Genomic DNA, 72,089 nt, shown 5'->3' with positions numbered 1-72,089 from the left:
GCATGCCCTCTGCTGTACCACAGGCATGCTGCATGCCATTTGTCAAATCACATGCATGGTGTGTCTGTGTGTGTGTCTGTGTGTGTGTGTGTGTGTGTGTGTCTGTGTGTGTGTGTGTGTGTGTGTGTGTGTGTGTGTGTGTGTGTGTGTGTGTGTCTGTGTGTGTGTGTGTGTCTGTGTCTATTGTAATTTAGAGTCTTTCTTTGCATTCACAGGTGATGTAGGTGCGTTACCCTCCTGCGGTCCATCTGATGTTAGTGTCCCCACAGATACTAGCAGTGATGAACATATGCATGAGGTACAGTCAGGGTTGTCAGGGGCTGAATCTGTGCCAACGGTTGCCATCCCAGCTATGTCCCCCTCTTCCCCGCCCACAGTTCTGCTGCCAACACATACCGCATCACCAGTGGCCATAGAGGAAGGACAGTCAGCGTCTGTTAGCGTGGAACAGGAATGTGTAGTGGCTACAGAAGGTGTGTCTACACACCATGGTGTCAGTGTAATGACTGCAGATGTGCCACACAGGCATGTGACCGGTGCTGCTCATAGGAGGACCTCTGGCAGACATGCACCTGCAGGACAGAGCGCAGTAGCTGGTATCACCAGACGCATGTTCCAGACTGTAATGGCGGCACAGGCATATGCTGAATGGCACACCAGGGAAGGGCAGAGGCTGCAGAGGGCTGCTATCCGTACCCTAAATAATAACATCCAGGTATTGGCAAATGCTCAACAGCAGATTGCTGATGTTCTTGACAGGCGATTGGGTGACATGGTTGGAATCCTTGACCATGGCATGGCAATCCACGAGCGTGAGCTGTCTATGCTGGAACATCTGGTAGGAGTGAGGCGTAGGCCATGTGGACATAGGCCAGCCACACCGCCTAGTGCAGGTCAACGTGAGCATGCCACCTCACATGCCCGCTCCCATAGTGCCAGTAGCAGTAGCAGTGCAGCTGGTGCTGCGCTGTCCACACCAGGACACAGCAGGCCACATGGACATGGCCTTGGACATTCCCAGCGGGGACACGGTTCCAGTGGACATGTGTCATCAGACAGTAGCCAATCCGTACCTCTGCCTCGTAGTGCCCGTGCAACCCCTGGCAGGCACAGGTCACGTGGCCATGGCCAGACACAGTGAGCTGTACAACCTGGTCTGTACAATCTGGAGCTGTCAGTCATACCCTGTGTAGGCCTCACAAAAGGCAGAGCTGTGTGCACACACACACACACACACACACACACACACACACACACACACACACACACACAGCAAAGACATCTGTAGGGCACAACAACAACCACATGCATACTGAACAGACATGTCCAATCATATCACTGGCCTTTACCCGCACACATGATGTCATCCATTGGTGCAGCCTGTGCCCCTGGCAAACATTATCACCCTGTGCATATGATGAAGCCTGTGCTGCATCCCTGTTATCCACACCATCGGTGCAGGGACATGCTCAAATGGTCTGATGCACAGGGTGAACAGAATAGTGAGAAGTGTAATTTACATTAGTTGTGTAAGAATAGTGAGAGAAGTGTATATTGCAATAGTTGTGTGAGAATAGTGAGAGACATGTATATTACATTAGTTGTGTACTGTTGACACGCACCAGACATACCATGTAGTACAGGTTAAGCATGCATTGTGATATGTTCACAGTATGTGTCATGGTAACAACAGTAACAGTATGTTGGTAATGATGCCATGGTTCCCTCCTTATGGTCTACTTGCATGTGCCTACAGGTAGCACTGTTTGCAGTCTCCCATGTGTAACTGTGGAGTACTCACAGGCACATATGGCAATATCAGCATGCTAAACATAGCCTCAGCCTGACTGTCTGAAAGTCTAACATACCACAGATGTCCACACATATACTGATCCAGAAGCATGTGGGCAGTTTAATAGGCTTCAGTGGCTAGAGACGTGACATCCATAACAGGTCACATCACAGGTATGTTGACATGGTGCAGGGGTTGTACACAGCGGTCTTGCCAATGATAATGTTAGAGGCCACTTGATAGCATGAGGCCTCACTGTGTAGCAGTAATACCCTGTCACATTATAGGAACATGCTCACACTAATGGGGTCAACAACACTATAATGCACACCCCATACTGTTGAGGTGGGGACCCTTGCCTATGTGGTCATCGCCCTCACAGTACTGTGCACCCACACAATGCGACACAGAGAACGTACATGTACAGGTAGCCAGTGCGGCTGAGACCGATGGCATCAACAGGGTAGTGGACTGCATCACCATGAGGGGTTAGGGATCCTGTGTGTTCTGTATGGTAGCATACACTCTCACTCCATGCACTAGATAGCCATACATACCTACATACACACACAAACACTGTGGAGACCACAAATGTCGTACACATTTGGATAGCTGATGTGTGTGATACACACACCACACCTGCCTACGTCATGCTTTCCACACTGCAGTATGTACAGATCTCTACAACAGTGTACAGGGGTGTGTGACAATTGGGTTGTATTCCACATCATATGTGGCATATATGGTCACACAAGCAAACACACATGGCAGTACTGTCAATGATACACCTGCTATATGATGATACGTCTGACAGACATGCAGCAGTATTGGCCGCATTATGTGTACCAACGCTACCTTCGGCAATTGTGCTGCTATATGCACACGGGAGGATTTAAGTGTTACAGGTGTCAAGTGACATACTGTCGGTGACACCTGACCACTGTGTAGGTGTTATGTCTCCACCGTCAGGTTACGGTAACATAGCGTACTGTTTGCACATGTCATGGTTGGATGACGTGTGACACACCTGTGAGCCGTCCCTGGCAAACATCCATCTACACAGGTGCATCACCACTTTATGTACACACATCCATCCATACCTGCTGTACATCCTACCATACTGTCAGTATGTCACCATATACAGGTGTCAATTATGGGGCTGCATTGCAGCTGCATGTTGTAGTTAGGTAGAGATGAGTTACTTACATCAGCTACTGTACATGCATGGTAGCTGCATGCACACTACAGATTGTACATGTGTGTTGGTCCTACATGCCTGTCATGTAGCCATGTTTGTATGTATTGCATATGGTAGACATGTGTGTTGACATACATAACACATGGACTGTTGTATGATATGATGGGTGTCATGGGTAACTAGTACAGAGGGAATGTGTCCTCAGTCAACATTGCTACCTCATGTACTGTTAGCATTCAACAGCCATGGACCCACCTTCCATTTGTGTGCATATGATTGCTGTAGCCACTTGTCTGCACAGTGGACAGCAAAAGCTATGCTATGTACATATGTGGTGTGTGTTTGGTCCATGCACATAACCACTGCAATTACATGTATGACATAGCCAAACATGTGTGTTTGTTGGTGTACAGCAACAGTCCTCTGTCACAGCTGTGTAAGACCCAGGGCCCCTGGTATGTATAGAGTCAACCTGGTTATGTACAGTGGTATCATTGCAATGCATAACACATGATGGAACCCTGTCAGTACATGTGTAGTCTGCACAGTTGCTGTAGACCTATGTACAGTCCACCGGTCATGAGTCACACGCTGTTGTGTTAATGTATGGCTGTGTATTGCCATTCCAATGACATGGTGATGTGTGACGGCTACATTGTAGATTGTGGTGTGTACCTATGTGATCTACACCTGAGACAACTGTGATAGATCCTGAGTGTGTACTGGTCAATACATGTGAGTGGCCTTCATGTACGTGGGGACAGTAATACCATACTGTGCCCTTCTGTGATTAGAATCCGTGTGCATGCAAGATGGCCCTTTGCAACTGCTAAGTGTGTGAGCATGCCCAGTACACCGTTGTGTAGCTGGACACACAGTACATTCCAAACTGCGCCCTTCCATGATTAGAATCCTTGTGCATGCAAGACGGCCCTTTGCAACTGCTAAGTGTGTGAGCATGCCCAGTACGCCATTGTGTAGATGGGACACACAGTACATTCCAAACAGACATATGATACTAAGCATGTGGCCATGGCCATTGACATCCTGTATAGTGCTGGTGGTCATCAAGGCAACAGATGTCCATTTCCAATGTCACGATGGATGCCTACATTGAACACACTGGTTGCTGTCTTGAAGGGTGTACTGTCTGTGGCGCGTCCCATATCTATGTAGTGTTGTTGTAGTGCTCCGTAGATATTTGGTTGCCCTGATCACACCACTGCCGTGTGTTTGTCTATGTCCACCTTGGGACAGTAATATGCTTTCAGACTGCTCACTCTCTATACATTCCCTATTGGCGTCTTAGCCTTTGTGGATGATGTCACCCACCTAGAAGTATGCCTCTGGGAGTGCTGTGTTCAGTAATCTCGGTAGCGCGTTCTGTAAATGCGTCATGCTGTAGTGTGATAAGGTAGTTAGGTGTATGTTCGACTCCCAGCCCTGTCAAGTGTGTGTTTGTGTGTGTGTGTGTGTGTGTGTGTGTGTGTGTGTGTGTGTGTGTGTGTGTGTGTGTGTGTGTGTGTGTGTTTGCGTGCATGCTCCCGTCCGCCTAGGGATGCAGTCATGCTTTTAGACGCTGCACACCACAGCAGTTTGCTACCGATGCCTTTGCCTTTGCGGATGATGACACACACCTAGATGACTGCCTCTGGGACTGCTGTGCTTAGTAATCTTGGTAGCGCGTTCTGTAAATGCATCATGCTGCAGTGTGTTAGGGTAGTTAGGTGTATGTTCGACTCCCAGACCTGCCAAGTGTGTGCGTGTGTGTGTGTGGGTGTGTGTGTGTGTGTGTGTGTGTGTGTGTGTGTGTGTGTGTGTGTGTGTTTGCGTGCATGCTCCCGTCCGCCTGGGGACGCAGTCTTGCTTTTAGATGCCGCACACCACAGCAGTTTGCTACCGATGTCTTTGCCTTTGCGGATGATGACACGCACCTAGATGACTGCCTCTGGGACTGCTGTGCTTAGTAATCTTGGTAGCGCGTTCTGTAAATGCGTCATGCTGTAGTGTGTTAGGGGAGTTAGGTGTATGTTCGACTCCCAGACCTGCCAAGTGTGTGTGTGTTTCCAGCTGCATGACAACAGTACATTGCTTTTACAGTATTCACTCTCCATAACATCCGTGCAGCATCTTTGCCTTTGATGCTGCTGTCTGCAGGCTAGACATGTGCCTGTGTGAATCATGTGATCCACTGATCATGGTAGCGCGTTTTGTAACTGCGTGATGCTGTCGTGTGGTACAGTGCTTACGTTTATGTTCTGCTCCTAACCCTGCCACGTGTGTGTGTGTGTGTGTGTGTGTGTGTGTGTGTGTGTGTGTGTGTGTGTGTGTGTATGTATCTATCTACATATATATATATGTATCTATATATATATATATATATATATATATATATATATATATATATATATATATATATATCTATATATATATATATATATATATATATATATATATATATATATATATATATATATATATATATATGTGTATGTATGTATATGGCTATATATAAATATATATATATATATATATATATCTATATATATAATGTATATTGTATATAGATATGTATGTTGGGATTATCACTCTTGACTCTGCTGCATTGTCTGTACGTGAGCACCATGGATGTATGTACATCTGCTATGGCTCTGTGATAGTGCACATACTGTGTGCTGTAGTGATCGTGGGTTATACATGTGTAGAGACCGATTATTGTGTTGCTGGGTATTACACGGGCATTGGAAACAATGTTAGTGCAGCACCTTTGACTGGTCGTATGCAGATCTCGGCAACAGTCAGCAGTGGTTATTACATTGGAGTGTGAGTATGCCTCATATCCATCTGTAGTAACTGTCAATTCTATGCACCTCAGGTTAACATTACAGAAGCACGTTTATCCACAGGTTGTGGTACAGATCCCAGGGCTGTATGTGTAAACATTGACAGGTGCAGGACTGAGTTGTGTTGGATGCATGGAGTGGTGTCCATGGCCAGTAATGTGGATCTCTACAGCCTGGCAGGTACAGTCTGTGACTGTCCCACAACCTCCTGTATATGGCTGACACATGCTGTACCTGTGTATATGCAGACACACACACTTACCACAAACAGCTATGGCTATCACATACACACACCCATTGCACCACCATTGGGCCATGCAATAACCATTGTCCCTCACACACACACACCTACATGTACATTGGATGGCTCTATGACAGCTCTGGATATGTTAACACCACACCCTGTGCATATGATGTCACCTGTGCCACCACCTGTGATGTGTAACATTGATGCAGGATCTGACTAACTTGGTGCTGCTGCACACGGTGGCTTTATTCCACTGTATTGATGTTAGCATGCTGTTAACACACAGTGTGTTACTTCCAGGTGTACTTCAGCAGGCATGATGCATTGCAGCTATGACCATCACTGTAGCATAGTTTACAGCACTGTTACTTCTGATGATGTAGTCTCCATCCATGTGCCATTTCACTGATGTGTGTAGTATTGGCAGCATGTGTGTCTGTGTGTACAGTACGTGTGTGATGTGTGTAGTACACATGTATACATGCTTACAAACGCATACACGACATTACACGGGCTTCAACATTCGTACACTAGCTTACTCGCTCTTCCACACGTGCACACAGGCTAACACGTGCGCACACATACTTTCTCGGGCTTACTGGCGTGCATGGGCGCAGACACACTGTGGGCAGGTTTGCAGGTCACATCGGTGATATCCATGGTGTACGCCGTCAGTCTCCTGACGTTTCCTAGGATAGCTCATAACACGTCTCTTCCACTGATTACTGACAGCACACGTGACACTGCTCCGGTGAGGTTACAGTGTTTTGTACATACACACTCATGTTGTCACCTATCTTCTACTCTAATAGTCCCCTTAACCTACACTACATGGTAGAGGCTTGGCCCATATGGCATGACATGTTGTGATTCACTATCCTCAGCCTCACTTGCCTCACACTGCCTACAAATGCTTCGTAACATCCACACATAAGTACCAGTATGCAGTAGCCATGTTGTCTCCAGCTTGCCATTCATCTGCATGGCGTACTTACATCTAACTAAACCTACATTTAGTATGTATATTATCCATATGTCTTGTTTTGAGGCGCAGCCCGTTCTCGTGACACTGCGCTACGCTTCCACACCAGGGATCGGGGAGGACAACTACTGGTTCATTGATATCCAATGGACAAAGCTGCCACTGGCCTTGGACTTGGACATTGGCATGCTTCTTTGACTGTATTCATACTGTATTTGCAGCTGTCATTGCTCCATTTAGCAACGTGCAAAACGTTAGTCGCATAACATCCGGGTACATTTCTGCACATAACACTGCTCGTGCACGGACAGCTTACTGTTTCATGTATTGCATAATTACGTAGGGTTACCACCTGTCACACTTTGTGAGGGACAGTCCCTCTTTGGGCAGTTGTGTCCTGCAAAAATGTGAGTAAATGGCAAATGTCCTGGGATTTTAGGACAAAATTATTTTCTATATTTTATGTCATAGTTGCATAAAACAGTTATTCTGTATCTGAAACACCTAAATGTTATAAGAAACAGAATAAGGAACTAAAATGCTACAAGAATAGACTTTTATTCAGGCAAAACACTGAAGTTCTGTCCTTTGTACTGGCCATGGGTATGTTTTGCCCTGCAAAATCTGATGTTTGTAGCACACATGTCCCACTTTGGGCATTTGGAAAGGTGGCAACCCTATCATTACATCATTTGCATAGCTTACACATACAAATGGGGTATGTTGCAAATCCCAACATTGTCCATGCAATGTTCATGTTACGGGCAGTCTTGCACACCCCTGCAGGTGTTTGCTGAATAGCCTGGCAGTCATCTTTCCTTGCTGTACTCTCACTCAATCCATACACGCTGGAAGCTTCATGTATCATGGCCTAGGCTTTGTTGTGTGCTATTGTGGCGTATGCATGGCTGTGGGTATGTCTCACTGTCATCATTGGTAAAGGTGTCACCCTATAGGCACTTCCTGTAGACTGCTGTGTCATTTGACATGTCAGCACATACCTGCGGATGAACATCCTACTGCAGCGCTTTTCATATCTTCTGAGTTATCTTGCAGTCGATAATGCTGTTTCCTCAGACATGTATCTGTTTCAGATCATACCTATCACCCTCCTAGTGCAAAACATCTGTAGAAAGCCTAACATGATGGGGAGACAGATAGGGGCAGATTCTACATATTGCTCTTACACACGTAGATAGTTGACAGTATTATAGGTTTTGCATTAGTATGACTTTTCTGAGGGATTTGGGGTCTTAAACACATATGTTTATCATTATGTACTGACGTCAGTTCTCAGGTATTTGGCTGACAGGTACAGATTGTGAGAGGAACACACCACCCATATGAGGCATACATCTGCACATTCGTACAGTTGCGAGGTATGTTTCTGATACTGGACATCTATTTCCTTACGTCAATACACACAATACATGGCGCCATCACAGGCCAGTTACCATTACATTCCTATTGTGGGACACACCCACTCACTGGGTTATATTCCTCACACAGGCCAACAGGTGCTTATCCACACTAATTATTCCATCATGTACCTTATGTGTACATCGGTATTTGCGCTTTCCGTCAGTGGCAGAGCTCACGTACGAGTATGGGGGACTGGACACTGTATCGGTGACACTGCATGACACCCTGAGGGACACGTCTTTTGAGTCTATTAACCTTGCACATTGACTTTCACAGGCCATACATTGTAATTCACATTTGTGGACAAATATGCTTATGACTTGTACATGTTTTGTCATTTGTCCTGACGTCTTTCTTCTCACCTGTCCACCTAGTATCACTAGTTCTGTACATTTCATTAGGACGGGTTACCTTCATACCTCTCACCTTTACACATTATGGGTATACGCCCTGGGGTTTGACCTATGATTCTGTTACATTTGTCATGATAATGTGCCTTTCTGGTAGATTGCTGGCAAGCCATGACGGACTGTGCGGTTAGGTAATCATGACTGACATTTCTATTTCATGATTACTAACTCTCATAACATTCGTATTCCTGACTACGCAATTATTCTATCAATGGTCTGACTTTGTCTGAAGTATATTTAATATAATCCCTATTTGTCTGTCGTGTACTATGCCTTAGTCCAGCTGTCTTATTCTGACATTCTGGCAGGTATGGTTACCATCTTGGTCGTACGCATGTCCTTCCATGATAATTGCCTACATGACACTGATATAGGTCCCTACGTCTTCCCCCAATGGTTTACACAATATCCAGTAGATGGGTTGCACCGTTTTGGAGAATGTAGGCGTGTGCTATACCCACATAGGTATATTGATCACTCCCATGGGGTGTACCTAATGGATCTGTGCCAACCAACACCTTGGGCCAATTCTGCATACCCATGATTCCCATACCTGACACACCTCCACAGTACCCATTAAGCATGTTTAATGTGAGCGATAATAAAGTGTGGGACACTTCTGAGCACTCTCCACTCTGCTGATATCAGCTCGTACGTCATACTTTCAATTGACCCATGTGTTATTACCCTTGCACCTGCTACTGTTGCATGTACACCTATATCGTAGTTGCAGCTGTGACGTCTTTACCATCTATGATGGTTCGCACTTCGTACGGATCAATTTTTGGGGTCCTGCAAAGGACACCTATATTCATGTTTAACGTGTAGAACTTGCAGGCCCTGTCACACTGGTACTTTCCGTGCAATGGTTCGGAAACCATCGGTGTATTCTCCTTTCATGCATGTCTGTCTTTCTATCCATATTAGCTATACCGTGACCTATTTATATACATGTGTTATATGTACAGGGACATATGTTTGTTGTGTATATATCTATTCATGTATCGTGTGTGTATAGATTTATATATGTACATATATACATATGCCTGTACATTCCTCATCTCGTAATTTGCTGTGGATTATGTCTGTGGAAATATGTGTATATATATCTCCATATCGTACCTTTCAACTGTACAGATTTCCGCTGCATGTACAGCTGTTTGCCTCTTATCTTTGGTCTGTTGTTCATAACCTTGTGTCTATCTGGCAAGTTAGTGGCATATCATTAAAGACTGACGTTGGTAAATAATGGCAAACATTTCAGGTTACGACTTCATACCCTTCAGAGAATCCATGCTAGTGACACACCTGTTATTCTATCCACTTTCTATGTTTGTTAGGGCAATATCTGGGGATTGTCCCTATTTGTACCAGTTGTTGTCATGGTTTTGTCCAGTTTCGTACTTTACGGGTTTAACAGGTATGAGCCATGTACATAGAACATGGGGAAAACACCATTCATTTTCTATTCTGTGAGCGGATTACACACGCGCAGGCGCACTTGCATATCCTTATTGTGGGTTACATGTGTTTCATAGTTAATTGTGCTTCCGTGAACATTCATAATTCTGACCGTAACAGTTACATATCTGTATTCCAGTTTACGGACTACTGCGAAACACATGTTCACCTTTACATATTTAAATGTGTGTACTGCACAAACGCTTTCATTACACTTTCAGGTTATATGTGCAGTGGTCGTAGGTCAACCGGGACTTCATTCACGTTGGCCGGATACCGGGACCACCATTCTATTGGTGTTCTCCCTCATTGATATGCATACCCATAGTACTTAGCTACAGAAACATATGCCTCACCGCTTCACCTACGACACAGGCATCCATTCTCCTGCTGGGAAAAAGGCGGTACTACATATTACACATTCCCTATTGCCTACTGCTGTGGACTCCGGCTGCATTGTTAATCACTCCGAGGATATGCAGAACACCAAGGCATATAGTCCAGCCACATACAGGTCTTTGATTGTCAGGGTGTTCATGTAATGATCTGGGTTTAGGCTTCTCCACCTGGTGAACGGAACTTCCCTGGCCAAGGTCAAATGTCAGACAAAGCATATGGACAAGGATTATCTCCCTATTTTGAAGTTTTACCTGTGCTTATAGACACAGGTGTTTGTGCACCTGTCAACAGCTTATTCTGTTGGCATTACATATTATGGGTGTGGTTGTTATAGTCCATACTCCACGATGAGGGGTGTTCCCATTCACATTTGACTATTACCTGTATACAGTCATATGGGGATTATTATTTTTGGACATGAAGTGACTACAGGTATGCAGTTGTACATTACACAAGTATGAGGGCTGTTCCTGTAAATTTGTACAGAACATACCTCTCAACCTCTTAGAGCACCGAACCTACGCAAAACCTACACGATGGTGGGACAATTAGGGACACATTTTAACGATTGCTCTTACAAGCTTAGAATGTTGATAGAATGCTAGGTTTTGCATTAGCATGACTGTTGTGCAGGTTGTGGTGTCTTATACTCAGGATATTTCTCATTATTTAGTGACGTCAATCCCCAGCTATTTACCACACTGGTGCAGATTGTTAAAGGCACACACCAACACTATGGGGTCAACCTATGGTCATTCTTAGGGTTGCCACCTTTTCGACTGCCCAGAGTGGGACATGTTCTGTAGAGATGTCAGATTTTCCAGGATAAATCATACCTACAGCCATGCATAGTACTGAACTTTAACCTTTTTTGTACATATAATAGCTTATTCTAGTAACATTTGACTTGCTTATGCTACTTCACATAACATATTGAGGATTCATACATAATAACCGTTTTATGCGACTATTAAAGTAAATTAGGGAATAAACTCTCTGGACATTTGCTATGTGTTGATTTATTTCACAGGACACAACTGCCTACAGAGGGAGTGTTACTCGCAAAGTGGGACAGGTGGTGACCCTAGTCATTCTGCGAATATCCGGACAGTTGGGTGGTATGGCACAGACCTCTGTAATACGCTGTTGTGTTCTGGCACAGCAGTAGCTCAGCATTAAAGACTGCAGTCGGAACGTGCTGACAGACAGTTGGGTTTCAGACTTTATACTCCAGACATTAATGCCAATGTCCAAACTGTTATTCTATCAAATTCTATGTTTCTAAGAGATATGTTTACAGATTGTCCCTGATTTTGGACCTTTGTCTCACTTATATTCACGGCTCTGTCCAGATATCTTGCTCACACAGGTTGACAGGTATGGTCAGTCCAGATATCTTGCTCACACAGGTTGACAGGTATGGTCGGTCACGCCTGCACACAGTCAGTGTCCCTCACACTTGATCAGGGTTGACCTGTTTACGTAGTGTCTTCCTCGCCCTCATGCCATTTTCCACTTTGCAAATGTGTGCATTATATTCTCCCTCCTATTTGTGTCTGGACATGTGCATCACGGGAAGGTATTTTATCCTGGGTGGTAGGTTATGCATGCCCACTTAGGGCTGGACAGTGTCATGGACCTCCACTGCACGTTCTGACTTGTGTCCAGATATCTACTGGATTGGACATCATGTCGTCATACCCATTCTACTATTTACACAAATTGGTTATCCCATGAGGGATATCCCAAAAATCGGTCAAAACGAAAACATGTTGGATAATGAAGATTTTTGTGGATGCACGAAAACGTGCAGGGGGTTTTACCTGCAGGGGATACATGGTTTGCAATCCTGACACTGCCTAGGGTGACAATACCTACTACATATGTGTAGGGATCACTGTGTGTAGCTGTTTCTGCAACAAACCAGTGGACCAAGTACGGCTGGATTTGGTGGATGTTCTGGTATGGCGGCAGGTTGTGTGTTGCGGAGGGTATGCTGGGTAGGCTATTATGCATCCAGGTGTGTTGCGTTTGTTATGGCCAGTTCCATCAGGACCCATCTGTGGGTATGTGACGATGCCATATCTATACATTTGTCTCGCATATTTCCATATTCATATGTTTGTGAGATTGTGTTCTACACTATGGCCTGTCTGCTTGTCTTGCAGCAGTTTCTACATGAGGTTGTGTTTCTTTCCACTTCACCCGCTGCCCCCTCATCCACCTCCAGTTCACCTTTCCTGCATACAACACATGTATCGCCATTGAGGAATTTACCATTAAACACACACCCCTCACACGCGAATTACTCACACCCCATAGAGCACTACTTTGCTTGTTGACCCATGACACGGCCAGAGTTACACATTGACTACCCTACATGTGTCGGGTACCTTTATGGTTGTGTGGACTACCCTGCCATGTTTGCTTTCCATATACTATACCTCATGCACATAGGTACACGCCCTTACTTCACTTTCATTACTTGGTTGGTGTATCCAGGTACTACCCGTTCGACTGTGTCACATACACGTTCGGATTATACAGCTGACTTCCGGATTTTGCCAGCCTGTTCTACTCATTGGTAGGATGGCACCTTTTCCTATATCCAAGCTATTCCTTACACATGTCCGACCGTTGTGGACATTGCCTCCCCACAGTCAACGGTTGTGTTTCCACCTTTTCAATTGGCCACAGTATGACATAGGGTTACCACCTGTCCCACTTTGCGAGGGCCAGTCCCTCTTTGGGCAGTTGTGTCCTGACATGTAATTGTCAACATGGCAAATGTCCTGAGATTTTAGGACACACATATTTCTTATATTTTATGTGATAGTTGCATTAAACAGTTAATTCTGTATCTGACATACCTGACTGTTATGAGAAACAGAATAAGCAACTAAAATGCTACAGGAATACGCTTTTCTGTAGGCAAAACAGTTATGTTCAGTCCTTTGTACTGGCCATGGGTATGTGTCGGCCTGTACAGTCTGATGTCTGTACCAAACATGTCCCACTTTGGCCATTTGTAAGGGTGGCAACCCTACTGTGACAGTTGCGGTGAACACAGCATATTTTACAGGCCGACACATACCCAAGGTCAGTTCGGCAGATAGAACTTACAATTCTTGCCTATATCTAAGCTTATTCTTGTAGCATTTTGGTATCTTATTGTATTATACGTCCAGTGAAATATGTTTACTGCAACTATTGCATGACGTCTACAGAGGAATTATCCTATATTCTCTGGACATTTGCCAGTTTTACATGTTTGTGTCAGGACACATCTGCCCACAGAGGGACTGTCGCTCGCAAAGTGGGACAGGTGATAATCTTGGTCGACGGTACAGATCATACTGTTCCTTTCGGCCTACATGTGTCCTTGTTGTTATGGCTCGTTTATATGCTCCTTCTGTTTCGTTTACATGCGTATGCTATTTCCTATCACTTTTGGTATGTGAAATACGGATATACCTTTTGTATGTGACTATTACATGGCTTGTGGGATATGATTCAGACATACGGTCACTACCTATATCTACATTTCTCCTCATGTATTTTGTTCTGGACACATCTGCACAGCTATGTTCCCTCCCTCATATTATGGGTCAGATGGTGACCCTCTCCATTGGACTGGACGTACCTACTGGCGGCACGCTAACATCTGATATGTTTCACTTCCACATGGTATAGCTATCACCACTATGTTGGACTACAGGCACACGGTTTTCCTGCCATTTGTTCATGGGTAGGGACCCGTTATTCCCTACCGTGCATTTGTGTTTGACTCTTCATTTTCTGTTCGCAGGGACTCTGCTTTGCATACGTTTCAGTCTCCGCGGACACTGATAGGTACGATTACTATTGCTGGTGGAATATAATATTCAGCAGTTTAGGTTGCTCCTCGGAAGCCAACATTGACATGCCTCCCTCTGCAACTTCAATACGCCCCTTGCAGTCGCGCACATTTCCTATGCATGTGGCTGTGGCAGCTGCGCACCTTCATTAATATGCATATGGCGCATCTACTCCACATCTACGCCACACGGCTGGCGCAAGACTTACGCCGGACTTGCGCCGAGCTTCATGAATCCGGGGGTATGTCTATATCTATAGCTATATCTATTTCTAGGGTTTTCAACTCAGGCTTTGGGTTTCTTGGCTACTGTTATTCTCATGATACTCCCTGACAAGAGTCCACATGAGAAAGATACAATGGTATCTGAAGTCTCTCAAATCCCAGCACCAACACCCTTTGTCTTTTTAAATCATAGTGCTGGGATGAGAAATCACTTGGTGGAGACAATAGGTATCCCTAAGTCCAGGTATCCCAATCTCCATCTGTGTTCCTAACCAGTCAATTACCACAGATGCTACAGACTTTGCTTGGAGAGCAGTTTCAGGAGGGATAAAAGTGTAAGGTGTGTGGGAATCCAAGGACAGAAGCAAGCACATAAATATAAAAGAGATGCTTGCCCTGATGAAGGCACTCAACTCTCTGAATCATCTTTGGTTCCCAGGACCTCTTCAAGTTGTTACAGACAATACCACAGTCATATGGTACAGCAGCAAGCAAGGGGAAACCAGGTCATACCCTCTTTGCAGGATAGTCATGTTAGCTTGGGATCTGCACAGCTATGTTCCCTCCCTCATATTATGGGTCAGATGGTGACCCTCTCCATTGGACTGGACGTACCTACTGGCGGCACGCTAACATCTGATATGTTTCACTTCCACATGGTATAGCTATCACCACTATGTTGGACTACAGGCACACGGTTTTCCTGCCATTTGTTCATGGGTAGGGACCCGTTATTCCCTACCGTGCATTTGTGTTTGACTCTTCATTTTCTGTTCGCAGGGACTCTGCTTTGCATACGTTTCAGTCTCCGCGGACACTGATAGGTACGATTACTATTGCTGGCGGAATATAATATTCAGCAGTTTAGGTTGCTCCTCGGAAGCCGACATTGACATGCCTCCCTGTGCAACTTCAATACGCCCCTTGCAGTCGCGCACATTTCCTATGCATGTGGCTGTGGCAGCTGCGCACCTTCATTAATATGCATATGGCGCATCTACTCCACATCTACGCCACACGGCTGGCGCAAGACTTACGCCGGACTTGCGCCGAGCTTCATGAATCCGGGGGTATGTCTATATCTATAGCTATATCTATTTCTAGGGTTTTCAACTCAGGCTTTGGGTTTCTTGGCTACTGTTATTCTCATGATACTCCCTGACAAGAGTCCACATGAGAAAGATACAATGGTATCTGAAGTCTCTCAAATCCCAGCACCAACACCCTTTGTCTTTTTAAATCATAGTGCTGGGATGAGAAATCACTTGGTGGAGACAATAGGTATCCCTAAGTCCAGGTATCCCAATCTCCATCTGTGTTCCTAACCAGTCAATTACCACAGATGCTACAGACTTTGCTTGGAGAGCAGTTTCAGGAGGGATAAAAGTGTAAGGTGTGTGGGAATCCAAGGACAGAAGCAAGCACATAAATATAAAAGAGATGCTTGCCCTGATGAAGGCACTCAACTCTCTGAATCATCTTTGGTTCCCAGGACCTCTTCAAGTTGTTACAGACAATACCACAGTCATATGGTACAGCAGCAAGCAAGGGGAAACCAGGTCATACCCTCTTTGCAGGATAGTCATGTTAGCTTGGGATCTGCACAGCTATGTTCCCTCCCTCATATTATGGGTCAGATGGTGACCCTCTCCATTGGACTGGACGTACCTACTGGCGGCACGCTAACATCTGATATGTTTCACTTCCACATGGTATAGCTATCACCACTATGTTGGACTACAGGCACACGGTTTTCCTGCCATTTGTTCATGGGTAGGGACCCGTTATTCCCTACCGTGCATTTGTGTTTGACTCTTCATTTTCTGTTCGCAGGGACTCTGCTTTGCATAATGCTTTCAGTCTCCATGACACTGATAGGTACGATTACTATTGCTGGCAGAATATAATATTCAGCAGTTTAGGTTGCTCCTCGGAAGCCGACATTGACATGCCTCCCTGTGCAACTTCAATACGCCCCTTGCAGTCGCGCACATTTCCTATGCATGTGGCTGTGGCAGCTGCGCACCTTCATTAATATGCATATGGCGCATCTACTCCACATCTACGCCACACGGCTGGCGCAAGACTTACGCCGGACTTGCGCTGAGCTTCATGAATCTGGGGGTATGTCTATATCTATAGCTATATCTATTTCTAGGGTTTTCAACTCAGGCTTTGGGTTTCTTGGCTACTGTTATTCTCATGATACTCCCTGACAAGAGTCCACATGAGAAAGATACAATGGTATCTGAAGTCTCTCAAATCCCAGCACCAACACCCTTTGTCTTTTTAAATCATAGTGCTGGGATGAGAAATCACTTGGTGGAGACAATAGGTATCCCTAAGTCCAGGTATCCCAATCTCCATCTGTGTTCCTAACCAGTCAATTACCACAGATGCTACAGACTTTGCTTGGAGAGCAGTTTCAGGAGGGATAAAAGTGTAAGGTGTGTGGGAATCCAAGGACAGAAGCAAGCACATAAATATAAAAGAGATGCTTGCCCTGATGAAGGCACTCAACTCTCTGAATCATCTTTGGTTCCCAGGACCTCTTCAAGTTGTTACAGACAATACCACAGTCATATGGTACAGCAGCAAGCAAGGGGAAACCAGGTCATACCCTCTTTGCAGGATAGTCATGTTAGCTTGGGATAAAGCTTCACAGCACAATCTCACCCTGCAGGCATCCTCCATTTTATTAGAGCAAAACTGTGTGGCAGACAAGCTGAGCAGGACAAGGGTAGACCCTCATGTGACATCCCCTCTCTGAGACAGTAATCAAGGAGCCTTAATCCTCAACACTGAAACTATAAAGGGATGTTCACTTGGAGCAAAAATAGATACACACATTATTTCCAAATACAGCTCTCTGCATCAAGCTCAATTTCCCTTAAGAGCACACAGAGAACACACTCAGTCTGGGCTCAGGATTTTTCTCTTTCTCTCCAGGGCTCCAATGAGACTCTTCACTGGCACAGCTGTAGAGTTGAGTCCTCAGCCGAGTGTCCAAGCTAAGTCCTTCAGCACCCTCTTTGTGAAAGCAGTGCTTTGTCTCCCTGCTCCAAGCAGCTGAGACAAACACACTCTTTGAGATTTGATTTGCGCATTCAAACACACACACACACACACACACACACACACACACACACACACACACACACACACACACACACACACACACACACACATACACATACACACACACACACCCGGGAAAGGCTGGCACAGATTTACTTACTTTACTTACTATGTCTCCTTCTGCCCAGACTATAAGGTAGTTACACTGCCACCAGACACTCAAAAGTCAGCTACACCAAGCCTCTTACAAGGGTACCCAATTATACTGAGTAAAATTAATATTAATATAAATGATAGTGTTTGACCAATGCAGTATGTCTTTCAGGAGTGGCCAAATACATATGAGTACTCTCAAAGGTTAAAATATTCTCTAAAGGACCAGCCACAATGAAAATTTCAAATATATTTAATAATAAATAATAAAAGAACATGAAAATACTAAATATGTATTTACAATAAAGTAAAGATTACATGAAGAAACTTGACTACTTTAAAATAGTTCAACCACGGAGAACCGATAAGTGATCCAAAACCTTCCTTTGCACAGTTACACTCCCACAGTAAAACTAACCAGTTGTCAATAATGAAAAGTCAACCAAAAAAAATTTTTTTTTTGAGGGATACATGTTTGTTATGATTGATGTGGTAGATCTTTTTTCTTGTATCCCCAAAACCACAGGTCTTGAGGCATTTGGTAACATTATTAGAAAGTGCGCAGGAATTGAATGGGATGAGGTCAGTTTGTTTTTGGAAATGTTAGACATTGTTTTAGACAATAATTTCATATATTATGAAGGAGAGTATTTCAGGCAGACTAGGGGAGTGGCTATGGGAGCCACTTGTGCTCCCATATACACTAACCTAGTCATGCTAGACTGGGAAGAAACAGTAATTTTTCCTAGCAATTATTTCCAGTATATTATTCATTATGTTCGGTTTCTGGACGACATCTACATAATTTGGAATTCTAGTGAAAAAAGTCTGTTAGAGTTTATTCAGTTTCTTAATGATAGTAGTGATTTTCTGAAATTCAGGTATTCTTATAATTATGATGGTAAGGCATATCTAGACACTTTAGTGTATACTGATAAAGGGACCTTACAGTCAAAAATTTATAGAAAGGAGACTTTCTCCAACGACTATTTGGCATATGATAGCTATCATCTTAAGAAGATGCATACACACCCGGTTCTATGAAAGGGGTTATCCCCAGAAATTGCTGGATGAAGTGGATACTTATGTAGTAGGACTTTGGGGTACAACCTACAAACCCTTATTAGGGACAGGTGATTAAGTCAGTAAGATCAATGGAGGTCACAATAGTGCTTTGGCAAGTAATCATTTGGAAGGAAACAAACAAAGGGCATTAATATTACTATACACTCCAAAAACTGTGGATGTTACACAAATCATAAAAAAGTATTGGTATATTCTATCCAGTGATGGAACAGTAAGGAATCTAATAGGGGATAAAAACCAGGTTTTGTGTACAAAATGGGAGCCAATATCAAGAGATGTTTGGAAAAGGGAAGTACACAAAAAAATGACAAAGCTAAGGATAACTACCAGCATACTACAAAATGTGGATCTTGTAGTCAGTGTCACTATATTTTTGACAACAAGAAACAAATAGTATTAGAAAATTTATTTAGGCCGAAAATCAGGCTAATTAAGGGTAACTGTAACACTAAGATGGTGGTTTATATTGCTATCTGTCAAGGGTGTTCAAGTTACTACGTGGGAAAAACAGAAAGAAGCCCCAAAAAATGTATATATGAACATATTTACAATATAAGAAAAAAGGACCAGAAGAGTGCCTTATATAAACATATTGAACAGAATGGTCCTATACATTCATTTAAATTTGCCTTGTTATAAGTTATCAGAAATGTGTGTAAAACGGTGTTTTATCTGTGACGGTGGTTCTTTTTGTCAGAAATGATCCTAGAGGTAGAGACAATAAAAATTTCTTAGATTATCATGAAGTATGGTGGCAGTTATTTACAGATGCCACCACACTTCCAGGCCTTAACGACAGTATATCAATGAAGGCCATTCTTGAGGTGAAAGGTTAGTTCATTGCTTTTTACAATAATTTGATATGGGTCATATAGCATCAGATTTATAGGGTTTAGTAGTACATAATTGTGACAGTATTATGCAACACAATTTTTCTGAAATAACCTGTTGTTCTAGTATATTATTTAAGTACAGTATGTAAACATGTTACAATATTTTCCACTTACTTAATAGTAGGGTTAAGGTATGGAATTGATTGATTTTATAGGGATGTCATTAATATTTCATAAATACATTATAAACATGTATTCACAATGCTATACATCATATAATAAAATATAACAATATATCAAAGAGGATAGAGATGTATGACATGTTGTGGTTAATTGTTAGAAATAGTATTTCAATCTGGGCAATTTGTGGTAACAGTATTTATGTTTAGCTATTAATTAATGGAGTTGGAAAATTACAATTTCATTTTTATAGTTACATTATTTTTATAGTTATACAATTTTCATAGTCGCACAGATTTTAGGTTTTAATTATAAATTAATGTATTCATTTTAACCACAAATTTTTCATTCTTTTCATATTATAAGCTAGTAGTGTAATTGTATGCAATGGGAGGTTAGGTATTGCAAGTAATCAGTACACAAAGTACTAATAGGTACTGTCACCTTAAAAAAGTTTCAGGAAGTTAATTCTGAGTTGGTGCCGTTGAAGTTTTAAAAGGCGAACAGTTTCAAAAGATAGTGTTCTGAAGAAGCCCATAAGTTATGGGTGAAAGCGCTTAACCATTATTTAAGTCCGCTGATTTTATTGTATATTTTATTTTTTGTTTTTATGTATACGTTACAAGTGTTGTCAGTTGTACCTTGGACATGTATATGTAGAGGTCGTTGTAGCTATTTTTAAATATCTCGCCAATAAACAGTGATTTTACAAGGAGCTGGTGTGCTGTTTGGAATACACACGAGGAGTGTATTTGGTTGGAAATCGTAAGGAAATTACGGATTTGATGACAGCGCAGCACAGGGGGGTTGGTACATATTCCCTGCAAGTAAAAAATTTTTTTGGTTGACTTTTCATTATTGACAACTAGTTGGTTTTACTGCGGGAGTGTAACTGTGTAAAGGAAGGTGTTGGATCACTTATCGGTTCTCCGTGGTTGTAGTATTTACAATAAAGACCAGAGTTTTAGACACAGGCAATATTAAAATAACACAGATGAATAGATTCACACAGATACAGAAAAAGACTAGTTAATTAACCTCACTATATTTTCCTGACTGATCTAAAGAACCACTATTCTCTGGTCACTTCCTAGAGCAAGACAAGATGAAGTGGGTGAGTGGTCTTCCTTCTTTGTCAGGTTCCAAAAACAGAGTGCTCTGAGACTTCAGTCTCATCTGGTATGAAAACATAATTTTTACCCTGGATTACAGAATGACATCACATACATCTGGCCATCTGACTTCTGCTTCCCATACTATCCCCTTTCTGAGCAACTGACCCAGCATCTCTCACATGTGTCAATAATACACACATAGAGCTTTGCTAAGATCTGTTGTAGCTTCTGGAAGTCATAAAACAATAACACACTTCAACTCTTCCTACAGGAGCTAATAAACCAATCTCTGGCACAGACATTTTGTCTCTGGCTACAGTCAGAACTGTAAGATACAATCTTTTTGGCCTAAATGAAGTATTTAATGTCATACTATTTTTCAAAGAAAATTTTAGCTGAGCTGAACCCTTTCTCTTGCAGTGTCCTCTGTTACAATAATAATCTCAGTAGTTATAATACAGTCTGATATACAAGTGTATTTCCTTTTCTGTTTAGCAGGAAACGCTGTTGGTGCATTTTTAACACAAGCAGCTTTCCAAATACATTTTCAACACAAGCATCTGCACAAATCAATTTCTTATACAAATGGCATATAATTCTTTACAAAACTTCAACTAGCTGTGCTGGCATATGTTACACATCCACTGTCCTACTTCTCTTGGCATAGCTGGCAATACCTGACATTGTCACACCTGATAAATGGAAACTAGATCGGAGGGACTTCCAAGATTTTATCCACCTGTGGAGAGTTCCTCAACCTGTTTGCCTCATCTCTGAACAATCAGCTTGCAAGATTCTACTCCAGGATCCATGCAAAAAGGACTGGAAGACAGATAAATTTTCTTTTCCTTGGAAGGAATGTTCTTATATACTTTTCCACCTTTTCTACTTACATCCAGGGTACGTCTGAAGATTAAGAAGGAATCCGGCCAAGATCAATGTGGTGACTCCATTCTGGCTCTGGCAGCCAGGGTTCTTTCTTCTTTTGGAAATGGCCAGGGGCAATTACCACAGGCTTCCTCACAGATTGGATCTACTCACACACAAACAGGGATATTTAATGTACACTGAAACCAATTAGCTTCAGCTAACTGCCTGGATGATAGTCTTAATTCCTTTTAGACACCTCTGTACTGAGGACATACAGCAATATTAATGGATGCAAGAAAACCTACTATTAGAAAATTATATATTAGCAAATGGAAAAGGTTCTCTAGTTGGTTCCAACAACCCAGCCAGCACCCATTCAGAACTGTTTTTTTCTCTAATTGTACAATATTTGTGTGAGTTACTATCCTGTGGCCTTTCTTTCTCCTCTATTAAGTCTCATTCTAGCATGGATCCTCTTCTTTAATGCAGTTTCAGGTCAAAATGTTTTTGAAGGGAATTTTGCATAAGAGGCCTCCAAGAAAACCCATAGCCTTGTCTTGTGATATTCATTTTTTGTGTTATAAAAGCCAACACTTGCTGTTTTGAACCAGCTAACGTGGCTGACTGCTCTGATCTCTGTGAGAAGAGTAATTGAGTTGCACGCTGTTATAGTGAGTCAACTCTACCCCATTTTCCACAGGAAGATTCTCTTTGAGAACTAATCCTTATTTTTTATGGCCAAAGTGGTGTCCAGCTATTCTTTCAACCAAACTATCCATCTCCCTATTTTCTTTCATGAACCTGAGGTTGAACTTATCACAACAGTAGATGTTTGAATGATCATTGCTATAGTAGCCACTCCATCCTCCACCCCCTTGTTTTTTGGTATTTTGTCTTTTCTTTGTTCTTCCTTTGTTTTGTACTTTCAGGACTCAGCCTCCCTCTGTCTGTCTGTTGTCAGGAAAGCCCTGAAGGGCTTCATGCTCAAACTTGTCTTTTAGTCATCTCAGCTCAAGTTTCCTGGCAGTTTTGGCACATAGAAGGTACAGTGAACCTTTGGAAGGTGGCCAGCTGTTATATCCTTTGCAGGATATAATCCATATAGACAAGGCTACTGAGCAGTCATTATTTGAACATCTGCTGTTAGGTAATTTTACTTACAAAACTGTACTTTATAGATATATATATAAATAAATATATATATATATATATATATATATATATATATATATATATATATATATATATATATATATGGTTCCCCTTCACAATCCCGAATTACTGAATGCTCGAAAAAATATCTCGAATTCGCGCTTATGCATGTCAGCTAAGGGACAGGAAGTGTGTGAGCTGGGATGTTTTATGGAAGTGAAGGTAAGTGTGTGTGTGTTTTGTAAGTTTTACATGTGGGTTAGGGTAGGGAGGTGGTAGTATGAGTGCGAGTGTTGGATGTGTCTATGTATGTTTGATGTGTTTGTGTGTGTGCAAGGCAGTTTAAAATGTCTTTGTGGTGTTTTTTTGTGTATTAGTGTGATTTCGGAGTTAGAATATATAAGTAGGGGAGTGTGGGGGGTGCAGGGGGGCTTGCCCCCCTGTGTACGTGTAGTGTAGGGCTTGTAGTTTATGTTATGTGGGTTGTATGGTGTGCGTGTTGTATGGTGTATTTGTTCTGTATGTTCGGGGTTTTTTGTTTTCGTTCTTGTGGGTTTCAGGATTTTTGTTGGTTCGACTTTATATTTCGAGTTACTGAATTTCGAGCATTCAGTAATTCGATATTATGAAGGGGAACCATATATATATATATATATATATATATATATATATATATATATATATATATATATATAAAATATTCCCATGCTGGAGAACACAGAACTGTTCATTCAACTAAAAACAATATGATTAATTAACATAATTTCTATTTTTCCTCAGACTAACCTCTAATACCACTTCCTACTCTCCTAGAACTAAATACAACATCACTGCCTCCTATAATTCCACAGCTCTAAGACAGACTGCTAGAAATTGTAAGTGCCCAATTGAAAGTGTTCTAGCTTTAAATTAAGTTTTCCCCCACCTAGTTTCTAGCAAAAATCTTAACAGAACATGTCTTCCCTTGACATCAGTTCCAAGCAGAGGAGCTTTCTTAAAATAGTTTATAGCAGAAAACCACGTTAATTTTGTGTAAATTAAACTTTTGCTTTCTCTTATCAAAAGAAATATTTTTTCTAAATAAAGTTTATCCCATTCAATAAGATCCCTTTTAAGCTGGACATGATATCACTTGTCTGACTGGAGGACATCTAGTTATATGGAAATAGTTCCAGAATTTAATAAAACTAAGCATAAATAACAGTTGATACAGTATAGCACATGTAAAAAGGAGAAAAATGTCACTTTTGGGTTGGTTAAGGTTTGGGGAGAATATTTTTTTTAATCTAAGTAACCCTACAATGTTCATTTGTTTCCAGAATGCTAAGAAATGCATCATTATATCAAGCAGTGCAAGTACTATATAAATGTTCTAAATATGCACCCAGGAATTCATTAAAGGCCCTAGAATAAGCCTTACCTTTGTAGCATGATGCACCAATTTGCAATTCACAACATGTTAAATGCAATATGGTAAGACCTCACTGTCAACTAATTTGCATGTTTTCTGAATCTCCATACCTACCGCAGTGTGCAGGTCCTAGCTCATTTGCACATGATGGTAGTAACCTGCTGTTCAAGTAAGCAGCGAGATTCACCCTTCCAGTTACTCTTTCTCTCTCTATCTCACACACTCTTGGAAATCAAATAATCCATTGTCCCACCAAGAGCTCCAATATCCTAGACCTGGTCATTACCAACATGGGAGATAGATGCTCCACATCATTGGTCAGGTCTGACCATAAGCAAATCACCCTTGACATCCACATCCCACCCCCCACCCCCAAGTAAGGAAACCTCCATAAAAAACTTCTCCAAAGCCAACTTCATGCTACTCAAGTCAGAAGTGACAAACTTCATGACACCCATGCAGTTGGGAGCTGAAAGTTCGACTGCTGAATCCTGCACTAAGGCACTGTACAAACACATCCACTCGTGCATGAATCGTGCCATCCCAAATAGAACCAAGACACTCTCCTCCAAAATAAGGAAGACAATCTGGTGGTCCCCTGCCATAAACAAACACATACAACAGAAAGAAGAAACTGTTGCAGAAAAAAGGAAAATCCCAGGATGTAAAAAACCCCTTACCAGCCTCAGTAAGAAGCTGACATCCCTCATAAAATCCTCCAAAGCTAGGTACAAAAATAAAATTGCCAAAGATTCCAAAGACAACCACAAGGCATTCTATAGTTATATCAAGAGTCTAAATGGCAATGCTCAGATCTGCTCTGAGCTACAACAGAATGGCATTAAATATACTGATCCCAAGGATATTGCTAATATCCTGGCAGATCGATTTATTGCCAGCTTCACCCCCTCTCACCCCTAAAGGGCCCATCTCAATACCAAAAGATTGCCAAATTCCAGTAATCACAGCTACACAGGTAGAAACTGCACTCTCCAAAGCTAAGAATACAGCATCCATGGGACCAGAAGACATCCCGGGCTGTGTACTACATGAACTACAAAATGAAATGGCACCTCATCTAAATGTCATGTTTAATCATAGCCTCACCTCAGGCTTCATGCCCACTGAGTGGCGCACAGCTACAGTTATCCCACTCCACAAGGGGGATCCAACTTGGATCTCAGGAACTACCATCCCATCAGTTTGACGAGCCTGATCTGCAAGGGCATGGAATGCATTATTATGGAACTTATAAACAAAAACATTGGCGACCTTCAAACACTGGACCCCACCCAGTTTGGGTTCATGAAGGGCCGATCTTGTCTCCTTAACCTTATTGACTTCTTCAAATCAGTCACCAGAGCTGTGGATGAGGGTAAGGCAGTCCACACAGCCTATCTGGACCTCGCCAAGGCCTTCAACACCATCCCCCACTCTGGAATCATAGATAAACTTACTAAGCTGGGTATAAATCCCTATGTCACTCGATGGGTTGCCAACTGGCTTACTGACTGAACCCAGAATGTAAAAGTAGCCAACTCCAAATCCAGCTCCAGACAAGTGAAAGTGAAGTACCTCAGGGTTCAGTCCTGGGACCACTCTTGTTTGGCATCTACTTCTTTGAAGTACAGGCCAACACTAAGGGATTCTGGCTAACAAAGTTTGCAGATTATTGCAAACTGGGAGCCATTATTGAATCCCCAAATGATGTGGATATTGTAAAAAAGGGCCTTACAGAAAGAGATGTTTGATGCAAGAGCCATGGGCTCAAGCTTAATGCCAAGAAATGTATAGTTATCCCTTTTGGAAAAAAACATCTACCCATGAAATATCACATAGGTGGCAGTACACTAAACACCGAAAGTGTGATGAAAGACTTAGGGACACAGGTGGACAATGGTCTCACCTTCGATAACCACATCACCACAACAGTCAGGGAATCCTTCTGTGTGGCACACCTCATCCCTAAGGGCTTTTCATCCAGAAAAAAGGAGGTCATTGTCCCACTGTACTCATCTCTCATTAGACTCATTATAGAGTACAACGCCCCATTTGGTATGTACCTTACAAGACATCTGCAACAGCTGGAAAGGCCGCAGAAATACCTCACTTAAACAATCACAGGCCTAAAGCAGATACTCTATGCTGACCGTTTAAAAAAACTCCAGCTATACTCTGTGGCATATCATCTACTTAGAGGCGATCTCTGCTTAACATACAAGGCCATGTCAAACCCTGAGCTGTTGGACATGCTCCACTTAAAGAATTCCCAATCCCTCAGAGCCACATACTCCAGGGATCTAAACCTTGTCATCACAATTAACAAAACATGCTAGAGGGATAGGTTCCTGACCCAGAGACTCCCCATACTCTGGAATAGACTGCCCATACATGTCAAGCAGAGCGCCTCCTTTGCCCTCTTCAAAAGGAACCTTGACGATTGGATGGGAGATAGGAAATTCACCCCGGGGATCACGTCAGTCTCCCTGCTAGACAGGGTCCAGGAAATAAATATTGTGGGAAGAAATATCCAGGGAATTGTTATGGCTATGCTTGTATAGGCCGTAGGGCCCATAGCCTAGTACCAACCTATGAACACACACACACACACACACACACACACACACACACACACACACACACACCACAGTCCCTGTACCTGTCCTTACCCCCCCTGGAATAATTATTGCCTTCATAGCATGTATGTATTAGGCCCTAGTGTCTAGTATCTCACAATCACCATTACACTGTTGGTGCCATTACAGTAGTTTAAGGAGCCATCCCTGGCGGTGTGATCTCTTCCTCCTCCCCCCATCCGTCTTATGAAGTGCATGCTGTTACGGCAGTTATCCCTGCTATCTAGGGGTTCACCAACCCCTGATCCTCATACTACCATTGGAGCCATTACAGCACTTTTAAATGAATAAATAACTCCCAAACGCTAAAGGTGGTCTGTCACAAAAACAGTCAATATTAGCAGAAAAAAGACAGAAAATCCACCCAAGGATGGCCAATCAACGAAATCCACAAGTGTTCCAATTAAAACGTAGTCCTTTAATACGAATAAAACTTTGACTTGAAAATAAAATAAAAAAAAGCTCAAAACTGTCCCTTGAAGATATCCGTTAAGCGCATTCGACTGTGGTCCTCCTCAAATCTTATAAGACACTAGGAACTTCCATTTCCTTTTATATATGAAATTCTATACTGTTTGACCAATCACCATTGGTGAATACTTGGCAACATCCAATCCTATCTTGTTATCTCAAGATTAATTTGCATATAATCAACTCTATGCTTCTTTTTCCTGCCTTTATTGAGTATGTAAATTAGATGTTCCAGTCCTTCATTTTGATTGGATGTATATTGTGTTATTGATGATAATTTGAGCAAAGTGAGTATTACTCTTCCATTTTCCTTTAATTCTCAAGACCAATAACAGGTGGCACTGTTCTAAATGATGTAGTATCCAAAATAGAAGCATTCATAAACACTCCAAATATTAAATCTTCGAAGAAATTTGTGAATATAACTTTCTATTCATTACAATGCTATGCATGTATGATGGATCTTTACCTGCATAGTCACAATAATGCTGCTTAAAATTATGGAATTACAATAAGTATACTTCAACTAAATTATATCACATTTTGAAAAATACAAGCAATGCCTGCTTCAGATGTTATCTCTAAAATATCAAAGTCTTGCCAAAAACAGGAAAGCGTGTGGATAGAACAGCAACGCTAACTGTTCACTTTCCAATCTCTTTCAAGCAAAGGCAACATCCAATCCTATCTTGTTATCTCAAGATTAATTTGCATGTAATCAACTCTATGCATCTGTTTCCTGCCTTTTTTGAATATGTAAATTAGATGTTCCAGTCCTTCATTTTGATTGAATGTGTATTGTTTTATTGATGGTAATGTGAGCAAAGTGAGTATTACTCTTCCATTTTCCTTTAATTCTCAAGACCAATAACAGGTGGCGCTGTTCTAAATGATGTAGTATCCATAAGTAAATAGAAGCATTCATAAACATTCCAAATATTGAATCTTCGAAGAAATTTGTGAATATAACTTTCTATTCATTACAATTCTATGCAGGTATGATGGATCTATACCTGCATAGTCAAAATAATGCCACTTAAATTATGAAGTTACAATAAGTATCCTTCAACTGAATTGTATCACATTTCGAAAAATACAACCAATGCCTGCTTCAGATGTTATCTCTAAGATACCAAGGTCTTGCCAAAAACAGGAAAGCATGTGGATAGAACAGCAACACTAACTGTTCACTTTCCAGTCTATCAAGCAAATGAGGGAAATTACTTCCCTTTTTTAATAAATATTTTAGTTCTTTCAACAACAGCAAAGACTTTGATTTTGTCACAGAAAGTGGCTTCAGCATATGTTAAACCATTGGTAGCATAATCTTATTTTTCATTTAATCATTAATGTAAGAGTTCATTCCTTTTACCAATAAAAAATATATAAAATGTGAGGAAAATTATGTTGTTCGATAAGCAAGCAGTATAATATCCTTTAACAATGGCTAGAATAAATTTGGCCTTAATCAGGTAAAATTCACTTGTTGTTACTATCATCAGACAAAATTGAAATTACAGGTCTGTCATATAGATGGCGCAATAGTTTTGTTGTTATATACTACTTCTGTTCTTAAATATGAAAATAACTATCATCATTATATTCTCTTCATTCCTTAATATAAGGATGTATTCCTTTTATTAATAAAGATATGAAGAAGATGGCGTTGACCAATAAGCGGGCAATGAAATGTCCTTTGACAAAAGATGGAAAATGACTTTGATCTCAGTCAGATGATGCTCACATAGTATTGTCTTTGTCAGTTAACTTTAAAGTTATAAATTTCTAGATGGCACAATGGATTAACTACACTTTACATCTTCTGTTCTTTAAAACAGGTTTAAGCGGGACTGTGTTATTTAAACCAGGGGGTTGATCTGCCCTCAGGTTAATAATACATTTTGTTTCTTTCAACTCTGTCAAAGTCTCAATGTCCCCTTTGCGTGGACCAGAGAAAACTCTATCAATGACTTTAAATAGAAACTTGTGATTTTTATTAATAACAACATGTTGTGCCAACGCATTATGTATTTCCTTGTTCTTAATATCCAATTGATGTCTCTGTACCCTTCTTTTGAAGCATTGGTTGGTTTTTCCTATATAGAATGATGTACAAACCTCAGAGGTAGCTAAATATACAACATCCGAGGTTTTACATGTTGCTTTGATGTTAAAAATGTAGTCTTTCCCTGTAACTGGATGTGTAAAGTGGTTACTGTCATCTATCACACAACAGATATTACAATTCCCACATTTTATTGTTCCTTTCCATCCTATTATTGTATTTGGTGTCTGGATGTTAGTGCATAATAATCTTTTCATATTTTTCTTGTTTTTGAAACAGAATCTAGGTCTCTCTCTGACTATAGTTTTTAGATGTGCATCTAGTGTAAGCACTGGCCAAAACTGATTAATTATCTTAGTAATCTGAGCATTATCTGAACTATATGTTAGAGATAATCTCACAAAGGTATCATTTGATTCAACATAATTTTATCTTATGTTCCCATTGGATTGTAGGTCTTTCTCCTTATAGCCATGGACCTTCAAGTTGTTAAGCAAGAAGTTTATTTCTTTAATTCTATTTTCTTCTCGATTGCAACGTTTGTGAATCCTATTTGTTTCATTCTTCATGATGTTCTTGGTTACATGTCTCGGATGCATGCTGCTTCTATGTAAGTAATGATTTCTCCAAGTATTCTTTCTGTATAAATCAAAATTCAGGAAACCTTGATCACTCAAGCTGATACTAACATCTAAAAAATTGATGTTAGATCTAGAATATTCAGAAGTGAATGTAAGATACGAAGTAGTTTGATCCAAGTATGTATGAAATCTTGTAAATTGTTCTCCATCTCCTTTCCATAGGATAAACAAATCGTCTACAAATCGACCGTAGAATAAGATTTATTTATTTTTTTTCCACGGATTATTCCTACTAAGGACAAAGTGTTGTTCCCAACCTACTAGAACTAAATTGGAATAACTATTTGCACAGGGGGTGCCCATCGCAACCCCCCATTTTTGTAAATAATAGCTATTACCTTAAGTAAAATAGTTGTTCTCCAATATTAGTTCCAGCATATCACAAATAATTCTGGTTTCACTGGCTGAGATCTTACTGATAAGTACTTGTCTCACTGTCTCAATACCAATGTCACGGGGGATGGGCCACTGAAAACTTATCCCTATATGTAGAGAAGGAATTGAAACAGATCTTAAGCTCCTTCACTTCTGTGCTAAGGGATACTGACGATTTTCAGGAAAAATTGAATGGTGCTATGAATGATGTAGTTGATAAAGAAGATTTATTACTGACAACTCTAGATATAAACAGTCTTTTCACTAGTATTCCAAATGACATTGGTATTGAGACAGTGAGACAAGTACTTATCATATTTAAGAACAGAAGAAGTATATAACAACAAAACTATTGCGCCATCTATATGACAAACTTGTAATTTGAATTTTGTCTGATGATAGTAACAACAAGTGAATTTTACCTGATTAAGGCCAAATTTATTCTAGCCATTGTTAAAGGATATTATACTGCTTGCTTATCGAACAACATAATTTTCCTCACATTTTATATATTTTTTATTGGTAAAGGGAATGAACTCTTACATTAATGATTAAATGAAAAATAAGATTATGCTACCAATGGTTTAACATATGCTGAAGCCACTTTCTGTGACAAAATCAAAGTCTTTGCTGTTGTTGAAAGAACTAAAATATTTATAAATAAAGGGAAGTAATTTCCCTCATTTGCTTGATAGAGATTGGAAAGTGAACAGTTAGTGTTGCTGTTCTATCCACATGCTTTCCTGTTTTTGGCAAGACCTTGGTATTTTAGAGATAACATCTGAAGCAGGCATTGGTTGTATTTTTCGAAATGTGATACAATTCAGTTGAAGGATACTTATTGTAATTCCATAATTTAAGTGGCATTATTTTGACTATGCGGGTAAAGATCCATCATACCTGCATAGCATTGTAATGAATAGAAAGTTATATTCACAAATTTCTTCAAAGATTTAATATTTGGAGTGTTTATGAATGCTTCTATTTACTTATGGATACTACATCATTTAGAACAGTGCCACCTGTTATTGGTCTTGAGAATTAAAGGAAAATGGAAGAGTAATACTCACTTTGCTCACATTACCATCAATAACACAATACACATTCAATCAAAATGAAGGACTGGAACATCTAATTTACATACTCAATAAAGGCGAGAAACCCACATGGTTAGAATAGCTGGAGCCACGTCAGACTCCAAACCAGTTACAAGTGGCGTCCCACAAGGCTCAGTCTTGGGACCTCTCTTGTTCGGTATATATTTCTCGGAGGTACAGGCCAACATGGAAGGACTGTGGCTGACCAAGTTCGCAGATGACTGCAAACTGGGCACCATAATAGACTCTCCAGCTGACACAAGCATCCTCCAAAAGGGCCTCATAGAAACAGACAACTGGTGCCAGAGCCATGGCCTCAAGCTAAACGCCAAAAAGTGTATAGTCATCCTCTTTGGCAAAAACAAAGTGCCCACAAATTACCACATAGGTGGTAATCCATTAAGTACAGAAGAAGTAATTAGGGACCTGGGGACCCAAGTTGATAGCAATCTCTCATTTGACAACCACGTGGCCAAAGTGGTTAGAAAAACATTTTATATAGCCCACCTAATCATGAAGGGATTCACATCTAGATCAGGGCAGGTCATCGTGCCTCTTTACTCATCCCTCATCAGGCCCATAATTGAGTACAATGCCCTTTTGGGATGTACCTTACCAGACACCTGCAACAACTGAAAAGACCCCAAAAGTACCTCACCAAGAGGATCAAGGGGCTCAAACAGATGCCGTATGCTGCCCGGTTAAAGAAACTCCAGCTCTACTCAGTGGCATACCGCCTGCTCAGAGGCGATCTGTGCCTGACTTATAAAGCCATGTCCAACCCGGAATTAATGGACATGCTGCACCTCAGAAAATCCAAATCCCATCGAGCTACGCGCTCGAGGGACTTAAACCTCAGCACTGAAATAAATAGGACATGCTGGAGGGACAGATTCATAACCCAGAGGCTCCCTTCACTCTGGAATAAAATCCCAGTCCAGGTTAGGCAGAGTCCCTCATTGACTCTCTTCAAGAGGAATCTTGATGAGTGGATGGGAGATCGTAGGTTTACCCCGGGTATCACTTCTGTGTCACTGTTAGACAGAAGCGCAGTATACTAACCTCGAAAAAGGGCATAGCAAAATTAATTTAAAATGGGTGGCGAAAGCCATACACACTCTGGCTAGGCTTATAAATGCCCTAGGGCAGATAGCCTAGTATGAACCTATGAACCTATGAACCTATGAACCTATGAAACAGAAGCATAGAGTTGATTACATGCAAATAAATCTTGAGATAACAAGATAGGATTGGATGTTGCCTTTGCTTGAAAGAGATTGGAAAGTGAACAGTTTGCGTTGCTGTTCTATCCACATGTTTTCCTGTTTTTGGCAAGACTTTGGTATTTTAGAGATAACATCTGAAGCAGGCATTGGTTGTATTTTTTGAAATGTGATATAATTTAGTTGAAGGATACTTATTGTAATTCCATAATTTTAAGCGGCATTATTTTGACTATGCAGGTAAAGATGCATCATACCTGCATAGCATTGTAATGAATAGAAAGTTATATTCACAAATTTCTTCGAAGATTTATTATTTGGAGTGTTTATGAATGCTTCTATTTTGGATACTACATCATTTAGAACAGCGCCACCTGTTATTGGTCTTGAGAATTAAAGGAAAATGGAAGAGTAATACTCACTTTGCTCACATTATCATCAATAACACAATATACATCCAATCAAAATGAAGGACTGGAACATCTAATTTACATACTCAATAAAGGCAGGAAAAAGAAGTATAGAGTTGATTATATGCAAATTAATCTTGAGATAACAAGATAGGATTGGATGTTGCCAAGTATTCACCAATGGTGATTGGTCAAACAGTATAGAATTTCATATATAAAAGGAAATGGAAATCCCTAGTGTCTTATATGATCTGAGGAAGACAACAGTCGAAAGTGCTTATCGGATATCTTCAAGGGACAATTTTGAGCTTTTTTTATTTTATTTTATTTTCAAGTCGAAGTTTTATTTGTATTAAAGGACTACATTTTAATTGGAACACTTGTGGATTTCGTTGATTGGCCATCCTTGGGTGGATTTTCTGTCTTTTTTCTGCTAATATTACAGCACTTTTGTGTATGTCCCATCACTGTCATGCTGGCCTGTGCCATAGGGTACTTTACAGAGTAATTCCTGGTGCCTATCATATTTTCTCACACCACCCCCAATCCCTGTTGTAACACTGATGCCATTACAGCATGTAAAGCATTCACTGCCCATCCCCCAGTCCATGTAGTATTACTAATATTGGTGTCAGAATGGTACTTTGGACATTTGCCTCTGGTGGCAATGGTTCCCCAGTCCTCAGTCCATGTTTTAATGTTTGTGCCATTCTGGGATTTTTAAAGTGAGCACTATATCTCTCCAGTCCCTCAGCCCCTGCAGTAACATTGGTGATGGTACAGCGGAACTATAATCCCTGTGTCTGGTATCCCCCCCAGGCTCCCACCCCTTGATCCTTATATTAACATCGGTGCTGGTACAGCACTTTGAAATATAATCCCTGGTGTCCAGTGGTTCCCTTCACTCCTCAATCTCTGTAGTACAGCCAGTGCTGGTACAGCACTTTGAATTATAATTCCTGTGTCTGGTGGTTTCCTCACCCAAATCATCCCTTTGATTTATGTGCCATTCCTGTGCTTCATTTTATCTCTGGTCATCTATTGGTTCCACCCACCCCTAGTCCTGGTAGTAATGTTAGAGCCAGTAAGGCAATTTAGAGATGCTTCCCTGGCATCTCATGTATCCTCCATCATCCTGCCTCCATTTCAATGTCGCTACCATTATGGCACTTTAAAATGAAGTCCTGATGTCTAGTGGTTCATAGGTTCATAGGTGTGTACTAGACTAATGGCCCTGGAGCCTTTATAAGCCTAGCCCATAGAAGTGCCCTGGCACTGTACCTCCCAACGATAGTTCCCAGTGCCTCTATCAAGTAGAGCCACTGGAGTGATCCCCCAGGTAAAGTTTCTATTTCCCATCCACTCATCAAGATTTCTCTTGAAGAAGGCCAGTGAGGTTGTCTGCTTGACATGTATTGGAAGTCTATTCCAGAGCATGGGCAGTCTCTGGGTTATGAACCTGTCCCTCCAGCATGTTCTGTTGATTGTGGTAATGAGGTTGAGGTCTCTGGAGCATGTGGTGTGGAGGGATTGGAATTTCTTTAGATGTAGCATTTCTAACAGAGCTGGGTCAGACATGGCTTTGTAAGTCAAGCAGAGAATGCCTCTTAGTAGATGATATGAGACAGAGAATAGCTAGAGCTTTTTGAGGCCTAGGAACCTCTTCATGAGGCATTTTTGTGGCCTTTCCAGCTGTTGCATGTGTCTAGTGAGGTACATGCCAAATGGGGCATTATACTCAATGACTGGCCTAATGAGGGAAGAGTAGAGAGAGAGATGATGACATCTTTCTTCCTGGATGCAAAACCCTTGGTAATGAGATGTGCCACATAGAAGGACTTTCTGACCACAGTAGCAATGTGGTGGTCGAAGGAGAGGTTGCTGTCAACCTGTGTCCCCATATCTCTTATGACACCTTCACAGTTCACTGGGCTTCCATCAATGTGGTAATTAGTGGGAACTGAGTTTTTCCCAAAGGGGATACTGACGCATTTTTTTGGTATTAAGCTTAAGGCCATGGTTTCGACACCAGTCATTGGTCTCAGTGAGGTCTTTCTGTAGGATGGTTCTTCCATCATGTCACTATTCAGTATTTAAATGTGGGCCTTTAGTCATGTGCACTAATGTGAGGTGTTGGGGATGGCTGTGCTGATATACATGACCAAGCACTTTCTTGAATAGCACACCCTGTAGATGCCTTCATGGAGGTACTTCTAGGCAGAAAGCACAAGGCTAATTAGCATATGTATTCCCCCCCATGGATTCAGCATGGCTGTGGGGCCAACACTTCCACTCTTGCACACACTCATGTTGGATGACCATGCAGCATCATGTAAGGGTACCTGATGAAAGCAAAACAGATACCACAATATGTATATAGCTGTGTACACTTAATGCTTCCTTAATGAATCTGGCCCACAGTTTGGCTAGTGCCATTACAGGGTTTTGTTTGACCAGATGGGTCTTCTTATATTTATTACAATTTTCAAGTTATTAATGAGGACAGAAGAATGAACTGCAAAGGCTACATATAGAGGCAATGGTATGAGCATGATTTATGCAACTTACTTTTTTAATCATGCTTAAAGATTGTGCAGTGAAATTCCTAATTAATTTTTGCAGTTTTGCTATTAAATTAATGGTTTATGTATGGTGTCAAATGGAGGAGGTAGAAAGTGTTCATAGATTTTTTTAAATAGCTAAACATGACTGATCCTACAGGGAAAGAAAATGAATTATTGAAACTTAGCTATGTATTTTTTGTACATTAGGATTTATAGCCTTAAAGGTGTCAACATTAAGCTACTTCAGATTCAGAATTATTAATATACTTAATGATATGCACTGAACATAAAATTCAGCTAAAAGGAAGCAGAGAACAAATGCAGATCAGTGCTAGCTGGCCCAAATGAAACAGATCTCTACTAACAGTGGCAAAATTAATCAGTGCAAGTAATAAAACTTAATTCTATAAAATAAGATAAAAAGATTTTTAAATAATCTGCCTTTTATAAAAAAATGCTACAGAGGTCTATCATAATCTGATTGACATGCTCAAGTCCTAAACATATCTCCTTGTGCATAATAACATAAAGTTCATTAATCTGAATTCAACAATGTTTTAAATATATGTATTTAAATTGAATGCATGATTGTGCAAGTCCCTCTATATCCACTCTCACTTTCTTGTATGTTCTCCATTCAAAGATTTTAAAATTTAGAGAAAGAACAATAATTCAAAAACAAATGAATAGATAATAAAAATGCAGCTGCCTTTTCAGGATGTTCCTTTCTAAGGGTGCGCTTGAAGTACACAGCTTGAGTCCAAAATACATTGCTGAGAAATATAGGAAGCAAAACAAACTCTTGAGTAACTAAAAGGAGACCAATGTCAGTAACTCAAAGTAAGTAGACTCAGTTTGATCTTCATTAATATCAAAACATGATTTGGAAGCAGGAATGTACACACTAGTGCTTAACTGAAAGAAGTGATGCTTATTTGTTTGGGTAATTTTTCTTTTGATCTTTATAGAAAAATAAACTGATATTATGCAAGATGAAGCTCATGTTTGTTGCATGTGGGAGAAACATTTTTAATTTCATATTGTTTCAAGTCTTGACATAGCAGCTCTAAATATAAAATAAAAGTTCTCTGGCCAACAAGTACAGGGTTTCACTCCTGAATACATCAGTGGTGCCTAGAGGTTGACTAGCATCTGCAATATTATGGTGTATGGGGAACAAAAGGGCCTGTTGACTGGGAGACGATCTAACAGAAAATAGGAAGGGGAACAAGAATCTCTAATAAAAGACGTAATGATAGTTCTTAGATAGTTCTTGAATTCAATTAATCAAAGAGCTGTATTCTTTAACTGTATTTATAATACTTGTCTGTTTATTGCAAGTATATCTACATTGCATTTATTTTATCTTTTTTTCTAAGAAAATTATTCTAGTCTGTAACTCAAGCCTTGAAACAATCTCTCCTTGCAGAGCACATTCTGTACATGGAGAAGCTGAGAAAATGCAAGTCCTGTTGTTTATCATACTTTCATAACAGAGATGACTGCATATGCTGGTACAGTTCAGTATATAGCAAATCAGACTGAGTAATATATTAAAAAAAATGACATCAACTGACATGTTAGCTCTGTGTTTATAGATATATATATATATATTTATAGGGTATGCAACATTCATAGGGGTTCAAGAAAAAAGGTAATAATTTGCACAGTCAATGAACAATATATAGCACACCAGATAAAGAAGTAGCAGTCATCTATTCAGCTCTCAATATAAATCATGTTCGCTAGAGTCTTGGTTAAGGGTTTGGCAAACAAATATGGCCCGGAGTCCTGTACATCCTGGAATATTAATGATTACCTTAATACTTAGAAGGGACAATGGCTGTCTACAAATGCAAAATGCAGTGCCTTTTTTCACCTGGAAATGCTAGTTAGGAGCAAATGTGTTTGTGCAAAAATGTACTCTAGAAAATTATTACTATTTTATGGACTATAATAATCAGTTTATTGTTCAGCTGTATGACACATTCAATCATAGACAAAGTTTTTCTTGTTAAACAAAGAAATATAACGTATACCATTATCCCCAGATCACAACAAACCTTTGGACCCTTATGAAAGCAAGAAACAAAATCTGGTAAAATGGAAAAGTTCTCATAATCCTGATGGCTCATCTTTCTCACCCTTAGAAAAACATGTTAAATTAATACCATGTTATAGAAATCAGTCTATAGAATAGTATAACTGATGGGCATGGCCCCTCAGCCCAAGATATTTATACATATATATTTTTTGCATTTTACCAAGGCTTAATATACTTTGATAAAAATGTACCCATTTACCCCCCTTACAATACTGGACATGGATATTGTGAATGTATCTAGTCACGAGCAGCTGGAAGTCAATTAAATAAAAAATGTACAGTTAAGTATCTTCTTAGTTAATAAACTGGAAATGGGGTTGTATAAGATACCATTCCTAATTTTAAGGAATGCCCCAACTTTAAACATCTTGATCAAGTTTGCTATTGAAACTTGTATCATTCTGTTCAGCCCATATTCTTTTCAATTTCCTAAAGTTTTATTTTAGATAATCAATTTCAGTCCTGAGAGGGTATCCTTAACCCTTGATAAGTATTTTTTTGTTTGTTTTATCTGGATGTTTAGAAGGGTTAAGGGGTAGTAGTCATGCCCTTAAGATGGAAGTTGATTTTGTAACCAGTATAATATTTATGCAACAATAGAATAAGGGAATTTAAGATGTAGATGGAAAATATCATGACAATAGGCATTTCACAGTGATATGGTAGTTTACTTATCCCACTGACTCAATCAGCCCGATTTTTAAATCCTTATTAACAGGGTAATTTCTCCCATTGGCATCTGTTAGTAGCGTGTGCGTCAACCCAAGCATATCTATCAGCAGTCTCCCCTGTACTATATCTGGTGCCTGATTGTCAAGCACATGTAACCCTCCCACCCCAGACTCTGGAACAGGAATCTGCAAGTGAAATATTTTATAGTGTCTGCAGTGTAGATTTTGCTCAGTACAACAGTTTTACCATGCTTTTATTGTTACTTACAATTTTACCAGAAGCGTGCACACTACTGGGATACTTTTACCTGGCCCCCCTCTACATGGCAAGACATTTTGTTTCTCTCTAGCTGTAAAACAGCCATTGCTTCTTTCAGTAATGGCAGGACTCTTATAACAGTTCTTCGCTTCACCTTAATGATAAGAATGTACTTCTTAACTTAAAAGGGCTTTTTAACACTGACCTGGACATGCAGTATTAGCTGATTGTTTTTCTAGATGATACTGTCTGGTCTGCCTCTCATTTCAACCCTCTCTTTTCACACTCACTGTGCTCATGCACTTCGCTCCACTACCCTACCCCCATTCCCACCCACCTAATTTCAATTAGATTTATTCTCACCATGACTCCACCCCTCATAAACTCCCATTTGCTCACTGTCCTCCCTATACATTTACCTTCGTATTACTAACACCCACTAATTCATCCTAATACTACCAATTATGCACAACCTTCTTTTCCATCATCTCTTAGTCAACTACTTCAATTAACTCCAAATTTACATACATATAAGTATTTTTCTTCTATAATGTACTATATCACAATGTCACTTATATATAAACTCACACCCTGCTGCCTCCTGTTACCCTTAACCCTCCTACTACAACATACCCCACTTTAAATTAACAATGTCTACCACAAACCCACATCCATTACCTCCATTCAAAGACTACCTATCAGCACCTTCTTTGATATATCACCTAACCTGGACACAATAGACAATACTCTCTACTCTAAACTAAAAGTCCTTCCCCTAGGGTGGAAGGTTGATATAAGGGTGGGAGGTTGGTGTAATGGTTAAGGTGCTTACCTTAGAGACACAAGCTGCAGGATTTGATTCTTACATGGGGTAATTGGCTGGGCTTAAAATGGCTCACTGAGGCAGTTAGACTAGTACTAATCTATGAACCTATGAATCTATAAAAGATAAAGTTAACATAAACCATACCTCCTGCCATCACCATAACAAAAAAGAAACAAGAACCCACTACTGTCCTACCTAAATACTCCAAACTAACCTTAAGTGGGGACATCCATTCCAGTCCAGGCCCCCTTTACTCATCTCACAACTCACATAGCCCCTACAAATCTTTAAACCTAACTACAATTAGCCAGCAAAGTATTAGAAACAAGATCCTTGACTTCCATGCCTAGATAATATATAACAAGCCTGACATTATTGCAGCTATGGAAACATGGCTAAAGTCATACATCAAAAGATCAGAATTCCTTCCCCCTGGCTTTGCATGTCTATGCTCAGACAGGCCCCATAAAATAGGTGGAGGTATAGCATTGATATACCCTAACACTTTCAATATAGTCTCATATAACACATCCATACCTAACTTCTCAATGGCAGAAATCTTAATAGCTTTCCGAAAAATTAATGAATGCATTACATCGGTATTATAGTCCTGTATATCCCTCCTGGAAATAATATTCCCATACTAGAGGAACTCCTAGCTTGGACATCCAACAACATAACTACTGAAACAATAATTCTGAGCAATGGAAGTATTTATTAGTTAAATTTCTCACAAAAACACTCTTCCTCAAACATCAACCTATATAACTACAGCCAGCTAATCACCAATATTACCCGACCCAACAAAAACAACAATGGTACAATCTTGTATAGGATCATGGTCTCTGACCCCAATAAAATCTCTGCCACAGGAACTCTCCCCAACAGCATCAATGACCACTTACCTGCCTTTATAATATGTAAAACTACCACAGCAGTAAACATACATCACTATAGAAACACTGCAGACTTATCCCATTTTTGCCCTATAACTTTTAACAATACTTTAAATAGCATTAACTGGGATCTCTTAAAAATACTTCCTCTAGATGAAACAGTAGAATTTTTCAACTCTACATCTTAAATAACCTTGCACCTCTGCAGCTAAAACAAGTAAAATCTAACCATGCCACGTGGCTTACTAGAGCAACCAAATGGAACATGGCCACCGGGGACAAAGCATGGAAACTTTGGCAAAAGCACAAAAACCCTTCTGACCTCATAACCTTACAGACACCTTCACAACCAAGTAAAGTGCCTAGTTATTAAGGATAACAAAGAATACTATCATACTTTACCAAAACCAGCACAAAATCCAAAACAATTCTGGAGCTCAATCAACAGTCTGCTACACCCAGGATCAAACAATATCCCCTGTCCAAATCCAAAAAAATAAAACATAGAAATAGTCACACTCTTCGACACATATTTTATAAACATCATAACTAATCTCACCACCAACTTTCTCAAAATCATTGTAACCAACCAAACCCATCCCTTACAAATACCTCCTCTTCCCACTCACATAAATTCTCTATAGCACCTATCTGTACTACCTCAGTAAAGAAACTACTTTTGAAACTAAAACCATGCACTAATGCCCCTGAAAACCTGCCCTCAGAATTCCTTCAAAACGCATGACATTCCATTGCCTACCCTGCCAGCTTACTTCTTAATAGGTCCATTCATGAATCTTATGTTCCCACCATTTGGAAAAAAAAATTAATCTCCCACTTCACAAAGGCGGAAATAACACAGACATCTTCAACGTTCGGCCCATTGCCATCCTTTCTCCTATCTCCGAGATCCTTGAAAAATGTATTCACAGTCAATTTCTTAACTATATACATGATACACATGACAATAACCTATTAGCAGCAACCCAGCATGGTTTTACACCCAGACATAGCACCACTACAGCTCTTATATCTTCCTTGGACTCTGTTAATCGGGCTCAGGATGCTGGGAAACTTGTCTCCTCTCTATTTCTTGACCTTTCCAAAGCCTTTGACACTATCTTCCACCCTCTTTTTCTTGCAAAACTCTCCAACTTAGAAATCTCTCCTCTACCCTGGACTGTTTTTTAAACTACCTCACAGATAGGCAACAAGCTACTAAGTGGCAACAATCTTTCTCCATTCCTCACCATCTGCATTGCCAGTTCTCCACCTGAACTCCTAAAGATTACTCAATCACCTCTCACTTCCACCAAAATATAGAGGGCTGATAACCACCTTACCCTAAACCCTAAAAAAACCTTGTGCTTTCCTCCCCTAAAAAGACCATCACTATAAACAAAGACTCTTTCTCTATTCTCTCCCAAGATAACACTACTATTGAGGTTGTCTCACATATTAAACTTCTAGGTGTCATCATAGACGAAAACCTAACTTTCGACATGCATATTCACAGTAATATTAAAATAGCGCACCAGAAGATGGGCAAGCTATACCGACACAAAAACTTCCTCAATTACTCCTCCAAACTATCTCTTGCCGCTTCATTCCTGCTCCCATCCCTCCTATATGGTGCTCCTCTTTTTACCAATATACAGTTTAGTCTTAAAACTTGTACTGTAACAAAATTGCAAAGTTCATCACTAATGGGAGATATTCATCTCATCACTGTACCTCACTTCGATTACTAAACTGGCTAGAACTTCCTCATCATATTACATATTTACAACTGACAGCTGCCCACAAACTAATATTCAACACATCTAGCTGCCCTACCCTTTCATCACTATTCACACTGTACCACCCTAATAGATCTCTCCGATCTGAAAATCAAATACTCCTGAAAGTAGAAAAACCTAACCTCTCTGCAGGTCAGATGCTCCACTCCTATTCCACTGCTAGATTATGGAACTCTTTTGCACCATCACTCAGATCCACTTGCTATGCTTCTTTCTTCAAAAAGTCTTTGAGACAACATCTATCCTCCCAGTGGCTATGCACATGTGACAGTTCCTCAAAACCTACCGCCTGACTTAACTTTCCCCTTCAGCTACTTACTCCCACTCCCACCCTTCCTACCTCCATCATTATTTTACCATAACAAAAAAAATCAAGTAATCTCATCTCTATCTCTGGATAATGATCAATTTTCTATTTTCTATTCTATTTCTATGTATACATGTACTGTATCTAGATAAACCTATGTACAACTGTATTGCTTTATTACTTTAAGAATTTGTTTACTTTGTGTACTTTGTTTAAAACTTGTTGTGTTAGCTAACTGAGTTTTAATCTAATACATGTATTGTGTACATCATTGCAGAGCTTTTCTCACCGGGCCTCTATGAAAATGGGCACTTTTGCCACAGCGGACCTTCCCAGTAAACAAATGTAAATAAATAAATAAGTGCTTTCTGAGTACTACTGTTATTGTACTAATTTTATCCACTGAACATGTATCAGACATAATTTTAATGCAGTAAAACTGTTTGCTATATAGTCTTCTATAATATAATCCTGAACTAAAACATGTGGTATCATTCCAGTCAGTGGTGTGAGGGTAAAGATGGTACCTGCTGCTTCACAGCAGGTATCACAGTGCCTCCAATAACTGCCATTTAATTAGGAATTAATGTAGAGGATTATGGCTAAGAGTTATTAACAATCACCTTCTAGTAGTCTAGGATATCATTTGGTCAGCCTTTTTTTGCCTACTGTGTGACTCTGAGCAAGTCACTTAATCAGACTGGGCTGAGTCTGAAAAAGGTCTATTTGGATCAGGGCTCTACCCTAGGAAGCTACACGTGCATGTGTGTGTGTGTGTGTGTGTGTGTGTGTGTGTGTGTGTGTGTGTGTGTGTGTGTGTGTGTGTGTGTGTGTGTGTGTGTGTGTGTGTGTGTGTGTGTGTATGTATATGTGTGTGTATGTATGTGTGTGTGTGTGTGTGTGTGTGTGTGTGTGTGTGTGTGTGTGTGTGTGTGTGTGTGTGTGTGTATGTATGTGTGTGTGTGTGTGTGTGTGTGTGTGTGTGTGTGTGTGTGTGTGTGTGTGTGTGTGTGTGTGTAATCGAATGTACAATGTCTCAACACATAGCAAGTCAATGTCAAATATCATCACAGGCAGGGGGTCAACAAGTGTCTGACATTGACAACTCTGTGTAGGGGAATATTTCCTTTCTCCCTGCAGAAACACTAGCCTTTGGTTTACTCTTTTCTGGGGTAATCCCCAGAGCATGAGCAGAACATGTCCTTCTTAGTGCATTCAACATTCAGACAGTAATCTGTAGGGTGTCTGTATACTGTACCTTCGATACTGCGCCCTACACCTATATATATATATATATATATATATATATATATATATATATAGATATATAGATATACGTGTGTGTGTGTGTGTGTGTGTGGTGTGTATATATATATATATATATATATATATATATATATATATATATATATATATATATATATGTATATATATAAATTCACTTTAGATGCTCAAAATACTGAAATATCGAATCCTGAGAATAGCAAAAGCTCAGAAGTGTGAAATTTAAAAACTCGAATGCCGGCAGATTTGAATTTCGTACTTCTGAGGTTTCGCTGTGGTTATGGATTCAGGTAAGTGTGTGTGTGTGTTAAGGGTTTTGGGTAGGGGCTGTGGTGTGTGTCAGTGTGTTTTGTTGCTGTGATGTGTGCGCAAGAAGAATGTAGCTTGTGTGGTGGTGTTTTGTGTATGTTTGTGTGTAGTGCGACCTCGGAGTGAGAATATTTAAGTAGGGGGGTGTGGGGGTTACAGAGAGCTTGTATTTGTGTGTGGGGAGGATGGTGTGTGTGTATGTACAGTAGAAGTGCAAAATTCAAAATCTCCGGTGTGTGAGATTTTGAATTTCGCAGTTCTGAGTTTTTGTGGTTTCAAAAATTTGACTTTATAGCTTCGAAATACTGAATTTCGATATTTCAGTATTTCGAGGATATAAAGTGAATATATATTTATATATACATATATATATATATATATATATATATATATATATATATATATATATATATATATATATCTATATATATATATATATATATATATATATATATATATATATATATATATATATATATATATATATATATATGGGTCTACCTGAAAATGCCGACAACGCAGAATGCCGACAATGAAATAACCGACACGAAAACACCAAAAAAAAAAAAAGTTCAAAAACACGAAACTACACATGCCCGGCAAACCAAAATCCCAACAAACAACAAAACAAATACCTTCCCCAAAAAACATTCACACAACACAAGCACACCAAAAACCTTACAAACCTACACTAAACCTTACAAACACAACTATCTATGCACTAACATTAACCCAAACCCTAACCCTAAGGTCAGTCACTATCGCACACTTACCTTACCCGCACTCTAACCGTAATTCACTTAATCCGCCCCTAACCCTCAAGTCCATCACTATCGCACACTTACCTTACACACACTCTAACCCTAACTCACTTAACCCACCCCTAAACCTAAACTCCGTCACTATCGCACACTTACCTTACCCACACACTGACCCTAACATGTTGGTGTTCTCAGCATCGGGATACTCAACTGACGGTCTTCTCCGTTGTCGATCTTCCGTTGTGTCGGTGTTCTCATTGTCAGCGTTCTCTGTGTTTTCAGGCAGACCCATATATATATATATATATATATATATATATATATATATATATATATATATATATATATATATATATATATATATATATATGGGTTCCCTATGTTGGACCGAAAGCTCGGAAGATCGACAATCACATCACCGATGCCAGAAGACTGACGGAGCAGATAACTGACAACTTGTAATCCCGACAGCGAAAACACCAACATGGAAAACGTGTAAAGTGACTCGGTAAGTGTGCGATTGTGAGGGATTTAGGGTTAGGGTGTGTGTAAGGTGTGTGTGTGGTAGTGAGGGATTTAGGGTTAAGGTGCGTGTAAGGTAAGTGTGCGATAGTGAGGGATTTAGGGTTGGGGTGTGTGTAAGGTATGTGTGCAATAGTGAGGGATTTAGGGTTAAGGTGTATGTAAGGTAAGTGTGCGATAATTAGGGATTTAGGGTTAGGGTGTGTGTAAGGTGTGTGTGTGTGATAGTGAGGGATCTAGGGTTAAGGTGCGTGTAAGGTAAGTTTGCGATAGTGAGGGATTTAGGGTTAGGGTGTGGGTAAGGTGTGTGTGCGATAGTGAGGAATTTAGGGTTAGGGTGCATGTAAGGTAAGTGTGCAATAGTGAGGGACTTGAGGGTTAGGGGCGGATTAAGTGAGTTAGGGTTAGGGTGCAGGTAAGGTAAGTGTGTGATAGTGACAGACCTTAGGGTTAGGGTTTGGGTTAAGTTAAGTGCATAGATAGTTGTGTGTAAGGTGTAGTGTAGGTTTTTAGGTTGTTGGTGTGCTTCTGTTGTATGCATGTTGTGTGGAAAAGCAAATATTTTGTTTTGTTAACTGTCGGGATTGTGGTTTGTCGTGCATGTGAACTTTCTTGTTTTTGCGGTTTTGTTCTTGTGATGTCGGTGTTGTGTACTGTCGGTCTAATGTAGGAGACCCATATATATATATATATATATATATATATATATATATATATATATATATATATATATATATATATATATATATATATATATATATATATATATATATATATATATATATATATATCCTTTAAACATCTTTCTGAATTATGTAATCTTTCTTCATTCTTTGTTCACTAACCCTATTATTCCTCTCACTTAACTTTTATTTCCTCTTCTTTTTCTTCTTCTCTTTTCTTTTAAGTCATTATTAATCTCTTCTCCTCCCAGACTCAAGCCCTGATATTTGAATTTCTTAACACCATCCTCACCTTCAATAGTCTTCTGCTCATTTAAATTAATGATTGGACCTCCATACTCATTATAACTACTTTCATTCATATTTCTTTCCTCCATCAGTTGAATTTCTGCCCACAGTCAGACAATCTGTATGCTGATTTCTTTAATTATGTGCTCACTAATCCTATTCTGATTCATCAGTATTCCTGCCGTAGCTGAGTTTCTAGCTGTACTGCAAGCTTGCACCTTCTATTAGAGTATTTGAATTTCTTTCTAGGTAACCTAACTGCTTTTCAAAAGGAAACTCATGTTTAGGGAGTTTATTTTTTTATCATGATTAACATAAATGTATAGTTACAATGCCTCCGCATTTGCTAAAAATCTATAAGTAGATAGACAGAGGATCAATATTCTTCTGACAGACCTAGTTTCTTCAAATTTAGCTTTTCCTGACTTTCAAACATTTCCAATATTTGTACTTTCCCTTTTCATGTCTAGGGGATGTTTATCCTCCATTTTCACCTTTGTTTCAGGAATACCTACGAATGATGATGTGAAACTTTGAAGACTTTCTCTGATCATTCCCTTGTTATGCCTTTTATACTATCTATTTTTCTGGGTGAGACAATTCTATTTTTACAGCTATACATGCTGCCAGCTTCTTCTTTTTTCACCTTCTTTACTATTTTGTATATGCTCCTTTATAAACATCGCTGCTTATTATCTAGTTAATATTATGCCGCTATTGTAAACCACAGTGCAAGCCAGCACAAACTATTTATCTGACACGAGTGTCTAGGATCACTGCAACTCCCTTATTTAAATTCAGTCATTTATTCTGAAATAACTATCATTTTACTTTCAGTACAATTTCAGATTATTTTTGTATTGAGGTGATTCTAGAAGGAAACAATGGCACTCGTTATGTGTACAATGGGTCACGCTGCTTTATGGTAGCAATATACAGTTAAGTGAATTAATACACACTTATTAATCACATTTTGTATAATACAATTGGTCAGTGCAGCATATCATAGTTTCATTGCCAGTGTGAAATATGTATGTCGACAGAAAGGAGAACGGCCACATTATAACTGTCACAGGGGTTGTGAAGTTTTGGAAGATGACAGTTGCTCCATTTTTCGCTAACAGGTTAAGGAGGATATTCTTACAACTGCAAAGGACAAAGGGGTAGGATTTTTTTTCCAAGAGTCTGTATTTACAGATGAAGAAGGCTGCAGTAACTGACAGCATTTATGGGAAATAAACTACAGCCTTCAGTTAATAACATTACATGTGCTATGACACCTAGGAGTACTAATTGACTTCAGCCAGATATTTTTAAAACAAGTGAAACATCTGTTAAATACTCTGATCTATTGGATTTCTGGTTTAGATTATAAATGAAGACATGAATATGCAATGAGATATTCGATTTCAGGTCTATATTAGAACATTGAAGTTTCAAAACTTCTAATATCGAACCCTATTCAGCAAAAGCTGAAAATATCGAAGCAACAGAAAACCAATTTTTTTTCCTAGGGAAAGAATTCGGTTGTCTGTTTCTGTTGCTTCTGTATTTTCAGCGCTGTGGTCAAAAGTTACGGGTCGGGTTCAGGTAAGTGTGCCACTGAGTGTGGGTTAGGGTGCAGGTTAGGTATGTATGTGATTGTGTGGACATGAGGGTTAGGGCGGGTTAGGTGAGTTAGGGTTAGGGCGCGGGTTAGGTACGTGTGTAATTGTATGGACGTGAGGGTTAGGGCAGCTTATGTGAGTTAGGTTTAGGGCACGGGTCAGGTAAGTGTGCGATTGTGTGGACATGAGGGTTAGGGTGGGGTAGGTGAGTTAGGGTTAAGGCGTGGGTGAGGTGAGTGTGCGATAGTGATGGACCTTAGGGTTAGGGTTTGGGTTAAGGTAAGTGGATAGTTAGTGGTGTGTGGATAGTTTAAAGTAAGGTTAGGTGTAAGATTTTAGGTGTATGTGTGTGGATTGATGTTTGTTTGGTGTGCATGTGTTGTATGTATGTGTTTTGGAACAGCAAATTTTTTCCCTAGGAAAAAAAAATTGCTGTTTTGTATGTTCAATGTTTTCAGCTTTCGCTGAATAGGTTCAATATTACAACATTCGAAGTTTTGAAACTTCGATGTACTAATATAGACCCTGGATTTCTGGTTTAGTTTATAAATGAAGACCATTGTTGGAAAACAAAGCTATGTTAATAATGAAAGTATAACATCTCCTCTGTGCCTCACTATGCTTTTGATTGCAGACTTAGTTTTGTCTCTGACATTTTTCTTCACTGAATTTCATTACCATTCTGTATATCTAAAGAACTGCATCACTGTTATTCACCACTCAAGGCAGACATTCAAAGAACAGGTTGTAATGCATGTAACATTGTGATTATGCTTCAAAATTTTTTTGAGGGGGCTTATTAAGCACATTTCTGATGTCAAGTGATTAAAAAGTTTTTGTTAAGCATCCTTAAATACTGGTATGATTTGGGCTCATGTTTAAGGGTGAGCAATGCTGGCAGGCAAAGAGAAGTGGCAAAAGGTAAAACAGCATTAAAAGCTGTTGGATACTTTGCTCTGCCACACTCAGAAACAGAAAGTATGGCAGAATGGAGTATCTAAAAGCATTTAAAGCCTTTTCTTCATCAGAGGGGCCAATAATGTATGCCCATTGTTTGTGTGGCAGCAGTCATACCACTCAACTGTACAGATTTTCGCAGAATGTCCCGAGTTTTGCCTTCTACGTTTGGTCTGTTTTTAATAAAATTGTGGTTTTCTGGCAAATTACTGGTAAATCATTCAAGATTTAAGTTAGAAAATAATGACAGACATTTGAATTTCAGACTTCATACCCTTAAGAAAATTCATGCTAATGCAAAATCTGTTATTCTATCAATGTTCTTAGTTTGTAAGAGCAATATTTAAAATGTATCCCTATTTTGGGGCCTTTGTACCACTTTTATTTATGGCTTTGTCCAGATTTCTTGCTCTAAGAGGTTGACAGGTATGGTGGCAGTAAGTGTTATCAAGCCTGTAAACCACTTTACATTCCTACACATTTTTCTTTATCTGGTAGCACATGGAGCAGATGAACCTCCATGTACTAAAAGAATTATAATCAGATCTCATGAGTCATAACCTTTATTATGTGTTCTCAAATGGATGTCAAGATTCATCTCTGGAACTTTGCTCTCATGGTAAATTTCTTATTTTGTGCTCAAATGATTTTTATTTTGATGAACTAACACAATAATTTAATACATTCATAACATTCAATAACTATTTACAGTATTTACATTCAGCCTGACAAAAGGGATTTAGATAAAAACAGTTGTAGTTAAATAATAAGTTAATATATAAACTATCATAGTTAGGAAGAATTTGGTTCCGTCTGTAGGGTATCAATCAAATTCAAAACTTTCCTCCATGGACTATTAACCAATGGCTTAGGAAAAGTTCTTAACTCTTCAGTTTTTTTCTCCATTAGTATGCATTTCTTAAGTGATGATAGCAATTCCTCCATTGTGGGTGCTACATTAGAGTTCCATCTTCTAGTTATACATTTTCTGGCTACTGCTAACACTGTCCACAACAAATACAAGTCATCTTTCTTGATAGTATTACTATTAACAACATTCAATAAAATTAATGACTTTGTCAAAACAAATATATCAGTATAGATACGTTGCAGAAATTTGTTAATCTCATTCCGATATGGTTTAATATTAGTACAGTCATAAAAAATATGAGACCAGTCAGCATTAGTGGACAGATGACATCTCCAACATAACTTGCTGTTTGAAGGGTTCATTTTTGAGAGTTTCTCAGGTGTCAAAAAGGATCTGTGTAGACATTTCCAATGAAACATCCTCCAGAATTGTGAGTAAGAAGTTAAACTGAAAATAAAATGTTTGTTTTATCTTCCATTGATAATGATACTTGAACCCTTTAGTTAGGTATTGCCAGTAAGAATCTTCAATTCAAGTATTATATAGATATGATAATTCATTCTTAACATTGATATTATTATATAGAATTCCAAAAATCCAGCTTATAATTTTTGGTATGGTTTTGAAGGATGAGTTATATATTATTCTACACCGATCCTTAGTGTATGCTGTGACACTCTGAAGAACCAACCAATCATAGGGGATAGGCCATAGGTTGACAATATAATTTGTGTGTTCAAAGCTTGCTGGTTTTCAATACATTGCAACCAACAAAATAGGTTACTGTTTCCCATAAACCAAAAATCTCTCTATGTGTTTTATCAGGGAAATCCCTGATGCCTTTATATAAGTTTCAATCTCTGGGAATTTTAACCCCCCTTGTTCCCATTTTCTGATATGATGAGAAAATGCCACTCTATTTCTTTTGGGGTACCATAGGAATTTCATCAGAGTTAAAGTGATTTCTTTAAGGATTTTCTTTCCTGGTGGAAGTATAAGGGCTTGTACTATATATAAAATTTTAGGTAACAAAACCATTTTTATCAGTTGTAACCTATCATTAAATGTTATAAACAAATTATTCCATTTGCTTATTAATGTCTTGATTAAGTCTATGGCTTTAGCATAGTTAAGCTGTAAGGTTTCCTCTATATTCTTGCCTAGGACTATTCCTAAATAGTCTAGACTTGAAACTTGGTTTTGAGTAATATGATTAACTGAAACCTGTATGTTCCTTTTTTATTTAATAATAAATATTTTGATTTATATTTGTTGAAGGAGAATCCTGAGATTTTTTGGAAATTCTTTGTTACTATATCCACTTCACCTAACACTTCCTTAGAGTTGGGTAAGGTAAGTAAGACATCATCAGCAAACATCATTATTTTAGAAATATGTTGGTCATATATATTTATACCTCCTATCTTTGGGTTATTATGTATTAAAATGGCAAGTATTTCTATGGCCAGAGCAAATAGGATAGGGGACATGGGACATCCTTGTTTAGTACCTCTAGTGATTTGGATTGCTTTGGAAGTAAAGGGACCTTTCTTGACTTCCACAACTTGTGCACCTAAGAAATTAGTTATGATCATAAACCCTCTCATACTATCTCTATGTAAATACAAGAATGATTAAAATGAGCGTATATGAGCAAACAGACTAACCTACATTTAGTAAGTCATTGCATCTAGAAGTATACCATCTCAAATCTGCTATTTTGCTGTATAATGGTTCCTGTCTGATCTCTAACTAATTTTCCATGTTTAGCTTATCAGTTATGTTTCTTAATAAAATGAACTACTTCCTCAATCAATATTTTTTTATATCTGAATACATAAGGGAAGCCCTAGCTACACTTATATTCTGTTCATACTAGTAAGTGCCGTGAGAACAAAAACAAGATGTCAGTCATAATTTTACTTACCTCCCTTGGATCTACAGATTCAGACAATGATTATTTAATGTAACACAACCATATTCTAAAGTGATGTATTATTTACATGATATCAGTATTTCTTAATACAGTTATGCAAATAGCCAGGAAGTGTATAGTGTTCTTCTGAGTTATATAATAATAATAATAATAATAATAATAATAATAATAATAAAAGAATGAGCAACATACTGTATAATAACACCAGAAAAAATAATTTGTTTTGAAAGAGAATGATCCTAGCTCTCCTGAGATATAGTGATGTAATTAGAGACAGAAACATTCATAGTGTATCACATGGTCCACCAAATCTTATTATTTAGTAGAAAAACTCTGGGTCATGTGTATTAGAGATATTCCTTCTGCAGAACCTAAGTCTATTTCTACTATAGACAATTCAGTGTGCCTTCACAGAGTTGGGCATCACTCTCAGCAAAGAAAAGTTTGAGTTGTCTTTTAACACAAGAGACACATATAATCATCAAGCCTTTGTGAAAACTAGGTATGAGACAAACATGCTTGCAACTGAAAGGCTTACACAGAATTAGCCATGCACACTAAATCACAAGACTGTCATCCCAAGTAATTCTACTTTTCTAAGAGTATAATTTATATCCCCCAAGTCTAGATATAACTTACACTATATCTGTTTATAACTATATATCTTTATATGTATATGGATGGATGGATACGTGTGTGTGTGTGTGTGTGTGTGTGTGTGTGTGTATGTGCGTGTGTGTGTGTGTGTGTGTGTGTGTGTGTGCATCTATATATATATATATATATATATATATATATATATATATATATATATATATATATATATACAAACATACATATGTACTGTATATATGTCTTAGGATCATAGGAAGTTACTAGGCTATTGGCCCTGAGGCCATTACAAACCTAGACAAGAATTTAGCCCATGTTCTGACAAGTCAGCACCCGATGCCCCTATCCAGCAGGGACACAGGTGGAATCACAGGGGTGTATTTTCTGTTCCCCATCTAGTTATCTATGTCTATATCTATCTATCTATCTATCTATATATATATTATATATATATATATATATATATATATATATATATTATATATATATATATATATACACACCTATATATATATATATATATATATATATATATATATATATATATATATATATATATATGGTTCTACTTCACAATATCTAATTATTGAAAACTCGAACTTCATATAGGCGAGACCATATGATCGAATTTTCAGTGACTCGAAAGTAGTAAGTGAAATTAAAAACAAAACCCAAACACATTGTTTCTGCAGGGGCAACCCCCCTTGCACCCTCCCTACTTGAATATACTATCTCCGTGATCGCACTATAGCGAGGAAATGGGAGATCTCCCGTTCCGTGCTTCTGCATACAGCGCAGAATGGGAGATTTCACTTCTCCCACTGTAGCGTGATCTTGGAGTTGGTATATTTAAGTAGGGAGGTGTGGGGGCTGCAGAGGGGCTTGCCCCGTGCAGAAACAATGTGTTTGGGGTTTTTGTTTTTTTTTTATTTCACTTCATAATTTTGAGTTACTGAAAACTCGATCATATGGCCTCGACCATATGAAGTTCGAGTCTTCAGTAATTCGACATTGTGAAGTGGAACTATATATATATATATATATATATATATATATATATATATATAAAAGGGTGCTGTAGTTGGTTTAAATGCTTGTTTGTTAACATCTGTTTAATTGACTGCATTTGGTCAATATAGGCAGGTGGTCGACAGGTGTGTCAGATCGATAATCCCTGGTCAGGAAAATATTCCCTTTCCTGGAATTGTGCGATCATGGAGTTAGTATATATACACCAGGGGGGTGTGGGTGCAGCTTCCCACATGGGGGGGGTGCAGGAGGGCTTGCCCCCTTGCAACAAACAATGTTTTCTGCATGTGTGAAAATTGCATGTACCAATGTTTGATCCCAGTGTATGTGTGGTAACATGTCAAAGTTTGATTTGTCAACATTTTGTGGCTGACATTTTGAGGTCATTGTATGGGCTACTTGAATAAGTTACTGGTATGAAAGAAGGCCCTACTTCTGTGAGGCACGTCTTGTTTCAAGGTAGCAGTCATTTATAATTTTTTGCTATGGTTGTGTGTCAACTTGCCTAGCTTTTTGTCAACAGTTATAGGCAGGATAGTTTATCCCACAGTGTGAGCATGTCTGAGAGAGAGAAGAAAGCCAAGAGCTTCCACTTTTGAAAGTCTAGCAGACTTTAGTTTTTGGTTAGATATCAGGGCTGCTTTCCATGCTGGAGGCTGTGGGCTTGTCTAATATGGCACTCAGGGTGCCATTACTCCCAGCATGAAAGCTTGTTCTAGACCTTAGTTTTCTAAAGCATTGACCATAATACAACCAATCAGTGCCCCTGCACATATGCTGTGCTTTCCCAGATAGTCATCAAGTATACTAGCAAAGGAAGGGGCTTGTGGCAGGATGTTCTCAATGATCACTGACATAAACACTGTGAACTCTGCTGCCCATGTCTCCCATTTTGTTTTTGAGCTACCTTGGTTGAGGTTTTTCTCACCTATGCAGCTAGGGCCTCCAAAGGATTGTTTGACTCTGTCTTTTTGACTTCCAACAGGCACTAAATTCCATTAGTGTCTACCAAATTGAATACATCACAGCTCCCATGTATAATCTTATCCTTAATTGCCTTGGTGATATGGGCAGTGATAAGTGCCACAATGAGGATGGCACTTACTACTGTTGCACCAGAGATTAAGAGGTTGGCACCTATGGGTGCTAAGAATTGCTTCACTCTGTTTTTTTTATCCTGCCTGTCCTCACTGTTCAAGGCCATGCTACCCTCATCCATCACCAACACATGTTCTGAGTTCTTGTTGGCTGGATCCTTGGCTTGCAGGATACCAGGTTCTGTCTGTCCTCTGTGGCCTTCCAAACAGCCAAAACACATCTCCATGACAAAGTAAAAAAATCTGGATTTACTACTCTTGGGAAGGGTCTCTAAAACTTTCTTTTAGTACTCATTTTGAGTCTTTCTTGGTAAACCTACCTTTTTCCTGGGACCTTCTGGTATCCTCACCACATTGTTATCTGCTTTTTCCACAAGAGTCAGTTCCATCAGTGATTCTGCTTACAAGTTGATGCCCAGTGATCTGTCTTTAAGTTCTCTGCATTCTGTGTGCTGCATCTACTCTTCTTCTGAGATGCCTTTTTTGCTGCTGAACCATTGGGTTTGATCACATTTCTACCTATCTTGTGCCAACTGTGACAGTATGGCTTCCTTTCATCTCTTATTCACTAAACACATATTTGGTATCTGAGGTTTACGTAGCACACTGAGATTTAAGCTCTTCTAGCAATGCTGAACCTAATAAAATCAACATGTCAGAGGCTGTAATATTTCATATACTCAATTTGCACTCTCCCTTCAACCTTATAGCCTGCATAACTGTAATAAATGCTAAAATTACTGACAGTGCCCCTTTACTCCCTCAAGAGAACTGGGAATGGCTTACTAATGCTAAACCTGTATATTTATTCATAATGCCATACCTCTTTATCTACTCTCCACCCTCTCACTTTATTTAATAATATTACAGGCAGATGCACTGTATGCCTTTGGCCTGTCATTGGGATGGAAAGGTCTATTTGGTGTTAGGGTACAAGACAGTGTGGGCTTCTTCACTTATTTTATTTTTTATATGTTTATTCTTTTCTTTTTTTTTTTTTTTTTTTTTTTGAGATGCTGCCTTGCTTGAAATGCCTGCCCATGGTGTCATAAATTATGATTCCTGGTTGATTTTAATGCTTGATCTATGCTACATTGTCGTAGTCTGCAATCACAGTAAATTATTCATCTCTTCTGGCTAGTGACCTTGCCAAAGGTTATCCCCTTTTATAGAAAGAGTGGAGGAAGATGGTCTGTTAGCAAAGTTTATAAGTGTTGATCTACACCTGAGTGTCATGCCTCTTGTTGTCTGTTTATCTGCCTTTATAACTCTCCAAAGCCCCATTTTTAGGGACATCCCTGGTTTTGACTGAATTCTGGCTGTATTCCACACCCTTTGTAACTCCTTAAAATGAAGAGTTTGATAAAAAAGTGGTGCATTTTACTGAACTGGGAAGACAACTTTCCCCAAAAGCTACCACATGGATAGCAGACCCGTATGAGTAGATCCAGTGATCAGGGATTTGGACGACATGTATTAAGTAACTTGGCCTTTGACATCATTTGTCAGTGGTAGCAAAATCATTGTATACTGTACAACCTATAAACCAGGAAACAAGGGTATGGTATCTAGGTCCAAGGATGTCATTTCTCTAATGTAATCAGCTCTTATTTGATCAATCATTTAGTACAGTGTCACCTTTGGTCTGTACTTGGCCAGGCATGTGCAACAAGAGGAGCATCTAAAAAAGAGATCCCCGTTAAAAGAATGCATGGTGTGAAGTACATGTCCTAATAAGACCACCTCAAATCCCTAACCCTGTACTCATCTCCAGTAGATAGCTGAGAGGCAATCTATGCCTGGCCCACAAAGCATCCATCGATCCTGCTCTGTTGGACCTGTTGCACATCCACAAAACAAATAGCATCAGAATTACATAATCTAGGGACCCAAATTTCATCTGCAACATAAATTGGGCATATTACAGGGACAGGTGCGTCTCAGAGACTATTCCTTCTCTGGAAAAGGCTTCTTATCCATGCAAAGCAAACTTCTTTATCCTAACTAAAACATAACTTGGATCAGTGGATGAGAAATTAGAAATTATAAATGCTTGCCCACCCATGCCCAAGACTACATATGCCCCATTAAAATAATCCTACCATAGCAAATCTTGTCAGGAATATTTGGGAAGCATGGCTAGGCTTAAAAAGGCCCCCTGGGGTCATTAACATAGTAATCTCCCATGAAACAATAATGACCATACTTAGAAACATAGTGTTCTTCTACCTCAGGAGATGTATATTATTTATTTTCATTTATTCTCTTGGTGTCTTAAGCACTGTTATTTAGAAATATTCCTAAGTCAGTTCTGTCAGTATCTTAAGTCAGTATCTATTCTGTCAGTATCTTAAGTCAACAGTACTGAATATTTTTGGTTCTGGGAGAACCAGAAGATCAGAGATTGCCAGGTAACTCCTGTGTGTTTTGATGCCATTGCACTGAGGATAAAATTCTGCTTGGTTGTGAGAGCATACCCATATTCCATCTTCCTATGCTCTCCTCTTGAAGTCTTATGGCCTGAAACATGATTTACATTTTATATGCACATGCAGTTGTATGTGCTGTTGCTCTTGTCTTTTTTGTTATTTGATTTTTATTTACTTACTTACTTATTTATTTTTGTATATGAGCAACCTGTCTCAGCTGAATAGTTTCCTGAATAAGAAAAAATGAGGGGAGGGCTGTTTTTTTCAATCCCAAGGAGAGATCTGCCCCTATTGTGTGGCCATGGATTGCAGCCCCCTTTCTGTGGATACCTGGCTCTCCAACATGATAAACCCACAAGATTTTTCCAGTACTAACTGAAGGGGTCATTCTAACCATTCAGTGGACCCTCTTTACCAACAAGTAAAACAAGCATTCCTACACAAGTACAGTGTGGTGCAAGGCCCAAAAACTCGAATAGCAATTCCAAAACAAAAGGGCAGCACACAAAGTCAGCTCTCCAAATCCATTTTATTGCACTGATGAAGGCACAGATGCTGAAACTGATATGCTAAGCAAAAGCAGTTTATCAAAAAGATGGCTCAACTAAAACTATCAGAAAACATAAAAAGCCATCTTGAGTAAGTAGCTGACCTCACACGACTGTGCTTCATCCAATACAAATGCCAATAGTATCCAAAAAGTCCAAAGGACTGAAGGCAAGTAAAGCTGTTTATATTAACATAAAATATACAAAACATTAAGCGCTTTCATCTCAAGCTGTCAGAGACTTCATCAGATCAAAAGCCACTTCTAATGGAATCCTTTATATAACAATCCGGTACCTTTTTTCATGCTTGTTTTACTTTACTTAGAATTGTTGCATGTTTTTTATGCTTTATACCTTTAAGTGCCTCCATATGTAATTACTCTAATTAGTAACACATTTTATATATATAAAGGATTCACTTACTTGCAAGGAAGAGTGGGCAAATATTGCCAAGTCATGATGTGCCATTCTGATAGACTCCTACCCAAGAAGACTGAATGCTGTAATTAAATCAAAAGGTGCTTCAACAAAGTATTAGTTTAAGGGTGTGCACACTTGTATAGCCAGCTTATTGTACGTTTTTATTTTTTTAATTTTTCCCATAACAGATTTATTTGTTTTTCAATTATATTGTACAGGTTATAGGTGTCATAACAGGTGGGAAAAGTTTTGAAATTATTTATTGTGGTCTGATTTTTATATCACAAAAACCTGACATTTTAACAGCAGTGTTTACACTTTTAACACCCACTGTATATAAAGGAGTCCCCTCCTGCAATGAAAGTGTTATTTTTAAGAAACCCAGTATTGTTAATCCTCCTCTTAATAACACTTTAAATGTCTTTGCTAAGACGTGTGAATTGGAATTATATGATAGGTTTTACAAAAATAAAGACTTTTATTTACATCAGAATGAACAGATACTCTGAGAAAGCTATGTAATTATAACTGTTCACCCTTTATGAAAGCAGACAAGGGCAATGGTTTAGTAGTTCTGAATGTAGGTGATTACCGAAATGCCATGCCCAGTCTGCTTTCAGATACAGTTATAAGAAGGTGTCTAAAGATGAAGTTAAGCACAGTTATAAAATAGTTGACTTGTTGCTGTTAGATTTGTTACATCAAGGTTATACTGATTTCAACTTATTTGAATGTTTTTCTGGTAGAACAACCTCAGTTGGCCATGATTTTTGCTATACCCAAAATACATAAAGATCTCAAAAGGTCTTCTATCATGCCAATTGTGTCTGCCCCAATGAATAAAACTGTTGTTATCACTGCTTATTTGGATTCCATTTTAAACCCCACTGTACAGAAAAGTGTTTTTTGTTTTTAAATCATGGCTAGGTTTAGAGAATCTAAGAAGTTATGAATTTAATGGTCAAGAAAACGTTTTTGTACCATTAATGTTAACTCTTTATATACTTCAATTGATCAGCAGGAAGGTATAAAGTTTGTCAGATTATATCTGAATAAATATTCTAAGTTAAATAGTTCAGATATTAATGCAGTATGTTTGTTGTTTGAGATAGTGTTAACTAATATATATATTTTTATGTTTGGAGATAGCATTAACCAACAAACTGCTGGAGTGGTAATGGGAGCTAAAGTTGCTCCCGCTTTAGCAAACCTGGTAATGTGTTGATGGGAAATGGAATATCTTACTTGTATGTCCCTTTTCATGTACGTTTCATTTTATAAGAGATACATTTGGTGTTTATATGGACAGCATGCAGTAATTTGCTTGATATTTTTGTCGAAGAAATCAACAAAAGTGTTAGGTGGTTAAAATCTGAGGTTAGTTGCAAAGGGAAAACTATAAATTTTCTTGATACTAAAATTAATATGGACATTAATAATAAGAAATGTGTAAGTGGAATATACAGGAAAGGCACCTTTGTGAATAATTACTTGCATTTCACTAGCTGTTATCCTACTTTTATGAAGTTCAATATTTTTTGAGGTCAGGTTATTAGATTGAGTCAATTGATTAGTACTGATAGTGAATCTTTAAAAGAAGTTGAGTTGTTAACAGCAATGTTTTAGATGCCATTTCCCATGAGGCTATTTCATCTAGAAATGTCTTCCTATTCTGGAGTCAGGTTTTGTCCTTAAGACAGGACGTCAAGCTATTGCTATTAAAAAGTTTGCATTCCCCATACCCATGAGTACTGCTGATGGTTATATTACTAATATACGAAATAATTGAAAAGTTATTATAGTCAACCAGGACCTAGTGCTGGTAGTTGAAAGACAACCACAATTTGTGTATAAAAGAACTGAAAACCTAAAAAAGCTGTTAGAATGAAGTTGTATTATGAGATCTGCTTCAATGAAATTTACAGTTGAGACAGTCCCATGTTATAATTGCAAATGGTGTCGGTTTATAAATACTACAGTTAATGTTTATTTTAGACATTATGATTATAATTTAATTTCTAAGGATAGATTTAGTTAGTTGTAATAGTGAAGGCATAGTTTATCTAGCTTCGTGTACAAATTGAAACTGTTTCTATATAAATAAATCCATCAGGAAACATTCACAGAGAATTAGAGAACACATTTTGGCCATTAAAAAGCACAATATGACCCATGCATTAGCTAAACATAGCATAAGCTGTGCTTCGTAAGTTTTTTTTTTTTTTTTTTTTGTGATAGAAAATGTTAATCAAAATATGTTTGTAGATTTTTTTCAATAATTATTTAGAAAGACCGGAACATAAATGGCAAGTTTTTCTTAGAGCTGATTTTCCCCTCAGGACTTAATAAAATCATTTCTGTCAAGAGACTTAAGTATAAAATTATATTAAGTTTTATTGTTAAGTCAAGAAGTAAAGTTATAAATGTTTTTTTTAATTTTTTTTTTTAAGTTTGTAATAGATTTTGTGCATATATCTTTTAAAAATTAACGGTGGTGTGGCTTTTGAATGCTTGTGAGGTTTTTATTGGATGTGAACAAGTGATGTCTCTTAATGGTTGTGTTTTTAATTCATATTGGATGATTTGAATTTATTTCTGCTGAAGTTCTCAAAGTAAAGAATGAAAATGCTTAAACATTTAGAGCCCAGTAGTTTTTAGTTATTTTTTCATGGATTTTTTACAGTTCTGAAATCCTACTTTGTTCCAGCTGTGTGGTTAAGGGTTTATTGCTTTTTTGCTGTGTTCCCTGATTCTTTTAGCTCATTAGCTGTCACAAAAGACACGATTATAGTAGCAATCTGGCCAATCAAAACTGCCCATTTCTTTTCTTCCAGAATAATAAGCCAGTATAAGCCATTCACTCCCACCTTTCTATGACCAGTTGTACCAGTGCCTGAGTTGTTAGTGAAACTCATGTTAACTGGGTCACAGCCAGGTCTTCATCCATCTGACACAAAGACAGGCCTCCCATATGTGATTGTGATACCACTAATAAACCCCTTCTTCTTTCTACACTGTTCATTAGGTTATTATTGTTGATGGACCCCATCTGTATTTTTTCTTTAAACTTTTTTCAATAGGTGTATTAAAGTACATTTTTGTAAACCATTTGCCAATTCACCTACCCCTTCCCACTAGCACTTCCCCAAGTTAAACACATGGGCATCTGCTCATTTCCTTGTCCATAAATACATTTCTTTTACATTGTCCCAATTTACAGCTGATTCTCTATGCAGATGCCAGTATCATGTTATAATGATCTCTACATTATCTACGTACAAGTCTACGCAATCGGTTCTATTTATTTAGTGCTAAGAGACAATACCGCAAAAGCACAATTCTATGCTCATTGGCATCTCAAAGGACTAGTTTCTGCCTTTGTTCTCAAAGTAAATGACCTGCTAGGAATACCCTGTGTTAGTCTTGCAGATATCAATATATTACCCTGATTAATTGGTACAGTTTCATCTTCATGTAAAATTCATAGTTAAAAATCTTTCTGAACTAAAACTCTCCGAGAGTCAAATATTGTTAATTGCAGAGACCCAGGTTGCATCATAACCAAATGGTTAGTATGCTTCCCACTAATATTTAGCTGATCTGAAAACACTCAAGCTCTTCATATCACTTTAAATAACATTTGTTGATACTATGTTCAGTCTGAATCAAGACTGTGCCACTTCACTTAATTCAAAACAGCCAACTTCTTTCATCTTACTGATAAAACCACTTTTCTTTTTTCCTTGCTGATTTATATATTTTCCTTTCTTAATGCCTGCCCTTCCTTGTCAGTGAATTTCCATCCTCGTCTTCCCACTACATTTAAAGATAACAACAATAAGTAGCAATGTCTTTCATCAGTCCACCATTTTACTCTCTCAGAAACTGAAATGCCATTTTCCAGAACAATTCTATCAACATGGAATGTCCTACTTTTTACTAAAAACATACACTCATGTTTTTTTTTTCTTTTAGGGAGACTTTGTTCATCTCCAGGGAATACCACCAGAAGTTTAAGTTCGTATACTTTCTTCCACAAAGTAATCCCTTCACCAAGTGCAGGTCTGGATAGATTCATACCATATGCAGTTTATCTACTGTTTTCCCTCTGAATGCATTTTGTTTTATTTTTAGGAAATTTAATCCAATGTTATCATTTAAATTACTTTTCAGTTTACTCAGTCTAAAATTACTTAGACATTTGCTGCAAACTTCATGCACTTTTTATTCATTTCATTTCATTATTTTATAATGTATGTATTTCTAGTTAAATATATAAAGGTTTTGATCAATGTTGATTTATATTTTCAGTATGGTCTTGTTTATTTCCAAAATTCTCCAATGTTGTTCTGTTCATTACTATTTATTTTACAATAAAAATACACATAATAATAATAATAATAATAATAATAATAATCGAGTATGTGTTTTATTTATAATATGTCTAATTTTATTTAAATATTACCAGAATAAGTCAACATATTTTTTCACATTTACACATAGTGTATAAAATTAATATAGCTGTAGATACCACACTAATATCAGTAAATGTAAACTTGCACATGGTTCAAACTTTACTAAAAGGTATCTGTCATTGAGGCAGTTGAGTATATAATATGTAAAACTTATAAACCCGTTATATGCATGTGGTTCCAGATTATTCATATTGTTTCTAATTATATTAAATGTAGCACAGAGAGTATTATTTCTTTAGTTACATGTTGTGGGTTATACATTAGATGTAGGCAAAACAATGAAAGGATTTCAACAGCACATTACAGGAATAATTATTGAATGTAAGAGATGTGGAAAATAAATATGGTTTAAGCTTAATAGGTGTTTGTTCTGACATCTGGAAAGAGGAAGGAGGACAAGGAGACCTGATGGTGGAATGAGGAAGTACAAGAGAGTATACAGAGAAATAGGTTGGCGAAGAAGAAGTGGAATTGTCAGAGAGATGAAGAAAGTAGACAAGAGTATAAGGAGATGAGGTGCATGGCAAAGAGAGAGGTGGCGAAGGCTAAGGATAAGGCATATGAAGAGTTGTATGAAAGGTTGGACACTAAGGAGGGAGAAAAGTACCTGTACTGAATGGCTTGACAGAGGGACCTAGCTAGGAAAGATGTGCAGCAGGTAAAGGTGATAAAGGATAATGAGGGAAACGTACTCACAAGCGAGGAGAGTGTGTTGAGCAGATGGAAAGAGTACTTTGAGGGGTTGATGAATGAAGAGAATCAGAGGGAGAGAAGGTTGGATGATGTGCAGATAGTGAATCATGAAGTACAATGGATTAGCAAGGAGGAAGTAAGGATAGCTATGAAGAGAATGAAGAACGGAAAGGCTGTTGGTCCAGATGACATACCTATGGAAGCATGGAGTTGTTTAGGTGAAATGACAGTGAAGTTTTTAACTAGATTGTTTAATGAAATCTTGGAAAGTGAGAAGATGTCTGAGGAATGGAGAAAAAGTGTTTTGGTACCGATTTTTAAGAATAAGGTGATGTGCAGAGCTGTAGTAACTACAGAGGGATTAAACTGATCGGTCACAGCATGAAGTTATGGGAAAGAGTAGTGGAAGCTAGGTTAAGAAGGGAGGTGATGATTAGTGATCAGCAGTATGGTTTTATGACAGGAAAGAGCACTACAGATGCAATGTTTGCTCTGAGACTGTTGATGGAGAAGTACAGAGAAGGTCAGAAGGAGTTGCATTGTGTCTTTGTGGACTTAGAGAAAGCATATGACAGGGTGCCTAGAGAGGAGTTGTGGTATTGTATGAGGAAGTCAGGAGTGTCAGAGAAGTATGTAAGAGTGGTACAGGATATGTACAAGGGTAGTGTGACAGAGGTGAGGTCTACGGTGGGAGTGACGGATGCGTTTAAGGTAGAAGTGGGATTACATCAAGGATCAGCTCTGAGCCCTTTCTTATTTGCAATGGTGATGGACAGGTTGACAGACGAGATCAGACAGGAGTCCCCGTGGACTATGATGTTTGCAGATGACATTGTGATCTGTAGTGAGAGTAAGGAACAGGTGGAGGGGACCCTGGAGAGGTGGAGATATGCTCTATAGAGAAGAGGAATGAAGGTCAGCAGGACTAGGACAGAATATATCTGTGTGAATGAGAGGGAGGATAGAGGAATGGTGAGGATGCAGGGAGTAGAGGTGGTGAATGTGGATGAGTTTAAATACTTGCGATCAACAGTTCAGAGTAATGGTGAGTGTGGAAGAGAGATGAAGAAAAGAGTACAGGCAGGATGGAGTGGGTGGAGAAGAGTGTCAGGAGTGATTTGTGACAGACGAGTACCAGTAAGAATGAAAGGGAAGGTCTACAAGAGGGTAGTGAGACTAGCTATGTTATATGGGCTGGAGACAGTGGCATTGACAAAAAGGCAGGAGTCAGAGCTGGATGTGGCAGAGTTAAAGATGTTAAGGTTTGCACTGGGTGTGACGAGGGTTGACAGGATTAGGAATAAGTATATTAGAAGGTCAGCCCAGGTTGGAAGGTTTGGAGACAAAGCCAGAGATGCAAGATTGTTGGTTTGGACATGTGCTGAGGAGGGATGCAGAGTATATTGTGAAAAAGATGCTAAGGATGAAGCTGCCAGATAAGGTTTATGGATGTGTTGAGAGAGGACAAGCAGGTGGTTGGTGTGACAGAGCAAGATGCAAAGGACAGGAAAAAATGGAAACAGGTTATCCGCTGTGGCGACCCCTAATGGGAGCAGCCGAAAGAAGAAGAAAGATGATATTAAAATGATGGGCTAAATCATTCAATTTACTTAAGGATATTTACACAATTAGTTTCAAGTTGACAGATAGGAACCTTGACAATACACAATGGCTGGAAGAAAGTAATTGGCAAAATCAATTAGATATATTAAGTGCCTACATGATTAAATGGACAGGTTTCATTTTTGCCTTTTTTCAAGACAATATCTTTTCATTTTAGTAGTCAGTCAAATTATTTATTATTCCTGATAGGTCTGTTACTTTACTTAATTTTATTATATTTTAAGTAAAAGCTGATTTCCTATGTTCTGCTTCAATGCACAATTTAAATTAGTGTGATTTTGAAAAAGCTTAACTGAAAAATAGGGCAGCATGTGCTGATTCACAGCAAAAGTGCTTTTTGTTTGACTGTTTCCTTATATTATTTTTTCAACACTTATTCCTTATCTTATGTCATGTTATTATATTTTATTCCATCAGACATGTAGCATGATAACATTCATATACTGGCTGAATATTACATTTGTATCTACAATGAAAAATGTATTTACTGACCAAACCTGACTTTAATCCTTCTAAATTTTTATTTTATTCACTAGGCAGTAGTGCATCTTTTTAAGGGATAATGTAAAAGCAATATCAGGATAAGAAATCTGTTTAGAGTGAAGGTTTATGATAGGTGATGGTTTGCATCAAACTGAGACCTGCCAGGTAAAGCTTGTTTGTTGCTCATAGATCTAACTTTCGGTGATAAGTTACCACACTTTCTGATATTTATCTTTCTTACTCTACAGACTGCGGTGGTGGTGCTGCGGTAGCGTTGTCGCCTCACAGTTAGACGTTGCCCATTTGATTCTAAGTTAGAGCGTCTTCTGTGTGGTGACATGCGTGAATGGGTGTTGTTTCATTGAAGGTTGTGCGTTAGGCCCGGCAAGCCAGCACGTAAAACTCTACTGCCAATCATTACCGAACCGGAGTTCCGCTGCGGCGACCCCTAACTGGGAAAAGCCGAAAGACACAAACAAATCTTTCTTACTCTACAGCTGTTGTTGTACTTCATACCTCTCTTATCAGCATTTTGAGTTCATTTTTCTATGAAAACATTGCCTGTTAGTCTGCTGTGATAAGAATTTAGACTTAAACATTTAGACATCTTTCTGTGATTTCCTTACTAAGTTTTAACAGTTTATAACTGTCAATTTACCTTGCATTTTCTTGACAGATGTACTTCCTAAAGAAATGACATTTTGTTTACTCATAAGTTTCAGAAGAGTGAAAATGTGGCTCTTGGGTGTCACTCGTCCCCTCTACACTTAGAAGACAAGCAAGGTGGGATATTTCATTTAAAATGCTTTATAATATAGAAAAACATTAGGATGGATAGCAGCATCAATAAATATAAACAAACTGATTGATAGAGCTTATATACATGCATGCTTACATCTCAACAGCTGACTACAAAATGGCACTCTGTCCCTGCACGTGCTCAATAATCAGTACACTAAGTACATGCACACAGGGGGTTTCTTAAGGAGTACACTGATCTACATCATCCCTCTTAAAGAAAAATTGCCCTTTATCAAAATAACATCACAGTTAAACATGCATCAATATAGACAATCAGAAAAATAAACACAATGCTCAGGTTGTTCATATTGTTCATGTCCAAATTGCTGTATGTCTGGAACATGGTCTGCAGATACGATCAGATCTTGTAACATAACAATCAGGACTGGGTTTAGCAACAGGGATAGGTTTTGGTTAACAGTTCATCTCAGGAACTTCAGGATTCATTGCAGGAATGGGAATGTTCTCTGGAACTTCATTTGGAACTGGAACACCGGACAACTCATTCTGAGATAGAGTCTTTCTCACAGGCTATATGCTGCAGTATAGGCTCAGAGACCAGTATCAAATGCTTTCAATTCCACCTAAAAACTGCTCCTTGTGGTTCTACAATGTACGAACTTGACTCTGGACAGATGTTCTTCATGATCCCAGTCCGATCATAACCTTTGCAGGTTTTCACCCTTATCACTTCTCCCTCTTGTAATGGATTGAGCAGTTTGCTGGTCTTATCATAATAAGACTTCTGGGTTAGGCATTTCTTCAACACATTAGCTTTCACTGACCTGTTGTTCTTGACAAGTGGAACTAACAATTGACTACTTATTGGCAATGTGGTTCTGGTTTGTCTTGACAGAAGTCTCTGAGCAGGTGAACCAAGATGTTTATCACGAGGAATATTTCTGAGATTCAAGAGATTCAGGAAAATATGACTATTGTCTCATTTCAACTTCTCTAGTAACTTATTTGTACTTTGAACTGCACTTTCTGTCAAACCATTTGACTGAGGATATTCTGGGCTACTCGTGACATGAGTAAAGTCCCACTCTTTGGCAAATCTTTTGAACTGTTGGCTTGTAAATTGCGTGCCATTGTCAGAAATAACATTGTGTGGAGATCCAAGCACTGAAAAATGCTGCTTCATCTTAGTAATGACAGTACTGGATGCTAGATTGTGAAGGAAGTCAATCTCAGGCCAGTTGGCATAAGAGTCTACAAACACCAAATAATGCTGACCATTCCACTCAAACATGTTGGTAGCTGCTGTCAACCAAGGTAATTCTGGAATCTGGTTTAGCCAAGTGGTTATTTCTGTTGATGCAGCTTTGTACTGTTATATACTGAACAAGATGAAAGTACTCTTTCAATATCCTGTGACACAGAAGGCCAAAATACTAGTCCTGTCACCCTTCTTTTCATAGAATCTGCTCCTGGGTGACCTCAGTGTAAGATAGTAATGTACTCTTGTTGCAAATACTTAGGAAAAATAACTTTAAGACCTTTCATGATGATACCATTGTCTGACAAAATCTCATCTCTGTATGGAAAATAAGGTTGCACTTCTGGAAGTAAACTAGATTGCCTTGATGGCCATCCTTTGAGAAAGTAGTTGAACTTTTGTAAAACTGGGTCTATGGTTGTGTGATCTCTCAGCTCATCAAGACGTGGAAGAAAACATTCTCACTTTCATGACTTCAAAATCATATTGCTCACTAGCATGCTGTTCAGTGGTACTTCTGGGTTATCTGGATAACGTATCAGCAAGATTAAAAAGTTTGTAGACAAGATTAAAATGATACTTTTGCAATCTCAGCATCATGAGTTGCAATCTGGCTGGGGCTGTGTGCAAAGGGTTTCTCAAGATAGTGACTAGAGGTCGATGATCTGTTTTGATCTGGCTAGATCTACCCTACACATAATCAATGAACTTGGAACATGCAAACACAATTGCCAAAAAATCTTTCCTATCTAAGCATACTACATTTCAGCTTGGGTGAGAGTTCTGGATGCATAAGCAACAGCTTGACCCTTTTGTAGAATAACTGCACCAAGACCAAATTTCGAAGCATCACATGAAAGAGTAACCGGCTTGTGTACATCATAGTATGTGAGAGTAGGTGGACTGGCAATTCTCTGTTTCAAGACAACAAATGCCCTCTAGTGCTGTTCTAACCAAGACCAAGGTACATCTTTACGTGTTAGCTCTCTAAGTTGTTCAGATATTTGACTCAAGTCTAGAATTAACTTGCCTAGATAGTTAACCATGCCAAGAAAATGTTGCAGGGCTTGAACATTGTCTGGAGCAGATATCTCAAGAATGGCTGTTTGCTTAGAAGGGTCTGGTCTTAAGCCTGTACTTGTAAATAAATGGCCAACATAAGTAACCTCTTGTAGCCTGAATTTGCATTATTGTGGATTGAGCTTGAGATTCACTTGACGTGCCTTTTCCAGAACTTTTCTGAGGTTTCTGTTACACTAAGCTTCACCATTACTTCCGACCAGTATGTCGTCTACTATAATAGCACAAGAATACCCAGAAAAAAGTTGCCCCATTGCACGTTGAAAGACTTCACTTGCAGAATTTATCCCAAATGGCATTCTCAAAAATCTGTACCTGCCAAATGGAGCACTGAACATAGTGAGCAATGAGGATTTCTTGTCAAGCTGAATTTGCCAAAATGAACTCTTTGCATCTAAGACTGAAAATACTGTGGCATTAGGCATCAAAGCTGTGATTTCTTCAACTGTGCGCATTGGATGATGAGGTCTTTTTTGTGCCTTGTTTAAATCTCATGGGTCAATACATATTCTGATGTCATCTGAGCTTTTCTTATGAGCTACCACCATGGAAGATACCCACTCATTCAGAGTTTCTACTGGATAAATTGCACCTCATTGCACCATTTTATCTAGTTCTGCTTTGACTCTGGTCTTTTCTGGCTGGTCTGATAACTAGACTGACATCTGGGTCTAACTTCATGGAGCACACATCTGGAAGTTTGCCTAGTTTGTCTTCAAAAAGATCAACATAGGTATAAAAGATAGACTGGGCAAAATTAGAGTAGTGGTCTTTTAAGCTAACATGGTGAACTTCCTTGTTAAATGAAAGCAGGCCCATTTCCAAAGAGTTTCTGAGTCCTAATAATGACTGGACGTGCCTCTTGACCACTAAAATAATAAGTTGCAACTTCTACCTGCAGAATAACATGAAAGCTTTACTGAGCCTTCGGTTTGAATTTCTTCACCCCCATAAGCAAAAAGCTTCACACACTTTGCCAAATCAAGCCTCTCAGCAGCACTTACTCTACCAAATGTTTCAGCAGGCATAACACTGCACTTTGAGCCAGTATCACCTTTGAGCTCTATGGGTTTGCTATTTATCTGAACAGTGCAAAATACTTCATGCTTGGCTCATAAATCAACTGCATTGACTGTTTCACTAAGAACTGACACACCATCAACATACAAAGAATGAAACTCTGGGTTATGGCTTTCTAATTGATCAACACTTTTCTTAAAATGATTCCTTCTAGTAAAATAATGTGCACCCTTTGATTTACAAAATCTTTTGCAATGATTCCATTTATTACATTTGTGGCATTGCTGACCAAAAGCTAAGCACTTTGCTCTTTTAGATTCATGATCGCTGCTGCAATTATGACAGTTAGCAATGAAATTGGGTTGGGGCCCATGCTTTGAGTTTGCTAACTCGCTCTTATGCTTCACTGAAGCTGTACAAACTGTGGAACTTGCTAGAAAGCTCTGATGTCTACCAGTGGGTGTAGCACAGACTACAGTTGCTGCCATGTGCCTGGGCCTGTTTATTTTAACCAAGTGCTGCATACTATCTATGTGAGCTTTGCTGCAGTAACTTCTAAGGCTGTTCTCATTTGTAAGCATATTTGTGTGCTTTTCTGTGAGCTCATATGTCTGACAAATCTCAATGGCCTTATTCAAAGTTAAATCACTCACAAAGCAAAATCTTTCTCACACCATAATCTTTCATACCACACACAAGTCTGTCCTTTATCAGCTCATACCTTAAACCGCCAAATCTGCACATTTAGCTTTATTTCTCAGGTCAGTTACATATTCACCAGGTTTTTTATCTCTTGTGTAAAATAAATGTCTCTCCATTGTAATGTTGGTCTGGGGGTTCCACATTTCCCTAAATGTATGTTTTCTTGTGTAAATTAAGTGCTTCTCCATTGTAACATTTGTCTGGGAGTTATACATTTCTCTAAATTTACATTTTAAACATTCTGAGTCCTCCCTTGACTCAGCCGGTACAACAATATGATGTTTTCCCCCCTCCTGTATAGATAGCAGGTGCATACACAAATGCGCCCTTTCATTAGCCTCTGACCCAGCTATATTAAGTGGAATAAACACCTTTGTATGGTCATCTTTATCAGTAAATGCAGCCTGTATGAAAATGTCATACTCTTGCTCAAACACTCACCAGTTCTCAGCAATATTATTGTTAACAGTAGTGGACCTGGTTTTCGAAATCTTTCAGCCTTGCCAACAAAGTATGTGTGCTTGTGCATAAATTGAAAGTATGTAAGAACAAGTTGCCTCTCTACAGCTTGCAATAACACACAAATGCATAATAAACTGTTTGAAATGCTGTACTTTGTGAAATATGCTCTGAAATGGCTGTAATGTGAAATAACTTTACTGTAACACTGCACAAACATGCAAACACTGCATATAACTCTGATCTTCTTCTTTCGGCTTTTCCCGGTTACGGGTCGCCACAGCGGATCATCTGTCCACTCATGATTGGCAGTGGAGTTTTATAGTGTCGAGTTGCCAGCCTGGCGCCCAACCTTCCACAGAAGGCACACACATGCACACACTCATACCTAGGGCCACTTTAGAGTGTCCAATCCACCTACAGCATGTCTTTGGGTTGTGGGAGGAAACCGGAGCACCCGGAGGAAATCCACGCGACCACAGAGAGGACATGCAGACTCCGCACAGAAGGCACCCCAGCCAAGAATCGAACTAGAGAACCTTTTGCTGTGAGGCGGCAACACTAACCGCTGCACCACTGTGGCCGCCCCGCCTCTGATAACTCTGATAGCCTTCGTAAATACGAAAAAGTAAATGCTTAGCAAAAAATGCAGTTGTTTCCCCTTATTGTATTCATTTTATTCATTTTGGACTTTATTTCAAACAGCTGCCATTGTGATTTGAATAATTATAGTAATATTGGACATTTTGACTTATTTTAATATCATTTAGAGCATTATGTATGCTTTGTTTCATATTTAGCAAATAAGACATAGCTTGAGCAAGTTTTAACATTAGAAATTAATTTCTGACCCTTTTTTGTGAATTATGCATACAGTTTCCAACAGTAGCTAGATGCCTTTCGGAGTCAAAGTTGAGAATCTGGAGGTCTTTCTGGCCATTAGATATGCCGCTTCTGACACCATGTTGCTCGTCCCTCTACACTTAGAAAACAAGCAAGGCAGAGTAGCTCGTTTAAGATGCTTTATTATATAGAAACACATCAGGATGGATAGCAGCATCAATAAACATAAATGAACTAATTAACAGATAGAGCTTACACACATGCAAGCTTACATCTCAACA

This window comes from Protopterus annectens, chromosome 7.part0, assembly GCF_019279795.1.
Source record: "Protopterus annectens isolate FY-2018-M chromosome 7.part0, PAN1.0, whole genome shotgun sequence".
NCBI classification, from domain to species: domain Eukaryota; kingdom Metazoa; phylum Chordata; order Ceratodontiformes; family Protopteridae; genus Protopterus; species Protopterus annectens.
Note: the sequence above shows the minus strand (reverse complement) of the source record.